At 32.6% G+C, this 63,570-nt stretch overlaps 2 protein-coding genes across 4 annotated transcripts; one reads left to right on the forward strand and one right to left on the reverse strand.

Moving 5' to 3' along the window:
- The first annotated feature begins 17,151 nt into the window (after window positions 1-17,151).
- On the forward strand, window positions 17,152-21,958 carry LOC134701608 (uncharacterized). The gene is made up of 2 exons (XM_063562748.1): window positions 17,152-17,282; window positions 20,478-21,958. The coding sequence occupies exon 2, from the start codon at window positions 20,835-20,837 to the stop codon at window positions 21,906-21,908; it is 1,074 nt and encodes a 357-aa protein (XP_063418818.1). The 5' UTR covers window positions 17,152-17,282; window positions 20,478-20,834; the 3' UTR covers window positions 21,909-21,958.
- Window positions 21,959-33,971: 12,013 nt separating this feature from the next.
- Window positions 33,972-48,879, reverse strand: LOC134701577 (uncharacterized). 3 transcript variants are annotated; one of them, XM_063562709.1, is made up of 2 exons: window positions 48,855-48,879; window positions 33,972-35,027 (listed from the first exon to the last, which is right to left on the reverse strand). In XM_063562709.1, exons 1-2 carry the CDS (start codon window positions 48,860-48,862, stop codon window positions 34,259-34,261), a joined length of 777 nt encoding a protein of 258 aa, XP_063418779.1. In that variant the 5' UTR covers window positions 48,863-48,879; the 3' UTR covers window positions 33,972-34,258. The 3 variants fall into 3 exon arrangements, with proteins under 3 accessions (XP_063418779.1, XP_063418780.1, XP_063418781.1); XM_063562710.1 differs by lacking the exon at window positions 48,855-48,879 and adding an exon at window positions 40,610-40,631; XM_063562711.1 differs by lacking the exon at window positions 48,855-48,879 and adding an exon at window positions 40,224-40,246 and having other exon boundaries at window positions 33,975-35,027.
- Window positions 48,880-63,570: the final 14,691 nt, after the last annotated feature.

The raw sequence follows: 63,570 nt of genomic DNA on the forward strand, positions 1-63,570 counted from the left end.
TCAATTGTTTTGTTGTCTCTGGTGGTAGATTTTGGATCTTAGAGGTGATATAACTCTATAAGCGCATATGTACCCGTACCAGCGCTCGGATAATACCCTGTTAAATATTCGTTACTTGTTCGCTTTTAATACGTTTGTTGTACGTTGCATCTTTTAGAAAAGGATTTTCAATTGTGTTCATACCTCTGGTGGTAAAAATATGTTCTTATAGATGAAATACCCCTATTAGCGCGTATGTACTCGTTCCAGCGCTCAGATAATACCCTGTTACTTATTCGTTCCTTAATCGCTTTATTGCGCGGGGTATACGTTGCACCTTAAAATAAATCGTTTTTAATTGTGTTCATGTCTCTTGTGGTAATAATGTGTTCTTAGAAATGAAATGACCCTATTAGAGCGCATGTACCCGTTCCAGCGCTCTGTTAATATCCTGTTACCTACTCGTTACCTATTCGTTACTTATTCGCATTTAATACGTTTGTGAAAGTTGCACCTTTTACAAAAGTATTTTCAAATAATGAAATGATCCTATTTGCGCGCATGTTCCCGTTCCAGCGCTCGGTAAATAAGCTGTTACCTATTCGTTACCTATTCGTTACCTTTTCACTTATAAAACGTTTGTTGTACATTGCACCTTTTAGAAAAGGATTTTCAATTGTGTTCATGTCTCTGGTGGTAACAATGTGTTCTTAGAGATGAAATGACCCTATTAGTGCGCATGTACCCGTTCCAGCGCTCGGTTAATACCCTGTTACCTATTCGTTACATGTTCTTTACCTATTCACTTGTAATACGTTTGTTGTACGTTTCATCTTTTAGAAAAGGATTTTCAATTGTTTTCATGTCTCTGGTGGTAACAATGTGTTCTTAGAGATGAAATGACCCTATAAGCGAGCATGCACCCGTTCCAGCGCTCGGTAAATACCCTGTTACCTATTCGTTACCTATTCACTTATAATACGTTTGTTGTACGTTGCACCTTTTAGAAAAGGATTTTCAATTGTGTCCGTTACTCTGGTGGTAATAATGTGTTCTTATATATGAAATGACCCTTTTAGCGGCATGTACCCGTTCCAGCGCTCGGTAAATAACCTGTTGCCTATTCGTTACCTATCCGTTACTTTTTCACTTATAAAACGTTTGTTGTACATTGCACCTTTTAGAAAAGGATTTTCAATTGTGTTCATGTCTCTGGTGGTAACAATGTGTTCTGAGAGATGAAATGACCCTATAAGTACGCATGTACCCGTTCCAGCGCTCGGTTAATACCCTGTTACCTATTCGTTACCTATTCACTTGTAATACGTTTGTTGTACGTTGCATCTTTTAGAAAAGGATTTTCAATTGTGTTCATGTCTCTGGTGGTAAAAATGTGTTCTTAGAGATGATATGACCCTATAAGCGAGCATGCACCCGTTCCAGCGCTCGGTAAATAACCTGTTTCCTATTTGTTACTTATTCGTTTTTAATGCGCGGGGTATACGTTGCACCTTGAAATAAATCGTTTTTTAATTGTGTTCATGTCTCTGGTGGTAACAATGTGTTCTAAGAGATGAAATGACCCTATTAGCGCACATGTACCCGTTCCAGCGCTCGATTGATACCCTGTTACTTATTTGTTACCTATTCGTTACCTTTTCACTTATGATACGTTTGTTGTACATTTCACCTTTTAGAATAGGATTTTCAATTGTGTCCGTGTCTCTGGTGGTAACAATATGTTCTTAGAGATGACATTATTCTATTAGTGCGCATGTTCCCGTTCAAGCGCTCGGTTAATACCATGTTACCTATTCGCTACCTATTCACTTATAATACGTTTGTTGTACGTTGCACCTTTTAGAAAAGGATTTTCAATTGTGTCCGTGTCTCTGGTGGTAATAATGTGTTCTTATATATGAAATGACCCTTTTAGCGGCATGTACCCGTTCCAGCGCTCGGTAAATAACCTGTTGCCTATTCGTTACCTATCCGTTACTTTTTCACTTATAAAACGTTTGTTGTACATTGCACCTTTTAGAAAAGGATTTTCAATTGTGTTCATGTCTCTGGTGGTAACAATGTGTTCTGAGAGATGAAATGACCCTATAAGTACGCATGTACCCGTTCCAGCGCTCGGTTAATACCCTGTTACCTATTCGTTACCTATTCACTTGTAATACGTTTGTTGTACGTTGCATCTTTTAGAAAAGGATTTTCAATTGTGTTCATGTCTCTGGTGGTAAAAATGTGTTCTTAGAGATGATATGACCCTATAAGCGAGCATGCACCCGTTCCAGCGCTCGGTAAATAACCTGTTTCCTATTTGTTACTTATTCGTTTTTAATGCGCGGGGTATACGTTGCACCTTGAAATAAATCGTTTTTTAATTGTGTTCATGTCTCTGGTGGTAACAATGTGTTCTAAGAGATGAAATGACCCTATTAGCGCACATGTACCCGTTCCAGCGCTCGATTGATACCCTGTTACTTATTTGTTACCTATTCGTTACCTTTTCACTTATGATACGTTTGTTGTACATTTCACCTTTTAGAATAGGATTTTCAATTGTGTCCGTGTCTCTGGTGGTAACAATATGTTCTTAGAGATGACATTATTCTATTAGCGCGCATGTTCCCGTTCAAGCGCTCGGTTAATACCATGTTACCTATTCGCTACCTATTCACTTATAATACGCTTGTTGTACGTTGCACCTTTTAGAAAAGGATTTTCAATTGTGCCCTCGTCTCTTGTGGCAACACTGTGTTCTTAGAGATGAAATGACCCTATTAGCGCGCATGTACCCGTTCCAGCGCTCGGTTAATACCCTGTTACCTATTCGTTACCTATTCACTTATAATACGTTTGTTGTACATTGCACCTTTAAGAAAAGGATTTTCAATTGTGCCCGTGTCTCTGGTGGTAATACTGTGTTCTTATAAATGAAATGACCCTTTTAGCGCGCATGTACCCGTTCTAGCGCTCGGTAAATAACCTGTTACCTATTCGTTACCTATTCGTTACCTTTTCACTTATAAAACGTTTGTTGTACATTGCACCTTTTAGAAAAAGGATTTTCAATTGTGTCCATGTCTCTGGTGGTAACAATCTGTTCTTAGAGATGAAATTACCTTATTAGTGCGCATGTACCCGTTCCAGCGCTCGGTTAATACCCTGTTACATATTCGTTACCTATTGGTTACCTATTCACTTGTAAAACGTTTGTTGTACGTTGCACCTTTTAGAAAAGGATTTTCAATTGTGTTCATGTCTCTGGTGGTAACAATGTATTCTTAGAGATGAAATGACCCTATAAGCGAGCATGCACCCGTTCCAGCGCTCGGTAAATAACCTGTTACCTATTTGTTACTTATTCGCTTTTAATGCGCGAGGTATACAACAAACGTACAACAAACGTTTGATAATCGAATAAGTAACGAATAGGTAACAGGGTATTAGCCGAGCGCTGGAACGGGTACATACGCGCTAATAGAGTTATTTCATCTCTAAGAACACATTGTTACCACCAGAGACATGAACACAAATGAAAATCCTTTTTTTAAAGGTGCAACGTACAACAAACGTATGATAAGCGAATAAGTAACGAATAGGTAACAGGGTATTAGCCCAGCGCTTGAACGGGTACATGCGCGCTAATAGGGTAATTTCATCTATAAGAACATATTGTTACCACCAGAGACATGGACACAATTAAAAATCCTTTTCTAAAAGGTGCAACGTGCAACAAACGTATTTTAAGTAAATAGATAATGAATAGGTAACAGGGTATGAAACGAGCAATGGAACGGGTACATGCGCTCTAATAGGGTCATTTCATCTCTAAGAACACATTGTTACCACCAGAGACATGAACACAATTAAAAACGATTTATTTCAAGTTGCAACGTATACCCCGCACATTAAAAGCGAATAGGTAACGAATATGTAACAGGGTATTAACCGAGCGCTGGAACGGGTACATGCGCGCTTATAGGGTCATTTTATATATAAGAACACATGATTACCACCAGAGACATGGGCATAATTGAAAATCCGTTTCTAAAAGGTGAAACGTACAACAAACGTATTATAAGTGAATAGGTAACGAATAGGTAATAGAGTATTAACCGAGCGTTCGAACGGGTAAATGCGCGCTAATAGGGTCATTTCATCTCTAAGAACACATTGTTACCACAAGAGACATGATCTCAATTAAGAAACGATTTATTTCAAGGTGCAACGTATACCCCGCGCATTAAAAGCGAATAAGTAACGAATAGGTAACAGGTTATTTACCGAGCGCTGGAAAAGGTGCATGCTCGCTTATAGGTTCATTTCATCTCTCAGAACACATTGTTACCACCAGAGACATGAACACAATTGAAAATCCTTTTCTAAAAGGTGGAACGTACAGCAAACGTATTACAAGTGAATAGGTAACGAATAGGTAACGAATAGGTAACAGGGTATTAACCGAGCGCTGGAACGGGTACATGCACACTATTAGGGTAATTTCATCCCTAAGAACACATTGTTACCACCAGAGACACGGACACAATTGAAAATGCTTTTCTAAAAGGTACAACGTACAACAAACGTATTATAAGTGAAAAGGTAACGAATAGGTAACGAATATGTAACAGGGTATTAACCAAGCGCTGGAACGGGTACATGCGCGCTGATAGGGTCATTTAATCTCTAAGAGCACATTGTTACCACCAGAGACACGGACACAATTGAAAATCCTTTTCTAAAAGGTGCAATGTACAACAAACGTATCATAAGTGAATAGGTAACAAATAGGTAACGAATAGGTAACAGGTTATTTACCGAGCGCTGGAACGGGAACATGTGCGCTAAAAGGGTCATTTCATCTATAAGAACACATTATTACCATCAGAGATATGAACTTAATTGAAAATCCTTTTGGAAAAGGTGCAACTTACAACAAACGTATTAAAAGCGAATAAGTAACGAATAGGTAACGAATAGGTAACAGGGTATTAACCGAGCGCTGGAACGGGTACATGCGCTATAATAGGGTCATTTCATCTCTAAGAACACATTATTACCCCAAGAGACATGAGTACAATTAAAAAACGATTTATTTCAAGGTGCAACGTATACCCCGCGCATTAAAAGCGATTAAGGAACGAATAAGTAACAGGGTATAATCTGAGCGCTGCAACGAGTACATACGCGCTAATAGGAATATTTCATCTATAAGAACACATTATTACAACCAGAGACATGAGTACAATTAAAAAACGATTTATTTCAAGGTGCAACGTATATCCCGCGCATTAAAAGCGATTAAGTAACGAATAAGTAACAGGGTATTATCTGAGCGCTGCAACGAGTACATACGCGCTAATAGGAATATTTCATCTATAAGAACACATTATTACAACCAGAGATATGAACTTAATGAAAATCATGTTTTAAAAGGTGCAACGTATGATACACGTATTATAAGCGAATTATAAGCGGGTGATTGAACGAATAAAACAAGGTAATAGCATGCTCCGAAACGATGTACACCCTGCTAACGTGTTTAACCCCACCACATTATGTTAGTATGTGCCTTTCCCTAGACAAGAGCCTGAAATTAAGTAGTTATCGTTTGTATTTGTGTTACATATTTGTTTTCCGTTTATTTTTTTGTATATGAAATACGGCCGTCAGTTTTGTTGTTTGAATTGTGTGAGGTTGTCATGTCTGGGCCTTTTATAGGTGACTACACGGTTTGGGCTATGCTCATTGTTGAAGGCCGTACAGTGACCTATAGTTAATAATTTCTGTGTCATTTTGGTCTATTGTGGAGTGTTGTCTCATTGGCAATCATACCACATCTTCTTTTTTATGCAAGCGCTAACACGGTGATTTCATCCCGTCGAACAAAGATCCATCTTCAAACATACGGACATAAAGCAGTTAAAAGGTAGAACGTACATAAAAACAAATAAAGAACAAATACGTATCGAACATGAAGTAAAAGGATCGGTTGAGCACAAACACATATAAATAGGTCATAAAAAAATCATTTTACCTCAACAAAGTTTCATGAAGTTTTGAGCATTTTGAGAATTTTGAAAATTTTGGTGTAGTTTCCATGGCAACATAGTAGTTCCAATGATCGCTAAAATCATCCAACACCTGTATATAGTGGGCACCTACACTGTTTTAAAATATGATGATTCTGAGTTGAAGCATATCTAAACAGTTCACCAAAAACCAAAACCTGATTTTTTTCACATTTGTGCCGTTTCCATGGTAACGGCAGCCATATTTAACCATTCCATGCCATAATTAAAAAGGGTGAAGTATATTAAAAATCAAATGAGTAACGAATAGGTAACGAATAGGGAATAGGGAATAGGTAAAGAATAGGGAATAGGGAACAGGTAACGAATAGGTAACGAATAGGAAATAGGGAATAGGTAACGAATAGGGAATAGGGAACAAGTAACGAATAGGTAACGAATAGGGAAAAGTTCAATTCAAAGCTTTATTTATAGTCGGCATGTCATATAACAAATAAACATAAGCTCTCTGAGCTTTTATAACCGACAAACGCATACATTTACATAACAATAATACACAATACAAATATTAAAACATAAAAGACATAGAACATACATTTCATGCACATTTAGGCTGCACTATTAAATACTATATTATACACATGCATAAGCACTAAAAGCAAACATAAAAACTAAAGCACAGCATTCACAAATTATAAAAAGCTTAGCAAACATTCACAAGAAGCAGCACTATTATATTTCAAGCTATAACATAAAATATAAAACTATGCACATGCATTGCAATGGCATGAGTTGCCATTCCATGAGTTTATTAGACTCTTGAATTGGGTAAAAGATGTTTCAGTTCTAAAGTGGTTTGGCAACTCATTCCATAGTTTGGCAGCAGAATATCTGAAAGATTTCAAGCCATACCTTGTTGTTCTTACGTCTGGTATTTCAGCTAAATTTTGGTATCTGAAAGAATATTTTGTTTTTTTAATATTTATAAGGTCATGGAGGTATACTGGATTTTCATGATTGAGTGTTCTAAAGACCTCTATTGCCATGGTTCTTAGGCGTCTTACTTTAAGTGATGGCATTTTTGATTTTAAAAGTAAGTCTTCATATGTGCTGTTGTGATCCTGGTAAATGAAGCGAAGTGCTCTTTCTTGTACTTTTTCAATTTTTTTTGTGTTGGCCTCGCTGCAGAAATGCCAGGACAATGAACAGAAATTAAAGTTTGACATGATAAAGGAGTGATATATTGTTAATTTTCCAAGTTTGTTTAAGTATTTGCCAAGTCTTTTTAATACATTTAGTTGTCTGGATGCTTTTTTGCAGATGTTTGATATATGCGTGTTAAAATTTAGTTCAAAGTCAATGGTGATGCCTAATAGTTTGACCTCTTTTTCACATTTTATTTTGTTACCTGCTAGATCAAATGTAATGTTTTTGCCCATTGTTTTTTTGCCAATTGCCAAAGCTTGAAATTTTTCAGGGTTTGCCTTCATTTGATTGGAAGAAAACCATTCTATTAGAGCCAAACTGTCTTTTTCAAGTGTGGAGATAACGGTGTCTATATCTCTATTTGCATAAGATAATGTGTTGTCATCAGCATAATTGTAGAGTGAACTGTTTGTGGTGAAGTGAAATATGTCATTAATGAAGATGTTAAACAGTATAGGACCTAGAATAGAACCTTGTGGTACTCCTTTGTATATGTTTTGCCAATTGCTCAGACTAGAGCCAACTCGAACACATTGTTTCCTGTTAGATAAGTAATTTTTAATGAGTTTTAATGAGGAAGTTGAAAGACCATATGCTTCAAGCTTAAGCAGTAGAAGATCGTGAGGGAGACAATCGAAAGCCTTAGATAGATCCATTAGAATTGAGCCAATAAACTTATTTTGATCAAGTGCCATTTTCCAGTCCTCTATAATCCTGAGTAGAGTAGTTTGACATCCATATTTTGGTCGAAATGCAGATAAGTATGGATGAAAGTGTGTATTGAAGTATTCAACTAGCTGGTTGTAAATTGCTCGTTCAAAAAATTTTGAAATTGCTGGAAGTATACTTACTGGTCTATAGTTGCCCACATCAAGTACATTGTTCTTTTTATGCAATGGTACAACTTGTGCCTCTTTTAATTTGTCTGGAAAAGTGGCTGATTTAATAGTCTTGTTTATCAATTCAGTTATTGGTTTTGTGATAACTGGTTGTGCTAGTTTTAGAACCTTAACTGATATGCCATCTATTCCTGTTGCCTTTTTTATGTTTAATTTTTTAAGTTGTTTATCTACAAATTCATTTGAGATGGCACTAAATTCTAGTTGTTGTGTGGCAGTTTTGTTTTCGTGTATTTTTTTAACACTTGGATGGTTATTATTAGCAGGTGTGTTGTTGCCAATATCTTTAGCCACATTTATAAAGAAGTCATTGAAGTGTTCTGCTACTTTCTTTTGATCACTTATTATGTTTTCTTCATCACATAGAATGATATTTTTTGTGAAGTTGCTACCTTTGTTTGTAATAAAAGGTTTAATAGTAGGCCAGAAATCAGATGTTTTTGGTCCGCCTATGCAGCGTTCGTAAAAATATGTTTTAATGGATTTTTTCTTTATTTTATTGACTAGATTTCTCTGTTGTCTATAGAGTTCCCAGGTATTACCTGATTTTTGTTTGTTATACCTGTTGTACAGTTGTCTTTTTTTGTATACTGCTTTTCGTAGCTCCTGGTTCATAAATGGTGCTGGTTGTTTACATTGTTTTCTTTTTTTCAATGGAGCATGTTGGTCTAAAACATTTACCACAGCCTTTTCAAAATCTGAATATGCTTGATTAATATCATCTTGATCTATTATTTTAGAAAATTCAATTTTTTCTAAGTCTGAAATAAAATTATCTTGATCTAAATTTGTAAAGCTTCTATAAGTTTTATATTCTGTGGTCTTATTTGAAATTTGACCCTTTATCTGTACACTGATCATATTGTGAACATCACTAATACCAGTATTAAAATTTCTTATATTCATACATAAACTAGATTTATTTGTCAGTACAACATCTATCAGACTTGGATTATTCCCCTTTGTATGACATGTAGGTTCATGGACCAGATTTGTTAAATCACAAACATCACAAGCATCTTTTAAAGTATTACTTTTCTCAAGGGAATAGGTAACGAATAGGTAACGAATAGGGAATAGGGAATATGTAACGAATAGGAAATAGGGAATTAGTAACCAACTTGACGCCCATCAAGAAGCACTCAAATGCCTGATTGCAAATACCGGTTCATAATTTTTAATTAAAGGATAACATATATGTACTCTTAAACTGTGCAAAAAAACATATATGATATGTTATGTTCTCTTATTCATTCAAGTGATCATTAAAAATAAATCTTGTAAACAAACTACTTATATCCAATGACGGTTCATGATTATAATTCAAATGAAGAGATAATTTCACTCTTTTTCAACACCAACACAAGCTTAAATATATGTAATATGAATATAAGAAGATATGGTATGAAACAACTCTCTACTAGTGACCAACTGACGTAGAAGTTCGCAAAACAAATAAAATTATTAGGAACAACCTAAATATGAATGAAAGTAACTTCTTACCGTATTAATTGTTAAAAATAATGTTCCTAATCCATCACTTTTATCCTGAGTTGACAAACAATTTTTTTCACGCCATTTTATTTTAAATATATGTGCCGATTCTTTATTTTAAGGATTTCGTGAACGAAACGAATTTGACGATAATTTTTAGAACCAGTATAGAACAACGTACGAAAACACGACCAATTGTAATGGTGTCATGCAATTATTCAGATTTATATATAACCATAAAAAGTGCTGAGAGATTACGAATGGGGTTAACAGAATAGAGAACAATCGGCAAAAAACATACATAAAGAATAAAAAAAATATGGCACGGTTCTATTTTTAACGGAGGCGTGCGAGCCAAATTCACAAAATAAATGTTCTCTAGTCAATAGAACGGGCGATGCGATGAATTTCTTTCGAAATACGAGTTCAAATGTTCATGAAATCTGCTAGCTGCTAACGGTATGAAGTTGCAATGTTCCATGAACGTGCACCAGTGTGAGAGCGAGCGTGGCAATACATGATTTTCCAAGTACAGCTTCATAAAACAGATGTGAGCTATTCACATTCACCAAATGTTCTTTAGTAAGTTGTTAAGCATCACAAGATATTAATTTCAAGTTGTGAGAGCGGGCCATACATGTCCTTCAAAATATGAGTTTATACAACGGAGTGAGCAAGCCAGTTATCTTGTCCAAGCTGTTAAGAATGAACATAAATCAATTGCGAGTCGTGAGAGCGGGCGAGGCGATGATCCTTTAAAATACGAGTTCATACAACAGTGAGCGAGCCAATTCTCATTCACCAAAAGTTCTCTTGTCCAAGTTGTTGAGCATCAGTAGAAGTTAATTTCTAGTTGTGAGGGCGGATGAAATATAGTCCCTAGTGTTGACAGTGGGTTACTTGCCATTAATTTTAATACCCCTTCCAAATTTATTTCTCCATGTTCAATGCCTCAAATTGCAAGTAGGGGGGTGAAATTACACTGTAAAAAAATTTGGGTCCAGCTGAAAAAGGTTGAAAATGAGCACTTCGGAAGCTGTCTAAAGATTTCAAGACGCCCTAAACACAAAATTGTCCATATTTTGAGTTAGAAGCGATGAAGTTTTCTATAAATTTGATATAATTTGTCCCAAAAGTAGTACAACACAGTGTAAAAGTTTCTTTGAGAAAGCGCAGGTGGGATTTTTTTTATTTTCATTTATGTTCTAAAAGAAATGCACTACGAATTAATTGTGTTCTCGGACCAGTAGATAAATATCTTTCAAAATACGAGTTCCAACAACGGTGGTGAGCGAGCCAATTCTCATTCACCAAACGTTTTCTTGTATATATCACTAGAAATAAATAATAGATGGCGAGGCAATATTTGTATTGCAAAAATCGAGTTGTTACAAAGAATAATAGCAAGTTGTTAGAGAAGAAAGTTCTAGAAAGAATGCAATTTAAATCTCTGGGTGTTTTTAGAAACTCGTCCACTATATTTGTTCCTTTCTCGACAAGTACAGATTTTTAAACACTCTGCACAACATTTACAAGAAGGACACCGACAGTGCTGAAAATCGCATCCTTCGTCTTTCTTTGTATCTGATTTATCTTCTATGAAGTTGTCTACGATCAATGCATTTACAATTTAACATCTGATACAATTGCTGGTGCAGTTTATGATATCGCTTATATATTTGCCGGTGGCTTTAAGCGACAAAGTAAAGCTATCATGATAAAATAGAACTGAATCCATCCCTAGCGCATCTGTCAGCTTATTGCCAATATAATAGGACAACACTGATTTTGGACATTTGATATTTAAACTTTTCATCCATGTATGTTGATCTCGCAATTTTACCTTTGTTTTTTTGTGTGATGTCTCATTGAAGGGCTTAAAGTATTATTATTGTTTGAATATGACAAGAAGAAAATAAGTTTTTTGGAAATAGTACATGAAGTCGTTTAAAATTATAAATAAGAAAAAGAAAGGGAAAAGTGGCCGCCAGATTAACAGCACAAGAAACATGAAAGATATTGTAATGCATAAATTCAAATTTATAAAATTATTGGTTTGCGTAATTTGTGTAATATTCATATCATTTGAATCACTTTTTAACATGTTACACAATACTTATAGAATCACATTTTACAGTTTATTTATTTACATTTGACCCCAGACTGCTTATTACCGGTGAGCTGTCTTGTATTATTTTAATTTTAGTTTCTTGTGTACAATTTGGAAATTAGTATGCATGGCGTTCATTATCACTGAACTAGTATATATTTGTTTAGGGGCCAGCTGAAGGACGCCTCCGGGTGCGGGAATTTCTCGCTACATTGAAGACCTGTTGGTGACCTTCTGCTGTTGATTTTTTTTATTTGGTCGGGTTGTTGTCTCTTTAAATTTGACACATTCCCCATTTCCATTATTAAATGTATAACTAGATATACATATATATTGAATTAATATGTGAATCTTTTTACAAAGCTTAGGTAGCAAGTCGACCAAAGCTTTACTCTACAAGCATTATGCAATTTGCCCTAATCAAAATTGCAAGGAGATATGGTATTGAAGCCGATAAGACAAAATAATGTTACATTAACAAGAGTTTAAAATGAAGTTGATGTAAGCAGTTTATACCACATGGCCTTCCGCGAGAGGAAAAAAAACTCTGTAATGCAAATCTCCAACATGAAAAAAAATCTGTAAAGCAAGTAAATTGAGAAAGCCAACTGCCTTATTCGTGTATGTAATAATAGTCCCCATTTCCAGCTTTGACCATTATTTTCATTACACAGTTTTTTTTCCCTTCAATAACTCTTTGTAGAAATTATCACCGTGTCTGTTATCATCGGGACAAAGCATTCATTTATACAACCATCCTTTACCTTTTTATGATTACTAAATGGACGCCTCTTAAGGGTTTGGAAAGATTTGATGGTAAGCTTCCTTTTCTATTGATGACGAAATAAAAATTCAACATTCATAATCATCTTAAAGTCAAAACAAAATTCGTTTTCCAATGAATATTCTGGAATATGTACAACTGATTAACATTCGGAAAGACCTGCGGAACTTCTCGTACTTGATCCGCTTGACAATTTGAAATAAGGGGGGACAGTTTGAAAAGTGGTTAAAAAAAAGGATATAAATCCAACATATGATAAGGTAAGACATTTTATTTATTATTTGAGATGTTCACCTGAAAGGATAGTGACATAAGTAAACTTAAAACTTCCGTAAACATTGTTAAATTGTCGTTCAAAGTTCCCACAAAAATTCGTTGGGAATCCACTACGAGAAAATGGATACTTGTTATAAGACTCTGGGGTTCAACATTGATAGTAAAAAAAAAAATATCCGATAAAAAACGTTGAATGTAAATGATAAGAACCTCCAGAGTCTTATATTATAGGACTACATGAACTACTGACTTAAAAAGTCACTTTTGTGACGGTTCAATATTTAATAATTTAAGTTTGGATGTAACGGGTCTTCTGGCGTTGTTTTGTTATCAACACCCATAGACATCAGTTAGTCATGTGAACATAACATCATCAACGTTTTTTTATGGTTTGCCAAGGTTTAAACATTTTGTTAAAATGAAATTTAGAATTAAATTACAAGAAATGACAGTGTAATATTTTTTCTGTCTATTCGAAATAACGTAAAAAATGTGTTGCAACGCGCATTTATCAGTGTGCACCAATTTTTTATGTTATTTCTTCATAGACAGAAAAAATATTACAGTCATTCCTTAACTAGTAATATTACCGATACAGAGAGGAAATAAATTAATGGCGCTCTAAAATGATGTGGATAAAATTTGGTGTCCTCCTTATCATACAATATCTGTCCTGACTTAGAAATATTATTGGTTTACAATGAAGCCATATACATGATATATATTTACATGATAAAGAATATATAGATATAGGAAGCTCATGAAGATGTGGTGTGAGTGCCAATGAGACAACTCTCCATCCAAATAACAATTTAAAAATAAGTAAACCATTATAGGTCAATGTACGCCCTTCAACACTGAGCCTTGGCTCACATCGAACAACAAGCTATAAAAGGTCCCAAATGTTCAGTTTTGGTTGATGCGGTCAAATAATTTTGTTATTAAAACGACTCAGTCTGATATATCGAAACTTCTGAAATTTGTTAACAATTAAATATTTTGAATAAAAGAGGACACGCTCGGCTGTCATTTGAATTATACAATCCATCGTGATCGGTTGTTGTCTGCTCTATGGTTGGGTTGTTGTTGCCCAGACACATATTTTTGTTCCATGAGTCAGTCTGAGGTATGAAAACTAGCCGATGTTTGTTTCTGATGCGATATTTTGAATAAAGTAGGAAATGATGGCACTCTCAATCAATGCGAATTTGTTTTTGTGGTTGTTGATTTCCAATATTGCAGTTATTTATAAACTACAGTCCCTCTTGACCTAAAATTATAACTGATGTACTGTCCAACTATATAGACTTGCATAAAAAAAAGAAAATATGGTCATTTTTGGTTGATGCGGTCAAACGATTTTATTACACGACTCAGTCTGAAGTATGAAAACTACTGATATTTGTTTACGATTCAATACTTTGAATAAAAAGAGGATATGCTGGCACTATAAATTCATGCGAACAAAATTTTGAAGTCATTGTTTTCCAATATTGCTGTAACTTGTATATTATAGTCCCTCTTGACCTAAATTCATAACTGAATTACTGTGCAGCTATATAGATTTGCAGGAAGAAAGAGCAAATAAGGTCAGTTTAGATTGATGCGGTCAAAAGATTTTTGTATAACTGGTCCGTCCAAGGTATGAAAACTACTTGCAAACAGATATCACATTTGTTTACAATTCAATATTTTAAATAAAAAGAGGACATGCTAGTACTATAAATTGAGTGCAAATAAAATTTTGAAATCATTAATGTTTTCCAATATAATTGGTATCCTTGCCCAAAGATAAACTGGATTCCTGCTGTTTGTAGCTAAATGTATATAGATTTATATGATGAAATCAAATATGATCAGTTTAAGTTAATAGTGGCTCAATGGCAGATCCAGAGCGGTGGGGACCCCTTTTTTGACGATCAATGCATTTGAATGAGGACATTTAGTTGGACCCCCCCCCCCCCCCCTTTTAAAACTGCTGGATCCGTCCCTGGTGGTTTGGGCCAGAATAACATATTACACAAAGATTAAGGTCAGATAATTTTTTTATGTAAAATGAGCCATCCTGACTCCCCAAATGACAAATGTAAAACAATTGAAATAAAAATGCCCCCCCCCCCTTTTTCCCAATATTAACGGCTTAATCTATGTTCAAAAATGAAAGAAAAACAAATAATTTATGTAACACATCAACAAAAGAAAATCACTGAATAACAGGCTCCAGACTTGGAACAGTCACATACATGCAGAATATGACGGGGTTAAACATGTTCTCTTGCCGACGAAAAATTTGAAATAAAACCGGCAAAATAGCAAAACTCTTTATAATATTAATCGCTATTTTGCCGAAGCCTTTATATTTAGACATAGAGTTCTTAAAACTTATAAATCAATTCTAGTCGTAGAATTTATAAATCAATTCTAGCCGTAGAATTTGTAATTAGAACTGTTCTAGAAGTAGAACTGACTAAAACTGTTCTAGAGTAGAACTGTCAGGATCAGTTCTAGGTAGAACTGTCCAAATCAGTTCTAGCTAGAACAGTTCTAACCTAGAACTGACTAAAAGGTGTCAGGCTGACAGTTCTACGTACTGTCCTAGAACAGTTCTCCTTACAGATTCTGACAGATTTAATGAGAGGTTAGAAGTGATCTCCACTGTACATGTCACCGTAAGGCATTCACCATTTAAAAAAAAATGCAAACAACAAAACAAGGGGGAACAGAACGGTCCCTAATTTCAAAAGATAAGATTATCTTGATCATTTATTTGAATACGTTATAAATCAAGGTATGAAATTGCAGGGTAGTGGTTCCAATGCAATAACTTGTATTCAGTAACTATAGTATATGTTTTAACTTCTCCGGCGTCTCTGTATCATAACGTTGTTCATATAGTGACCAATCAGAGTCCAATCAGCAGTCAACAGCTTTTTAGAAGACAGAAACGTGTATACTATTGTTATCGGTATCGGATTTGACCCGGAACATGTGAACTATTGGTAATATTATTTTTTGTAGAAAACAAAAGGGCCTGGAATGATGTTATTTCTAAAGAACACCATTGTCATACATTGCACGAATCTGATCATGGGTCACATTATGTTACAGATTATCTGAAAAATAAAAGTTATTTAATCACCAATATTATGGGCTATGTATGTATTTAGCCCAATATCCAAAGTAATTGTTTCCAGATTTTTAGAGCTGTGGAAAATCTGTATCTTACTTTTATTTAATGTGAAAAATATTTTTTTATGTTCATAACCAGTGTCCTTATCTGCTTCAAAATACCGATACCAGGTCTAATTGAATAGAATAATTGGTTGTGTCTATTTGTAAATGTTTTAATTTTTAACAAGTAAAGTGAACACAATTTTTAAAGCATTAGTGTAAAATAAATCCATTTTATATCGATCAATATTTAAAAATATCACATTTCCAATACTAAAGCAACAACCACATGCACACATACATTGTATTACCTTAAATTATGCTAGAGCGAAGCAGTCAACAGCTTTTTAGAAAGCAGAAACTTATATACTATTGTGATCGGTATCGGATTTGACCCGGAACATATGAACTATTGGTAATATTAATTTTGTGGAAAACAAAAGGGCCTGGAATGGTTTAATTGTTAAAGAACACCATTGTCCAATTATAATTATATAAATAAAGATGAATTCTTTGATTCGTCGTTTTAACGTCATACCGGCTAACAAATTGGACATCGTTATTTCAGTAGTGTAGATATTAATTATGATACTTTTTTAAATGGGAGTTATTAAACAAATAAGTCACATTTGAACACGTTTATGACAAAAAGCCGCAAATTGGCAGTATACTCCTTTAAATAGGATGTTTGCTTTTGTTTAGCTTGATGAAAATACCGTGGCTTCAACGAGACAGCAATCGGTAAACAAAATGTATATATTATGTATAAAGTTTTCTAGAGGACCAACTGATTGTCATAAGTTATATAGATTCTTCTTGGCATTTGCATCTACTAGTATATATCTCCTTGTAGAAAAGAATAATAAATATTGATATATTAGGCTACACCCTATGCCATTTACTCTGGATTTTCATCGATTTGCAAAAACAATCCATTATAACACTTTTAATAAGCCCTCCGTACAAACCGACAGTGGATTTTCATTGAAATCCTGCTGATCAAATCTGTGCCTATACCTAGCATAAATGTAAACCAAATTATATAGAGACTAAGACATTGGAAGACCATAACGGGTTTATTAATAGCGGTTGTAGGTAGTCTTTAGCAATATATATGTTGATTATCAAGCTGGCGCGTTGAGCCCTCCGTACACATCAAGAACGAAAACTATACAGGGAAGGAAGATATAAATTTACACAATATCCCGTTTCAGTACTCTAGGCAGATAATATACATATAAGTGTACACCTGGTTCATTTTTTAAATGGAATAGCTGTTACAAAAATCTGGTGATCTTGTTATTAGGTAAAAACAAAATGTAAGTAATGCTATTTATATGTATATGTATCTAATATACGTTTTTTTTTGTTTTGTTTTGTTTTTCGTCAATTATATTTACACGTTTACAGCCCATTTGTCAACACATGAATGCTAAAAATACATAGGTCATTGGGTACATACACATATAATGAGAGGAACAAATACATCCCATTTGATTTTCAGATTTCTGTAACCATTCTGAGCATTTGAGATCACTGTTGGGGTGCATGTTTCTACATGTGTTAATTAGACCATCATTCAAATCATACTAATATAATATGTCCAATAGACATATATAATGGCAAGCTACCACAGTAGTAGATATTAGTAGTAACATACATGTAGTGAGCTAGTGACCCATATATGGTATGCAATAATATGGGGTAAGTAAATTGATCATTGGGTAAGAGCTAATACAATAATGTACGATATAAATGGGGTCAATATTTTCCATATGGTGAATTTACTGGCCCCATGTATATACACTTATTGTATTAGGTTACTAGCACCATGGGTACTACATCTATGCTAGCACTCTATGTATTTAATATTATTTCACATCCTATACATTTCTAGGAATAAGATAACGAATTTATCTTACCGACTACCTTAACATGTGGAAGACTAGACTGAGGGGGAGGACAGGGGGGTACCCTTCTCCCTTCTCCCACCCCTCTTCTCATTTCTCCTACCCCTCTTCTCCTTATTTTATTTTTTTTAATTTACCGGAAAAAAAGAGATATTTTATTTTTTCATATTTTATTTTTTTCTTCAATTTTTTCTCCTTTATCCCAGCCTTCCCCTCCTTTCTCCTACCCCCTTTCTCCCTGTCTCTCTTACCCCTGTCCTCCCCCTCTAGACTAGACCAGAGGCCAATCAAAGTAATCAAGTCGTGAATATTAAGAACTTACGCCCATTTGTCTAATACAAAAAAAAAAATGCCAATAACAACTTGTTAGCTTCAATGTGTTTTAATTATTATTTTTTTCCAATCGTTCATGATCATCAATTTTTCGTTTGTTGAAACAGATGGTCCCTGGAAGTATTATATTGATAAAATATAATACTTCCATGGTATTACTAAGGCCACTTCTAACCATGTATTGAAATAATCCACGCCTTCTAACACGTTTTGGAATGTATATATGGTCTCTACGCGGTTGCTTTCAACCAATAATATTCCTAGAAATGTATAGAAGGTAAGAAAAAAATGAATACACAAAAAAAGTCATGATAATCAACAATTATTGAAGATGCACGTCGACACCAATTTTGAAACAGAGAAACATATAGCCTACTTAGTCACAGTCGCATCTATTGAACTCGTCAAACCACTTCCTCCAAAAGGCCTACATGTACCTACCTATTTTAATCAAAGAGCTGAATAGCTCTGAGGGGAAAGACGGCCCTTGTTTCTATTTAATTATGTTTTTGGAAAGGGGGGTATCTTTTGATAGTTTTCATATGAAGAATGAAAAAGAGAACAGCTAGAACATGTAGAAAGGTTCACAATATTGAAATCAATTGTTGTTTATATAATTTCATTTCCTTAGTTTATGATTCAATTTGGACCAATGGAAGAGATCTGCATCTTCTAAATCTAAACATTTGATTAAAGTTGATAGCTTATCATCTAAAACTCAACTGAATTCTGTCATTTCACAACAACTACAATATTTTTTGAAATCTTGATTGTAGCACTAAACTGCAGGCTAGGGCCATTTTCCATTTTTTGTGACAGTACTCTTTGATTTTTAAGTTTTTTCTTTAGAAAATGTGGACTGAAAAATCTATTCAGTTTTAAATTTCCATTGTTAAAGTTCCGAGTTACAACTCTCATCACAGGGAAACAGGTACTAATAAAAAAACAATATGAGTGATGTAAACTGTGTGAAGTTTGTTTCCAAATCTTAATTTTGAAATATTTGTAAATAATAAATATGTTTAAACTACAAAATGCAAATTCTTATTATTTTTTTTTTTTACCATTAATATAATGATTATGTAGGTACTCAAAAATTTAGTTTTAATAAAAGACTACTAATCCTATGAAATGTCACATTTGAAGTGTTTAAATACATTAACTTTTATTTTAGTAGATAATTACTCATCAATTGAGGTGCTCCTGAATTGGAGGAAGATTCTCAGAATTTTTACAGAAAAAAAATGGTCTCACTAATTAGCGACAAGAAGAATTTTAGCGACAAGAAGCGACAAGAAGAATAATGTTTTCATGTCGCTAAATAGTCTTCTTGGCGCTTTTTGTCGCTTCTTGACGCTTTAGTGAGACCCGAAAAAAGTAATAACATCGTTTCTTTCCCCTGACTCATGTAACCCCACGATCTTTGTTTATTTTAAAAGTAGTTGATCTACAAATTAAAGTATTGCATGTTGATGTTTAAATCATCTACAGTAAACAATATTATGTTTCAGATTTAACAAATACAAATTTGTAATTAGTGCACGATCTCTAAGAATGATTTAAATAACCAGTGAACTGGTGAAGGATATCCCTGCTTCTTCCAAGAATGACGTCACTATAAAATACAATGTAGGTTAGATATATTTAGAATATCTCGTCATACTAATTTTTCCGGATTGTAAAATAAACGTAAATAGTGTAAAGGAGAGTTCAAGATACGATAATTTCGTGAGAAACAGAAGGGAAATGTGTAAAAAAAAGTTTAAAGTCAAACTATTCATTTCTGGGTCTCCTTCTCTTCAATCTAAGTAAGATTTGTTGGGGGGTTTTCCACACTATAACATGTATAAAAACAAAATGAATGATGTGAGGGAGTGTCACTCTGGTCAACCCCATAGGGGATTGACGACTTGAAGCCGTCTTTCCCCAAAAACTGATGAAATAGGAAACGCACATTTTTTTTTATTTTGGCCAAAAGAGGATACCCGGTCTTCTGGATATACATGTAAGCAGTCATTTAGCAAGTGACGAACCTCAAAAGAGCTGCCACAAGGGCTGCTTAAAGTGTGAATAGGTGTAACTCACCATGCACAAGATTTCGAATTCAACGCCCCCAATCTGAAATTACGCTGCTGCGTATTTGCAACCTGCGTGGGATGAATACAAATTGAGAAAAAATATGTTAAACTTATAATAGAGGCCTTATATTTAATTGAATCAAATATTTAATAAGTTCAAAACCTTATATTAGTAATACCATTCTTTATGTAGATAATGGCAGAGTTTGTAAACTACGTAACAGAAAATTTTTATGTGGATCATGCAACAGATGAAATAAAGGCACTACGTTTAGAAATGAGACAGTTTTTAGACAATATAACAGAATTTATCAACAACAAAACATTGAAGTACAAAATCTCAAAACTCGTTCCATGTGGAAGTATGACGGAAGAAACCCGTGTTTGGGAAATGAGACTTTGATCAGAAGATAAAGATGATGCAGTACATGAAGAAAAACATACAGATGGAGAATATATACCTGTTTTGGAATTTGACTTTCTAGCAATACTCAACCACATATCTGAGACGCCACTTTTTAGTGATTCTCATCTCGGATATAAGACAATAATGCTGAATGATGTCTTCATCGAGGCTGTGAAGGCTGAGAAAGAAATGATTCGAAACGTTGCAGGAATGAAAAGCTCGTGCCAATGTTTTCAAATTACAGAAACCGAAGATTTTGTAAGAAAACCGGAATGTAGGCAAGGTTGCATCATGTGCATGGATTACGGAAACTTGAAATTCAGTTGTATCATCGACAGAAAATATTGGTTTTCCTGGCGTACAAATAACAAAAAGAACTTTAAGTTTATAACGGAAAAGGGTATAATACAGCAAAAGTGCTCTACTATAAATGTTCAATTAGATTTGTTACCAGCGTATGAAGTAATAAGTACAGATAAGCAGCAAGATGCACGTGAGAAACATCATAACTGCTTTTTAGTGCCTAAAACTTGCATTGAGAAAGAGCATACGAAATGCTGGCGTATATCTCGCTGTCTAACCGAAATACGTACTCTACAGAATACAAGTCTTTGTCACTGGAATGTATATAGAACGTTGAAATATCTGCTGTTGGTTTTGCTTGATATTTGCGACATAAAATCATTCCATATTAAAAATATAATATTGCATCATATAGGGGAATGTAAATCTAACAGTAACGTTGAAAAGTGTCTTTGTGAAACTATTGACGAGTTAGTTAGTTGCATAGAAAAAGGTGAAATGCCATTTTGGTCAATTTCTGGCATTCACATGGAGCCATTTCATTCTGACCATATGTATTTTAAACGTAAAGCAGACTTCGATCGTAGTTTCTACAGTGAAATACTACGACTTACAAAGCAGGTTATTGGAAAGAAGCAATTATATTCAAGTGAAACAGACTACAAGCTCCAAACTCCTGATGGTACTGATATTGCACTTTCTAAAATTATTGGAAATAGCATATTTCAAACTGCAAACCACGTTATTAGAAACGAATTAAATGTCGAACAATATCTGTTAGAAATGGCTACACTTGGGGAATCAAATGAGGATTTTTATTCATATCATATTGAACAGGAAGAGGACTATGAAAAGGTTCGCATTGATCCAGGAACTGTGGATTTTTCAAGAACAATTTTCACTGAATCACCATGAAAGAAAACAATGTACTAGAAAGCATACAAATTAACTATAGACAGTAAAAAATAACCTTAAATATGTATTTTGAATATATAGCTGATTTTGACTGTCATAAAAAGTAAAATAACAAAATACAGAACTCAATTCAAAACGGAAAGTTCCTTATCAAATGGGAAAATCAAATGCTCAAACACATGAAACCGAACGGAAAACAACTGTCATATTCCTGACTTAGTACAAACATTTCCTTATTTGGAAAATGGTGGATTAAATCTGTTTTTATAGCTTACTAAACTTCTCACTTGTATAACAGTTGCCTAGAATTCAACTATATTGACAACAATGTGTGAGCAAAACGTAGTAAGGTAAAAATGTAAAAAAAAAAAAAGTACAGCAGTCAACATTGTGTTATAATCTCAGTCACTAAAAAAAACCAACACACCGGGGCTTGATTGCTAAGGCGGTTTTATGTCACGGCTCCCACAAAAAGTATGATTTAATGTGTATCAGATGTGGTTTGATAACTAATTTTTGATCAGACGAAGTTGTAATAGAAGTTGGAAACTTTTACAGTCGTAAGATGTCAAATTCAGCAAATAATACAAATACTACAGTTGAAAATTCAGAGGTAAACCAAACCAATGACAAAAACAATATGGCGGACACCATCGAGACTTACTCTTCTATATTGCAAAAACAAAACACAAAAAACAATTATGATGTTGAGGACGTAAAACCAGTTTTCATATTAGAAACTGACTTGTTTGGCAACACTAAACCAAGCAGAGACCAGTTTCTAACACACATAGAACTGTACAAAACCATTGACGCTACAATATGCCCAGCCAGTCATCTCAAAGGGTTGCAGCGTGTTCGAGGTTTGTGGAGAATCTATTTTGATTCTGATATCGATAGAGAATCCCTCATTACATCTGGCATAACAATTCGGAATAAATATATCCAGGTTTACAGTAGAAACCCAAGGATAATTGTTAATGAAAGACCAACTTACCTGAAAGTACGTGTAAAAAATGTGCCCTGTTCCGCTGAGGACGGACAGATTGAACGAAGCTTAGAATACCACGGATGCGAGGTTATTAAAATGTACAGAGAACGATTGCGAGTAGATGGCCTGTTATCAAATTGCCAAACTGGAGACAGAATCGCAATGGTAGCTCCTTTAAGTAAAGCTCTACCGAGATCTGTCCTTATTGGTAAATACAGAGCAACAGTTATTCACCAAGGACAAGAAAATCACAATCAAGCTGAAATCTCATGCAATAAATGCCTAAAGAAAGGTCACAAATTTTCGCAGTGTCCAAATGACTGGGTTTGTCTTCATTGTAAGAAACAAGGACACAGACAAGCAGAGTGTAATTCGCATCTAAGTGAAAGTGATGACACAGAAGACGACAATTCAGATGAGGATAAGTCAGAAACAGAAGACTCTGTGCAGACATCACAATCAATACTGCAACCAATCCCCAATGACAGTCAAACAGTATCGCTATAGCTCCACTCAGTATTGATCAAACAGACACTTCTACCAACAAAAGTGCAGACAACGACAATACATACATGAGCAATCATGACTCAGGATTGGAAGCTATAAACACCAACACTCCAATAGATGGTTCGCACAAAAAAAAGAAGAAAAAAAAACTGACTAATAATCAAAAGAAAACACTAGGAGATATAAGCCAATATTTCCAAGGAACGAACCAAACTCCAAGAAATAAAACCGATAAGAAAAACGCAACAACCCCAACAGAAGAGTATCAAGAACGTACAGGTCCTGCACAAAAGACATTTAAACCGTAGGGCCAGTACAATATGTAAATCCATTACAATGCAATTGTTAAATAATTAAAACACTACAATGCTCAAATATAAATATATGTACATAGAATTTATTATTTTTATTTTATTAATTAAAAAAAAACAAAAAAATGATTGTGATGCAATGCAAGATTGCATACTTTCAAAAGATTATGACTATTTGAATGTCAAATATATGTTTATCATAAAAAACGTTTATGTTTCAAACAATCACCTGTTAGTATGGTACGCTATAAATAGAATATTAGAATTTGAATGTATCTTTGGTAAAAACCACATCATTGATATTGAAATTGCAAGAAATACACATATCTATATCCAACTTTTTTTTCTCCATGTGAAAAAAAATCCATCAGTCATTTATGCCACGTTTATAATCCAGAGTGGTAATATTCTTCACACTTGTTTTCAATGTATAGAAAAGGAAAATCCAAATCTATTTTTAGAACATGACACTAAATGTATAGCCATCCACGTTTTTTTAACATTCACAGGTAAATCCAATAATGATACATTTCTATTCTGGCTAATATTTGGAATATGGTATATATCACAAAACCATCACTGAAATTGTTTAACTTTTCTTTTAATAACATCTGGTGTTCAGACATACCACTTCAATTTGCTAATCAGAATCTGGGTCAGTGTCTGAGTAATGTCAAGGCCATATGCGGTCTGAAAATAGACAATGAAATAAAAAGTAAACAATGTAGTTATCATACTAGAAATGTTAAAATGATTATTTGCAATATTATTGTAAGCACTATTGGCAATGTTATGTACAATGTGTATATTAATATTAATGCTAGCTGTATATACCATGTTGTAAACAAATTATGGTTATATTATATATAAGAAACTATACTTTTTTTAACTAGAAATCTATGGTAAACAATGAGTGAAACAATACATATATGTTCATTAAACTGCCAAGGTCTTGGTTCAAAAGATAAAAGAAAAAGGCTTCATATGTGGATGAAGTATCAGAATTGTAATATTTTATTTGTACAAGAGAGTCATTTTACCTCTACTTTAGAGGGAAAATTTAAAAATGAATTCAAAGGTGATACATACCACAGTTATGGAAATTCTCAATCAAGAGGGGTATCTATTTTTATAAGTGATCACACTGATTATCAATTAATTGATAAATTTCAAGATGAGGAGGGGCGCATAATTTTGATTAACATAGAAATTTCAGAAAGTATATATACTCTAGTTAATATTTATGCACCAAATCTACCTAAAAATAGGAATGTTTTCTTCAAAAAAGTAAATGACATGATACAGAAAAACAGTTTAGGTATGGTCATAGTAGGGGGAGATATGAATGATACATTATCTAATATTGACAACAAAAAAAACAACAGAAATAATAAAAGAAAACAAAAACCAGTCAACAGTTTAAAGGGGTTAATCAAAACACACAAACTGATAGATATTTGGAGAGACATACATAGAAATAATATACAATTTACATGGAGACGGAAAAATAAGATAAACGAAGCTTCACGCATAGACTACTTTCTTGTTTGTCCAGAAATAAGGTCACATATTTATTCAACAGATATAAGACCTGCACTTATTTCACATACAGATCACCAAGCTATATCTTTAAAGGTAAAAGGGAGATCACAATCAAAAGGGAAAGGTTATTTTAAAATTAATAACAGTATCTTAGATAATACAGAGTATAAAAATATAATAAAAGGTCTTATCATGAAATATAAAAATAAAACAAAACTTACTGATAAAATAGGCCATCAATGGGATCTGTTCAAAATTGAAGTTCGAGAACATACTGTTGCATACTGTAAAAGAAATGCAAATAAAAATAAAAGTGAAATACATATATTGGAAAATAAGATAAAAAAATTAAATGAAAATATAAACAGAAACTGTAAAGATGATGTTATTAAACATTATCAAGAAGAATTAACCTATAATGAATGTAAACTAAGAAAAATTTATGAAATAAAAAGTAAAGGAGCTCAAATAAGGTCAAGGATTAAATGGGTAGAAGAAGGAGAGAAAAATACTAAAATTTTTTTGGGACTAGAAAAAGCTAGACAGACCAGAAAGACTATAACTGCTTTAAAAGATGAAAAAGGAGATATACATACAGAGTCTTCTAAAATTTTACAAATAGAAAAAGAATTCTATCAAAATATTTATAATAGCACATGTCCAAATGTAAAATCCATAGATAAATATATTAATGATATAAATATTGATCATAAATTAAATAAACAAGAGAGTGAGATAATGGAAGGTACGTTAACCATTGAAGAATGTACTAGTTCGTTATTCAAGATGAAACTTAATAAATCACCTGGAATTGATGGACTTAGTGTTGAGTTCTATAGGACTTTTTGGAATGATTTAAAAGAATTTGCTGTATCTACATTTAATTATTCATATAAAAAAGGGGAGTTAACAAGTTCTCAAAAACTAGGAGTTATTTCTCTAATACATAAAAAGAATGATCCACTTTGCTTAAATAATTATAGACCCATAACTTTATTAAATATTGATACAAAATTAATTGCATATTCATTGGCTCAACGCATTAAAAATATACTTCCAAATATTATACATAAGGATCAAAATGGTTATGTTAAAAATAGATATATAGGTTATAATATTAGACAAATCCAAGATATAATTGATTATGCAGAAAGATTTAACATAGAGGGGGCACTACTTTTTTTAGATTTCTCTAAAGCATTTGACTCTTTAGAATGGGATTTTATGTTTTCAGCTTTAAAAAAATTTGGATTCCAAAACTCTATGCTTAAATGGATTAAAACTTTATATACAGATATAAAAAGCTCAGTAATAAATAATGGATGGATATCTGAACCCATAAACATTCAACGCGGTATACGACAAGGGTGTCCGTGCAGTGCATTAATTTTTGTTATTGCAGTAGAGATATTAGCCTGTAACATAAGGCAAGACCATAACATTAAAGGCTTTGAAATTAAGATAGATGGGAAAACACATTCATTAAAAGTCAGCCAACTTGCAGACGATACAACACTTTTTCTAAAATCACAAAAAGACATTTCAAAAGTTTTAAATATGATTGAAATCTTTGGCACATTATCAGGACTTAAATTAAACAGATCAAAAACAGAAGGCATATGGTTAGGAAAACACAAACATTGTAAAGAAAAATATGAAAACATTAACTTTACAAACAAAGCAGTAAAATGTTTAGGAGTTTTTTTTGGTTGTAATAAAAATGATTGTCAAAAGCTCAATGCTGAAAAACAATTAGAAAAATCTGAGAAGATAATTAAAAACTGGGAGAAAAGAAATCTAACCTTATTGGGAAAAATAACAGTTATTAAATCACTGATTCTACCCAATATTACTTTTTTAGCATCTGTTTCTCACATAGAAAAAGAATATATTGATAAATTTAAAAAAATTGTATTTCAATTCTTATGGAAAAGCAAAACAGAAAAAGTTAAACGTAATGTATTAAGCTATGAATTGCTAGATGGTGGTTTAAAAATGATTGACATAGATAAATACATAGAATCTCTAAAAATTGGGTGGATTAAAAGATTAATATATGGAGATTTTGCCAACTGGAAAGTAATACCATTATTTTATTTTAATAAATTTGGCAAGAATTTCCTTATTTTTCATATGAACATTGATGGTATTAACTCAATTCCTGGTTTAAATAAGCTGCCAGAATTTTATTTGAATATATTAAAAGCATGGATAAAAAACAAAAAAATAGAGCAACCAGAAAACTTTAGAACTATTCGACAACAAGTAATCTGGGGAAATCAATTTATCAAGATTAAAAAAAAAGCCTTATATTTCAAAACTGGATAAATAGCAATATCATATATGTAAATGACATTATAGATGAAAATGGTAACATATCAGAGAAATATATTTTACAAAAACTCAATATAAAATGTAATTGGTTGTCAGAATTTTCTCAATTGAAGAAAGCTTTACCAAAAGAATGGATAAACATTTTAAGACAAGAAAATTCAAGGAAAACTCAAGTAAAAACAGATTATGTTTTATTTATCAAGAGAAATTGTAATTATATAGAAACATTAGACAAGTTAGAAACAAAAAAAAATTATAACACATTCATTCAGAATGAGATTCAAATTCCTGTTGGTTTTAACCGATGGAAAACAGTGTTAAATATTGAGTATATTAAGAGTTCAGTCTGTAATATATTGAAATTTGTTCACCATTATTTGAAAGAAAATAAGTATAAAGTGTTTCGTTGGAAATTGTTACACTTTATTCTACCTTGTAAAACTTTATTAAAACAGTGGAATATCTGCAATACTTCAAATTGTAATTTTTGCAATACCACTGAAGATTATGATCACATGTTTCTGAAATGTCATTTTCTTGATGACTTCTTTAGTAAAATTAAAAATCTTTTTGGAAAACTGAATATTGATAATAATATTCTAACATTGAAAAATCTAGTATTTGGTTATAAAATTAATGATGAACAATATTATGAAATAAATTATTTGATTACATTAATAATGTTTTGTATATATAAAGCTTACTACATGTCTGAACAGAAAACAGAAGCTATAAATAATTATGCTGTATTTAAAGCAGAATTTATGTATAGTTACAAATTACAGGCAAAATGTAAGACTACACATTGTAATTGTTTCCTAGAAAAAGCTTTCAAATTGTTGAAATAATTTTTTGTTTGTTTGAGATATATATGATCTAGCAAAAATAAATGAAAGAACTTAATTAAAGATATAAATTTTTAAAATTACACATCAGGAACTGATGAAGTAATATAAATTTTACTGTTCACCGCCACATGTTAAGATTAATATCGAGGCTATTTATATCAATTTACCGTTACAAAAAGAAGATTTGAAAAAAGAAACCAGTCTTACTCTTGATCTTCTTTACACTATTGATAAATTTTGATTTAGACATACCTGTTATAATGCTATATCACATCTGTTTGTTCTATTTTAAAGTCGCATAAACCGGTGTGACAATTTTGTTTCAAACCAGGAAGTTATTCGATGGAAAAACAATGCACACGTTAACGGAGAAAATATGGAAAGTTTCCGGAAACTATACTCAAAAATCATTTATATTGCTAGATGATATCCAAATAGTATTTTTTCCTATTTATATGTATAGGTAAACAAATAAATCTCGCTGATATTTACTTGTTTATTATTTCATTGCTGATTATTTTATAATTTAGCTGTTAGATTATAATACTAATGTTGATTTAATATATTGATGCTTACCAGAAAACAACCCTGGATTTCTGGTATTAACAAACAGGGACTCTTCACTGGTATGCTGGACTGGTGAGGTACATTGTTAACAGCAGAAAGTGCAATTTGTTGTTGAATAAAAAAAAAAAAAAAAAAAAAAAAAAAAAACCAACAATGCTAACAAGGAAAAACATAATGGCATATAGACACTCTATAGACAAAGCACATAATAAAAAAAGACAGATAAAAATACAAAATATTACCATAACACTATAACACTATAAAACTATAACACAAAGGCGGGATGTATAAATACCGAGCCATGCCAAAATTTAAAAACAAATGTACTTAACAGTTAAGAAGTAAAAGTTAAAAATATACAAAGCAAAATGAAATTAATACTGTTAAACGTAATTAAAATGCCAAGCACCGACAGTACCTGTAATGTATACTTCAAGACAATCATGTCTTATTTGTAAAGTTAATTCAACACTAGGTCTTGGTATCTTCCAATGACCTTTTTTTTTTTAAAAAGGATGAGACATTCTTTGACATAACCCTGCTTCATCAACTTTCTGCTCAGACACTGTTGACGTTGTATAATGTCTGAGTGGCAGTTAAAAGCTCTTGAATATCGAATAAGTTGGTCCCATATGCAGGCTAAGATGTCATATCGCTGCTAAGGAGGAGGAATTTATGACTTCAAAACCAAAGTGCACTGTCTAATTTACAAAGATTTTATCAAATACCAATCTGCAATGCTATATGCGTTGATCGTATGTGCAAGCGTATAACAACTCGTTTCAAGACATTTAGTGAAAAGTGGAACATGCAGATTTATATAAGAATATGTGAATGTTGTATGAATATATGAACCTTGGTCTGCACTATACCGATACACTGCTTCAGATATGTATAACCCTTTAAGTTCAAAGAGGAACATGTCAGTATAGAGGAAGTCTTGTCATCCTACAAAGGCATACTACATTTACTTCTTGTCTATAATTCTTGTCTGTACTCCATATATATAATGTCCCGTGATTAACCGCAAAACAGGAACATATACTTATATTAAGGTGTTTCTTTTGACCCGGTCATGAATCGAACCTACATGTATGATCTCGCACAATAAAGGCGAACATCTTACAACGAGACCACCTTATAAATATGGTTTCATTTATACATCGAATATTACCTCTATATTTATTTATTTATAATTATGGACTGTACATATTCGTTAAAATATTTGTTTAATGCATCTTGAACAAGCCCGTCACAAATTTGCAATATCAATCTGTACGTCTGAGGTACATGTTAAAACTTCTATTGAGTTCTAGATCTGAAGCATTTAAAACATATCCAGAAAAGTACAATTTACATTTATATATTATTTTGTCGGTCAACATAAACAAAATGCATGCCCTATGTGCAAGTCATCTTTATACACTAATGAGACCAATATCTGCAGGTTGTACGAAAAAAGTATTAAAACATTTAAGTTTTCCGTAAAAAGACAAAATGACAGAATTTGATAACAAATAGTGACAGAAATTAATAACCTATGATATGAAGAGACGAGTTTAAAAGTAATTAGGATATGTTATGTGATGACCGATAAGAAAGTAGGGTATAAAACACGCAACCCTTTTATACTGAATTAATAGAACAGGAAAAATAATATGATTTTATGAGTTTGAAATTCAAGCAGTAGAGTTGTTACTAAGGAAAAACACATAAATTACAAAACGATAGACAGAGAAAAATACAAACATGTTACATCGCAAAAATAAATAAATAATATTTATTACAGAAGTAAAAGCTATCTCAATCATTAGAACCAGGAGAGCAATACTAACTAATTCCGTAACAAAGAACACCCGCAGCTACAGAAAGTAACCCCAAAGTTATAGACCTGCAGATATGAATTAATTTTTACCGTTACTCCAATGTTAGCGGCTGTACCTTTACGTTCAGCAAATATAGTTTGTCAGTGTACAAAGGAAGATAACTCTGACTGGTAGAAAAAACGCTGATATTTCTTAGAAGTATCAGAGTTGTCCTTCTTGATTCGTGATTTATTCTGTAAGCAATGCCAGTATGTAAACCAATTTAAAACATTGTATTAAATACCATTTATACATCTTAAAAAATGATATCGATATCATATAATTACTATGTTAACTTATTCGCTTGATATTGTAGCGATTTTGGTTGGGCGTGTAACGCAATTATTACCTGAATGGCTAAGCTAATGCAGACACAACTTTGCTGTCTTTTTACGAAGGCAAAGTGTACACTTTGAAGCTTGGAATAGAAGTTATTCTGCCTGGTTCCGGTCTGGTGCCTTGTATCCGTTTTACCATCATATAGAGAGCGAGGTTATGCTTGTCTAGTTCCCGGTTTCAGATATCATATTCCTCCTATATTGGAGAACCGCCAATGCGGTGTATCAATCATCCAACGGCACCACAATATCACAAACGAGTTTAATAATTTCCTGTTTACCTTTATTGTGAATGTCATATTCTTCTTGATAATGGCTTTATTTTGAACTAATATTATTTGATATGACGAGTTGAATATATTTCCATTTACATATCTACACTTTGACACACGACTTCAATTTCTAATTGTTCCGAATAAAAACTTTCAGCACACTTGTGCCAAAGCGGTTCTTCCAAAGTTTGTGTGCACCGTTCAGCAGTATGACACATTTTCCCCATTCATGATAAGCGGTGTCTCTCATGCATTTTTTTCCATGCAGCAAGTTTATGATGTATCGATAAAAGATCGAATGGTGCAAATAGGTTCATTTTTTAGCATACACATATTCTATCGTAATAGATGTCACATGGACATACTTCTTTCTAACTTGTTTCCCTTTCATCACTATACAAATACGATTCTAGTGGAAATAAAATTAATGGGCACTATATTCAGTCATGTTGTACATGTCGATTTTTTCTCCGCACATGTGATTTGCCTCAAATATATAGGCAATCATCTAAACCGGTGTAAGAATATTAGTCAAAGCGAACGAATATAAATTGTTTTAATATTGAATAACTTCGATAGGAGAACGTTTGGAGATCCTAATTAAGCTGAATGTCTACAAATAACCAATTTCCTTCTTTTATTTATAGAATTCGAAGCTGCAGTAATATCATATATCTTGAGTTTTCTTTTAAACAAGTAAATTTTTCTTATATCTAATTTTTTAATTTATGCTTTCGCTCATGTCATTTATTCCTATTTTATTTAGACTCATAAGAAACATCAGGCAATTGAAAGCATTTTATTTTAGTTTAAATCATATAGCCCAACAACACTCCTAGCAGTATTTTGGGGAATTAAAAAAAGTAAAAACCAACCATTTCCTCAATAAGAAACTTGGTATATTTCGAAAACGAGCAGTAGCCGACATATTTTATGGAGCCCGCAGGCAGTCTATTTAAACACAAAACTCTGGTCTCTATCGAACACACGATGTACCATTTTTTTTTCAGTGGCAGTCATATTATCCGTTCTTCATTTCGTTCGACACAATTTACAAAACCTACGACGTTTTTATTCATATGTTTTCGTCCTAAATATACTGGAGATCTTTTCAACTTTATAGGCATTTTATAAGCAGGCAACATTGTATCAGCTAAATTTGGTACTTCCGTTGGAAATCGCAATCGTCAACACTAAAAGAAAGTCCTAAGATATCAAAGGGATATTTTCAACTCATTAAGTCGAAAACGAACTGACAATAAGATTAACAACAGTGTACAAATAATACAAATAAAAATTCAAGACTGAGGACGGGAACCCCACAAAAAAACAAACAATAGAAATGAAAATTTAAGTAAATTCTGTACCACATAGAGCGTTATATTTGTCAGATAATATATCAATTAAATCAGACCAGAATTAATCGTTCCTTTACAAACTTACCCTCGATAAGTACAGCCTACTAAGTTTACAGGTCTTTCGAGTAGGAAATACTAATAATAACAAATAATCAGACAGATGCATTGTGTATATAAGCCAAGGTGGTCGTGTGGTCTAGCGGGACGGCTACAGTGCAGGCGATTTTGTGTCACGATATCTCAGAAGCATGGGTTCGAATCCAGGCGAGGGAAGAACAAACAATTTGCGAAAGCAAATTTACAGATCTAACATGGTTGGGTTGATGTTTAGACGAGTTGTACATGTATATACAACAAATGTATATATATATACTTACTCAGAGGTGGGTTTCTGTTTAACTCCGCCATATTCTTTATATATTATGTGCTGTCCCGAGTCAGGAACCTGTAACGCAGTCGTTGTAGTTAGTTGCTGTCTACTTTATTATTTTTTTCTTTGTGTTCTTTTTTTTTTTTTTGGCATAAATCAGGCTGCTGATTTTCTCTTATTAGTTGTTTTAAATTTTGTCTCGTCGTTGTCTTATATAACATACTTTACGGTATGGGTTTTTTATTCTTCTAATTCAAATATCGTTCATTTTCCTAAAATTGTTTACGTCTTCGTCCTTTGTTCTGTTGTGGATATTGGTTGTTTTTTTGGCAATCATACGACATCACTTATTCTTTAATATCATGAAACCACCTATTCGTAAAATGTGCATCCATTTTGGGTTTATTTCTATATATTCACAAGAAATTAAATTGCTAGAATATACGATAAGTTTAACAGAAATGAATCAAATGATGTGTAATTGATACAGAATTAAGGAATTGAACTTCGATAAACCGTTCACTTTTCAATTGTTTTTAAGTGTTTGAGACACCTTAGGGAAAGGGATGCCATTGTTTATACATGTACATACAATGAAAGACCCTATATTTTTGTTAAATAAAGGGGTATTGAATGTGAAAAATTTGTTTCAAAACCCTTACATGTTCAATGTTACACCCTTACCCTTAAACAAAACAACATTTGTCACTGAATTTACACGTATAAAAAAATGTTTTTCCTAAAACTCCACAATAAATGGTACAGTTACAATGTACTCAGTCGTGTCCCTTTAACGCAAATCGCCGCGTGTGTTTACATTCTTTATCTGGCACATCTCGAATATCTTCCAAAAAATCGACGCCCGTTTATTTTTATTCTTTTTATTAAACTATGCTTATCATGTTATAATAAACATATGACGGACTATTCACAAATTTATAGGTTCAACTTCTGCTAATATAGTTAGTTTTTTTACTGAATACATTTTAAAATCATTCTCTAGTTTGTGTGTCTATCTAAAGTTAATAATTTGATATTTTTTCAAGGTTAACTAATAGGCTCCTCTTCAAGTCGAACAGATTGTTCAATTCCGAATCTAAATTTACAGTTCCCTTCAACATCCCAAGTTATTGTTCTGTTTTCGACAACAAATCCTTTTGTCCCCCTTTTAGCTTCATCTTTCATCATTTCCGAAAAATCTCCTTCCACAGACTGAATGAAAGAATTGTTATCCTTTAGATTTGTAATAGAGACAAAAACAATCCCGCGGACTTTCACAATCATTTTGTAACTCGCGGTAAATTCTTTTTCCTTTACCTCCATGACAGCCGTTGTTTTGGTCTTTTTCGGCACCTTCACTGTACTATTAACAGCCCAAGTTAACGATTTCTCATTGGTATCTTCAAATCCAGTTTCCATAGTCGTCTCCCTTCCGAACCCGGCGGTAATACCTGCTACTTCATCCGGAAGTCCAAGTTTCAGCTCTACGTTAAAGCCTTTCGTGAATCCTTTGGTTATATTGGTCGTACTAACGCATGTCGTTGTTCTCTCTGTTTGGAATGAATGTTCCTGCTCAGAATCCGTATTATTTTGAAATGTGGACTGAAAAACAACTTGAATTGTTGGCACATCGTCCATCTTTTTATCTAAGTATTCTTCTCCCTCAGAAACGAAGCGGACCCTGGACCAATTAACGTCAAGTCTCACATCGTCATATTTTAATTTACTGAGTTCTTTTGACCGTGTTTTCATGAATGCAGTCCATGCCCAGGTCTTTGCGATTTCTTCTAGGTCCAACAAGTTAGACATATCGATACTGAAAAAAAGAAGCAAATGATAGATAGAACGATGCAATGTGTTTGATACAAAAAGCAAAAGGCAATTAGTCGATTTTTTATGTGTTACCTTGTTTCAACTGGTCGAGTGAAGACCATGTCGAAATCGATATGTTGTAATGTGTATCTTTATATGTTGTAATGTGTATCTTTATATGTTGTAATGTGTATCTTTATATGTTGTAATGTGTATCTTTATATGTTGTAATATGTATCTTTATATGTTGTAATGTGTATCTTTATATGTTGTAATGTGTATCTTTATATGTTGTAATGGTACACTACTGTCTCATGTTGCCAGTTGGGGTGAAGGTTTCAAATGATGTGAAACAATTTTACCAAGATACCATGATAATGAAAACTCTGTCCAACATGCACGGTATTGCCTCCATACGGTACCCCCAACCACTGTTTACCAAAACCCAACTAAAATAATACAAACAAAACACACAAACATCCAAAAAAAACAAATACAAAAATTTAAATAAATAAATAATTAGTGCATGGTCTCCTCAATCTCAATTTCATTTGAAACCTTTTGTCAAGAAGAAGTTACTAGATTGAGCTTTCTTGTTTTTGTTGAGTTGTTGGGTTTACATACTAACAATCGATCAATCGTATGCCATATAACTTTTGTACAACCACAGAAAATTAATAAAACTGATGTGATGAAGTTTACATGACAATTGTCGTAAAATATTAATTTGAGAATTTACATGACAATTGTCGTAAAATATTAATTTGAGTATTGTTTTGACAACAAGAATTTGACAAGCGTGAGAAATCCCGTCAGTTTTTTGTTTTATATTTTTCTATATTTGCGTGTAGGCGAAAAATGTACAACCGTCAAAAGGACAGATATATGACAATTATATCAAATTAAATTAAATAAATAAATCTACTGTTTGTCTGTCATCACTATTAAACTTTTTGAAAAATGTTAAACAATACTTTTTGTAATAATAAATTTGTGTCCTATCAGGTGACACAACAAATGATATGCACGGAATGATTTTACGGCCTCGTTTTGAGTTAAATTGTATAAACCATTGTAAACGTTGTTTTAATACATAACAATGACCCAAAATTGTGCTTCTGGACAATACAAATTTAAGGATTACAAATTAAAAACATTTTAAACTAAATACGTAATTTATACAGAAGCCTAAAATAAATCAGTCAATAGAACTTTATTTCTTTATTAAACTTTCAAATGTTGTTTACACGAGAGATTACGGGATTCTTTTACTTGAATGATTGAAAAATAAACATGATGGACAAAATAAAGATTATATTCAACATCGTAAAATAATTGAAAATATTTGAAGTGTGAACCGGTAAACAGATTAGCAACTTTTATTTTCATAAACGTTTTATGGCGTGGTTGTTAAATGTTGATAATAGTTCGAATATTTTAAATTTTCGTATTCGTATGCGAAAAAAATTAAATATAATAATTTCAGAAAATATAGCGAAATGTTGAATAATACTACTAGACCCACACCCCATCTCTCTCTCTGAAGGAAAGAAAAAAAAAGTGTATAAATAACTTGTATAATTGTAATGTACAAGTTACGATCTAACCATAAAATTATGTAAATTCTACAGTGGCGGTTACTGAATTTTTTATAAGGGGGATCCACTGACTACAATAAAAGGAAGCATGATCCATTCATGCTTCAGTGATTTCTTATATAATCAACAAAAATTTTCCTACGAAAGGGGACCCGGGCAACCGGTCCCACTCCTTGAACTACAATCTGTTTTACCCAATGTATACTAACGAAAAAAGAACTGAATGACAAGGAACTTGAAACCTTAAATTGTGTATGTCTAAGTTCCGGATGCATACAGGCAGTTGGTTGGTGTGGATGAAAGCCGTAGGAACGATTAAAAGTACACATTCGTAGCCGGGGAGTTTCGAGGGGTTCGTACTCCCCCCCCCCCTTTTGTTGGAAAACAATAAGCACTTTTAAATCGACGTTTTGTTTTAATTCTCATTGTTAAAGTTGAAAGTGATTGTTTTACGACTCCATGTACCCCCCCCCCCCCTTTTGTTGGAAAACAATCAGCACTTTTAAATCGACGTTTTGTTTTAATTCTCATTGTTAAAGTTGAGAGTGATTGTGTTACGACTCCATGTACCCCCCCCCCCCCCCCCCAAAAAAAAAAAAAAAAGTATCACATGTATACCAATATGATTGTAAAACGTAATTATGAATTGATGATATATATTGATTGATAACATTCCTCCAATGATTACTGATAGTTACAGTGTTGTAATTGACATACCGGGTGTTAATTACCTTACTCATAGCTATAATTGATTAACTTGGAGTGATGTATCGACATATTCAACAACATGTTGTATGTTTTCACAGATATTTGTATAGCTGGGGAATTATAATGCTTTTTAGTAAATTCATATTTATAGGGCATACTAATTATTAGGCAATGTAATTAATGCACTTGATGATGATGTTGTATTTTTGTTTAACGTCCAGTTGCAAATATCTCATGTATATCAGTACGAGAACATGAACTCTGTTTTGAAAATGTACGAGAACAACACTCCAATACGAGAATGCATTTCTGTTAACAGTAAATTCAAACCAAAAGTAAATAAACATGATACATGTACATTCTAATATGTGCATTTTGAGCATGTCATGAGTAGGATACTGCAGTATCATCTAAGTTTGCTGTGATTCCTATTATGAGAGTGTTTAAACTTTGTTCTTTTGTACTTAGTTAGAAGAAAGAGGACGCTTTCCGCACCTATTAGGGACGACATCAAAAGTTCAATGAAGGATAAAAAACTTAATTCAAATAGTTTTTTTTAATGACCCCCCCCCCCTACCCCCCTCTTAACTTAACTTGGGAAAAATTGATTGACCCATATAGATATATGTAAAATCGATGTAGGATAAACAAAACTTGTAGCAAGTTTAACCCCCAACCCCAAACTATTTGAATGAAGTTTTTTTTATCCTTCATTGATCTTTTGATGTCGTCCCTAACTGTGGCTAAATGTGGACAACAATTCGCAATCTATTTTTCCATTTTTTGTATCTCATTCTTATTTCTTAATTAATATTATTGCATCTACAAGTTTACTAAGTATTTTCCCTTTAAATCCGACATTCTTTACAAAATGATAAAAGCCATATTCATAAGATGTGACTAATATGGACAACAATGAACGAATTTAGAAAATTGCATCGTTAATATCCATCGCAAATTACTATTGGCAAAAGAATTATTTACACTAAAGTAATTTAATAACCTCTCTCCTTTATCGAGAAATTGGATTGTTTGTGATAAAGAGAACGGAATGTATTTGTTCATTCCGGAGACTAATAACTGGAGAAAAGAAGATTTGTTTTACATAGTAAACCTTCAAAAGATCGTCTTGATCAATAAAAATTAATGATCGCATGATAGGAAAAGATTTCTGTGATGTGGGATTTCATTTTCATTTTAATGTAATTTTGAATATCTGTCAAGGGGTTAAATGGTAAATGAACAACAATCAATGTGCATTTATACTTAAAAGGAAAATGAATGTACAGTCAGATGATTTTGAGATGGAAATCGACTTTTCTTAAGTTATTTTTCATAAACCAAGACTATCACGTTTTCATATACAATAAAGATATTGACAAGCGAAGTCTTAAAGAAGTAAAGAAGTAAACAAACCCTTTTATATATACCGATACTATTTCTTTTTCACATTTATACAATACATATCGACAGGCTGAAGATGCAACCCCCCTTTTTTTTCGCCACAGACAATCTGCCTAAAATGACCTCAAACTTGTTGCAAGAAAAAGATTAAGAGCAGTATTACTTCCATGCCACATTAATTAATGAGAAGAATTTGTAAGAAAGGATAAAACTAAATGTTTGACATGTTTTGAGCAGGAAGATATGCTGATCGTGTGTGTATGTAATTAGTTTCCCTTTCCTCGTTAATGAACCGCATCAACGTTTTATAGTGGAAGTCTGTACTTCATTATTTCCTGTGTGTTTATAATAGAATTATTAAGTTTAGACAGAAGTTGATCTCCTCGGTATTATTATAAACATGCTCAAAACATTTACTTGTGAAATGTATATAAGAACTATAGAGAACACATTTATGTTTTGTTAAAAAAAGGGGGGGGGTGAAGGGGTTCTAGGTAGCCTTTGGTAGACGAGTGAAAAATGGAGAAAAAGGGGGGTACACATTGTAGGTACTTGCATTCTATACAGTTTTGATCGTGTAGGATACAAAAAAAAGAAAAATAGGAAGGAGAGAGTCTGGTGTCGGATATACTAGTGAATGGGGAAATAGCATTGTCTAAATAAAAGTGAAAAATGACAATTTTTTTTCTTCAAATTACATAATCATTAATATTTCGAACATTAAATATGATGAGAAGTAGAACAAAAAGAAACTTAATTAATCATAACAATATGGAAATGTAAAACAATCTAAAAAATTATCATTACACATCATATTGAAATTTGGTCCTTGGGTATATATCATTTAACCACTTTGCCAAAAGCAACATTTTTAATAGCGTACAACATAATCGTCTTCACTCAAGCGTTTTAATCACTTTTGTTTCAAGCTAAGTACATACTATCACCCGAAACTGTGACTGTATACATGTATAGTGTATATAAAAGTGTCAGTACATATATGTTGCATACAAAATAATTAATAAACCACACTATAGATGTAATACCCATATGGGTTAAACATGTAACAAAAAGGGGGCGTCTTCTGTGAATCTCTTAAACGTTGGATTGTAAAGCTGAAAATCGCCTATTTTAGATTTTCAATTTATAGATTAATTTTGTTTCCAAATTCTTTCAGGTTTCGAATACATCAAACAATCAGATAACACGAACATATGAAATTAATGTTCTTTAAACAATGAATGTTTTCCTCTAAAAATTGATTACATAATGAAAAAAAACATATTAACCTTCAAATATATATGCACATCCTTGAAAAAAAATGTTTCATTAAATTTAAAATGTCGCTAAAGCGTTCAGAATGCCGAACTTGTCAAACTGGGGGTAGACGAATGAAACAATTTAAAAGAATTGAAATATTGTGGTTATTGTTTAAAATATCTTTTATTGTTCATATAATGCGCTTTATTCTAATATTTAAATATTTATACTTATGAAAAGGTTTTTATAAAACCATGTATCATAAATAGACTAAACAAGTCAGCCGCCATTGTGAATATATTTGGATTATTCAATAATCACACGGAAATATCTGCTTGAAAATTTGTAGTGTCTTAAGTCCCATGTACTATAAATGAACTGTTAAAAAAAGCTTATTTAAAAGGAAATAATTTGTAGATATGGGCAACAGATTTGATAATGTAAGCGATTTAAAAAATAAAAAGAAACTATATTATAATTAAAAACAAACGGGGAAATGGAAAAAAATGGAAGCCCAACAATTCCCCAGTATTTTGAATAACTTGTATCCGTGCTACATTGTACATGTAAAGCAAAATATCTCCATAATAATATTTTCTGAAAAATCAATTCGTACTTCATTTAAATCAATGATTTCATCTTGCGGCTTAAAATTCCTAAAATAAAAGTCTCCACCCTTTTTCCAAAAACGGAAAACATATCTGAAACACTAGAATTTATTTACTCCTTTTCACGAAGATGCTTTCTGTTCATAGATCGCAAGATGAAGATGAAAAATTCTTACCTTTATAATAATTATAGACTAAGTTTACTGATCCAGGAAAAAATCCGATGTAACAGCTGAATATGGATGATGATGACTGATAAAAAGAATTGCGATTGGTTGAGAGCAATCACATGACTTCGAGTATTGATTTGTCTGGCAGGTAATTTTTGCCAGGTGATTTATTTGTTTAATAATCACAGATGGTTTAATTAATTATTTATCAATACAATGTAGAAATCGTCACGATTTTCATTTTAATTATTTGAAAATTAATTAATTCGAACTACTTATTAAAATTACACCCTGTAAAGCTATATAGAATTTACATACCTACATATTTTGCTTTCAAAATATTTTTTCATCGATTATTAAAGTAACTGAACGACCAGCGGTCACGGCAGTATTTGATGCGCAGCCTGGAACGACAAACGGCGATTTTTTGTAATACTCGAAGATTAGAGAAATCCGACCCGTAGATATGATGCGAAGTATTTGCTGGGAGTTGCTTTCGGATCATAACAGTCTCTGTGATCTCAAATAGTCTAACCAAGATCAAATGCATGTGCGACTTAAACATGTTTGATAGTATTTTGATTTAAAAAGGTGTGTATAAAAGGGTGTGTGCAAGACTACATCAAGTTTGTAACTTAGAGTGCAAAGTTTAGAGATCTAGAGAAACACTAATGTAACTTGTACATGCATGATCTACAATGTATACTAGTTATGATGCATGTATATACGTCAGTGTAGCACATATAATAGTATTTTGTTCATCGCATCTATTTCCTGTTAATCTAGACAGGGACTTTCTTTACTAAAGTTAAGGTAGTATAGTGCTGTAAGCCCCTGATCTAGAACACAATAACGAAGACAAATGGTAAATTCTTTATTTGAAATAAAATGATTTTATTTTTAGAAGAATAAAATATAAGGGATTATGGAAACATTCCAACAGCAATTGACACAATGGTTTTAATCATGTAATTTTTCTCCAAGATTTCGTATACACAATGTTGCTTCTACATTCTGATAAGAAAACTGATGAACCAAAAGCTGAACTGATGGGGATATTACCGAAATTTCTTTAAAAGTTTTACTGTTACTATGCAGACGTTAACCTTGCACTATATACTAGTCAAACTTATGTTATATATTCATTCCTATAGCATCAAACTTCATTTTAGCCAGAAAGTAAAGAAAGACAACACATTTATAAAAGTGCCGGGTTAAGCTATTTGAAAATACGAAAATGTAGCATGATTGTTAATATATAAGACAACTATCCATTACAAACTCAAGATAAGATTTGTGACTAAATCTACATTGCTGCTAATTTGGTCAAGGAGCATACATTACGCAGTCATGTATTTTTTTTTAAAAACACACTTTATCAACTTCTTGCAAGTATTTCGAATACATAAAAATGACTTGTTGTGAATTTTTGGTGATTTTGTTTACTTTATCCTGCAATTGGGTGTCCTACTATACAGATATAGCCCTACATATATCGCTATGTTGTATCTGTATACTATACAGGTATCGCTTTAAATCTCCGTCCACTGCCGGACTGAGTATTTTTTGAACCTGTGTGACCACAGAATGTGTATTTCAGTTGCATTCCAATGACGATGATTATTGTCGATTTCAAAATTTGAATAAGTATGATTGTGTTACAAAATCAGCCATGTCAATTTCAGCATATATGTTTAGCGAATGTCAAGTCTGAAGCGTAGGACAACTCGCACACTTCTGTTTCAAATTTGACAATGTTTTGTTATTTGTTTTTAATGTTGAAATTAGTTGTTATGTTAAAATAGATATTATTCACCTTAAGCGATGTATCATTGTTGATCATTCGAGATTCTTTTTTTGCGAACCCGTCTTCAGCGTAATGTGTAATTTTGATATTCCTACGCGGGCCTTAAGGGATTACAAATCGAAAATAAATGCTAAATATGTTACTTTTTGTGTCTTTCAAAGCACAAACAATATACAGAATTAATTGCAGGATACAGACAATAACTGTTTAGTGTCTTTAAATATCAGCTGTATTTGTACTCGGCTCGAAACAGGTGTAGTAGCTCGCTAAAAACTCGCATATACCTTGTTTCCTAGCCTCGTACAAATACAGCTGATATTTGAAGACACTAAACAGTTATTGTCTATTTACCCTACCTTAACTTCCAATATAGCCAACACTATTGCCTACACTTCATCATTCATTAACTCTTTTATATATACAATGCTTTTCTAACTATTGCATTATTTGAACCTGTACTTGGATTAAAAGAAGTAACAATCATTCAGTTGTGTTTATCTTCGTAAACTATTTCGTTACTGCATTTTGTTTGCAATAGTTTGACCAAGATATAAGCGGAAGACCGATAAACGATTTATATGGGGGCTGACATCTTTCGGTCGACTAGTATCAAAACAATTGCGTGATCAGGAGAACGATTTACGGCTTAGTGATGTAACAAAATGGCATGTTGTATGATTGTGAATGAGACAACTATCCACTAAGTTCAAAATGAAGGGGTATAATTCCCATTATAAGCAACCATACGGCCTTCAACAACGAGAGAAAAAAAACCCATACCGTATGATCTGCTATAAAAAGCCCGGACATGAAAAAATAGAAAACAATACAATTGACAAACGGCGTGATATATTTAAAAAAACAGTTTACGAAAAACAAATATATGACAAACACGAACCAACGACAATCACTGAACTACAGGCTCCTGATTTGCGACAGGCACATAAAGAATGTGGCGGTGTTAATCATGTAAATGAGCACTCAGCATCGTTGTTTAAAATCCAGTGACAGATATTTCATTCGAATTTAAAAGGTCGAAGATACATGTGTGTTAAAATATAAAACAACAGAATCTTAAAAGATACATGCGTTGGATATTTTTGTTGACCCCTTGATTCAGGTAAGAGAGTGCCCCTCAATCACGTGTTACTTTGAGGTCCTGCAAGTTGTATCAAAAGGGTCCATAGATGTTCAGAAAATTTGGCACCAGACACAGCTACAAGCATACCATGATTTCGACTGGTACGGTGGTACGTACCTGGTCGTTTTTAACCAGTTTGCCAATACCGGTGGGGTATTGAATATTCTACGGAGGGGCCAACCTAATCAAGATTTACAATAACAAACGGATGTAATTACTTTTTGCATTTCTCAGAAACCGACATCCTATGTTAGCGCAGGTCCTTTCTGTGGGACGGAAAACGTCCAGGTACAACACTATACATGTACGTGTACTATAAATCTCAAATACCCATCAATTGGATTTCAACGAAAATATGTTGACATATTTTATTTACATACAAGGTGTATACCATTCCATCTATATATATAGATTAAGGGATCATGTTTTATCAAAAATTAAGGCAATTAAAGATTTAATCTTCAAATAGAATTGTCATAACGAGATTTAATTCTACTCTACATGGCCTATTAAAGATTGACACAGATTACAGAGGAATTTGCGATAAATTACGTATTTACATGTAACAATGTTCATGCAATGATTCATATCGATATGATTTGAAATCTTGTGAACTATCTAACCTAAGGTCATTTGTGATACTTAAGATTATTTAGTCATCTCTCACAAACAAGACTCTATATATATACATGTATGTGACCGTATAAAACAATTCGGATTGACAACATTTATATTCCTTTTCATCTGTCGCTATATATGCTGTTTTTTCCGCGGAATCATTGAGCAAACATTTGTCTTTGTCTTTTATGAACAACTGTCTCCTGCATTTTGTGTTGCAGAATATTGATTTTGATGTAGTTTTCATTTTTGTGAATGTTTTGATTAGGTTATTGAAACAAAAAAAATCATAGCACAAATACAGTTTTTTTTTCAGTATGTATCTTAGTTATGTCGCTTTGTCCGACACATATTACTTTGAGCAACTAAACATGAAAACCTTTTGAATGTTCGTCGCTTCAACCCACATTCACATATATCTACAAATCTATTAGAAAGTGCAACTTTATAGCCTTATTGAAAATTGGTTTATTAATCCAAATGAGTTACTCTCTTTCAATACAGATATTATTATTATCATTCTTATTATTTGTACCCAGAACGGTGCTTCTCAATGCGAGCAGTATAGGACACTATACAAAATTGAAATCTGTCCGAGTCTGTAAAAAGGTTAGATCCATTTATTTCCCTGTTGGAATGCTTATAAAAAGTCTGATGAATGGGAGACAACTCAACTTTCTAAAATATTTATGAAATAACCTGCACCACCGTGCCAACTACAAAGTTAGGACGGCTATTCTAGAGGGGTTAGGACGGCTATTCTAGAGGGCACACGAGTATTTTTGGGGGTCCGGTCATACATGTACTAAAGACCCCAAAATTGGCACTTGCTAAGCACGAGCCATTAAGGAACACACATATAAAGACTGAGGTGACATGTGTAGTCGCTGACTTATATTTTGAGAAATAGCCATCATTCCAAGTATTTGCATTTAGGATTTACATTCTTGGAAAAGATGGAACAAAATTGGGAATGGAATCTTCTTGCACACAACCCGGCTGAAAGTGACATGCACCGTAAAAGATAAGCGGATAATATCAAAGGAACATTTAAACTCGTAAGTCGAATACAACTGACGACGCCATGGTTAAAATAAGAAAAATTATCAAAAGACAAAACAATAGTCTGCAAAACAGAACTAGCGTATGGGCAATACGGGGATCACCAAAGAAACTATATATGATCTCAGGAACTCCCGAACGGTAAGGCTAAGCATATTCGAAAGAAAAGAATGAACATATACTGAAAGAGTCATTTGCTATGATTTATGATGGTGGACCTCTCCGTCTTTTTTATTGGTCGTCGGCTTTTCCGTTGCTTTGTGGTATTCTATTTCACCATGGCATATTCTTTTTTCATATTTAATTCATAAGTATATTTTTCCGTTGAGGTCCACATTAGTGTCTCTGCATATTAATTGAAATTCGGATCCCCTACCACGAATCTGGACACTTTCTGGCATGAACAATTCTATAAATGAGCATAGTGCTTTAAAATTCTCATCACTAAAATCATTGTATGCATAAAAATAACAAAGTTCAATTACTGACTTGAAACGACCATTGTCTGTTTCAATCTTGCTCATCTCTTCTGCTTTTTTCAACACAAGGTGAAAAACGTTCTTATCTTTAAATTCAACTGGTTGAAAGAATATTGCCTCATTCAGAACTTCTAATTGTTCAAGAACATTTTTGTATTCTTCTTTAAGGTCAGAACTTTTAACAAATTTTGGAAAGAACTTGGATAACACATTATGCGGAATGAAATAACTTGAAAGATTCTTTTCAGTAAGGCATTTGATTAACATTAAGAAACACTCTGCGAACCTGGTCGTTAATTTATCCTCTGTCCAAAATGTATCTTCCCAGGAATTAGTCATCATGAAATAAACAATAGTTTTGATCCAGTAGGATGGAACAAGTGGTTCAGTTCGGAAAAGAGCCTCGTTATATTTTCGTGGTATACATGTTGAAACAGCATACTTTAAACAGCGGTAGACTACCTTTCTCCCGTTGCTGGCAGAATATCTATACCATATTTCCTTTTCTCGAACTGCTCGTGTCCATCTTGCCTCGCCATCAGACCGAAGTATTAAATAATCATACTTTTCGTTCACTCTTTCCCTATCCGTTGTAATACCAGGCCGAGTCTTGTCTAAAATATCTTGATTTACGTTCATTGGATTGTTGAAGTCATGTGGTTTAAAGCATAAGCACAAGTCAACATGAACGACCATCTGATTCCATTTCTCACCAGAAAAGAGTAATGTATGCGTCTGTGCAAGTCCGGTCATAAAGATAGGGACCGTATCAAGCCACTTCCAACCGGGTAATGCATTTGTCTCTAAAATATTGGCAGTTTCCAACTGGATAGCATTCCATACCCGTTTGAGGAAATCCTGATCTTTCTCCTTACTCTGGTCAATGTCCTCAAAATCGTCAAACAATTCTCTTTTTTTAATTCCGAGATGTTTTTTCTCGTCAGATTGAAAAGAATCATATATTGGCGTTGCCAACACTTCTAATGTCTCGTTCAAGCAAGGTAGTTCTACCATAAAGTCAAATTCGTCAGGGTTTCCAATCTTAGTCCCTTCAGCCATGCTTCCCATTCCAATAAGGTTATAATGATGACAAACTTTGTGTTTTTCTGCTAATATACCATAGACAGTTTTCATCATGCCCTTCATATCATTTACGACTTTTATATAGTCTTGATTGTGCTCTTCTTGGGAAGATTTCATGTTTTCTTTACAAGCGCTATCTTTAAACTGATAATTTATTTTACTTTGATCAATTTTAAGAACTGATTGTAGTAAATTTACTCTCGGTAATATTTTGCTTTCAGCATGTGGGTCCACATACGGGTCAAAGAGACTTAAATAGACATCTGGATTTAAGTCCTCACCATGACTGCAACTTATCCAAGGTTGAAATGGCCACTGAGGACGCGTGTGGGTCATGGTTCTCTTTATGTATGACAGACATGGACGATTAGCTTTGTTTATTTGTTTTGCTACAATACGGATGTGATCACGTCGCTTTTCAATATACATATTGGAATGCACTGCTAATATAGGCCCAAATTCACCGACAGTCGGGACCCTGTCATTATATGGTCCTGTCATGTTTGTTAGTATGTTTTTATTTACTTCGTTCACATTAATGTTGGTTAAAAGATCCGACTTCAAAGCAATCATTTGGATGTGTGAAGCAATTGTCTCTTGGCGTCGGTTATCCTGTGCTTTGCAATGATCGAAGTCAGGTGTCTGCTCTGCCTCATTTGTACATGGTAAGTTCTTTTCTTCATGTTTCACACTAAGCGGCTTTAATTTATTCCCCTTTTTCTGGTAGTCCTTTCTCAAAACTCTTTGATATAATATCGTAATTTCATCCATAAGATTTAACGGTAGTGAAAGTCTAAAAAAATAATAATAATTAACGTTTTGTTTTTTTTTGTATGAAAATAATGGTAATAAAAGCATTGCCAAATAATTCTGCTTAAGCCGGTGCTAGGGACCGTTTTAAACTTGTAGTGCGATGCGAGTTTGCTTGCTATTGACTTTAGATGAAGAAAAGCAATACAAGTGCTGTTCCTTTGTTTTTTTGTTGTTTTTCGCTATACTTGTTTAGTTTTCTGTCATGGATGGATACCCGATATCCTTTGTTTTTCTATCAAATTATGTGTGTTGCTGGAAAGACGTCGCTTTGGTTGCATTAATGATGTGTACCCTATTTTCTTTATAAATCCATCTTTGGGATGTTTTATGAGAACTTCATATTCATAACTTGCAAACACACGTATAATACAATGGGAGAGAATAAATAAAAATAAATATTCATTGCTGATTATAGAACCTAGAATCGAAGTGAGCTGAGCAATTGCTTCAAGAGAAAGTTAAATATAATAATATATAGATCATGGTATGGTGGACAGGGAGGCAACTCTTCACAGAGACAAAATGTACCTTAATAAATAACTAAATAACTTTATGTTATAGGTCAGCGTACGACCGTCGACAATGAGCAAAATATTTAATCCATTTCAAGATGTAAATGGTCCCGAAATTACACATGTACAAATGTAAACAATGTTTTATGATACTGATAACAGTCTTATATATAGTAAGGCAAGATAGTTATTTAAACGTTTAGTAAACTTTATAATATGATCATTAGGGCTTATAAGCCAGACATACCCAGCATATACACTGTAGGAATTCGAGTTATAACTATTTCATATCGGTTACCGATATGAATAGATTACCTTAGCCGTATTTGGCACAACTTTTTGGAATTTTATTGATAATGACCGTTTTTTTTTTTATTAATAACTATTTTGTAAATATTAAGATAGCCCTGAGTCACCCTTTTTTAGTCCACTCTTCGCTACCTTTATTTTAAACTTCCGTTTTAATTACCAAATCACACATTCTTATATATATATAATTATAAGGGCATGAAAGCATGCAATATTAAAAATATTTGAACATGAAGAGTTCAAAAATGTTTTAGATTACCAATCCATCTAAATGAGAATCTAAGATACGTGAGATACACCATTTCAACATCCTTGTCGTTGTTTACATTTTAGTGTTTAATAAATTAAAAGTAAAATCTAGACTGAAATGACAATCCGGAATTTTAAATTATCTCTAGTTGAGAAGCTTGCAAGAAGTATTTCGACTTTTTTACATAGTTCGTCTTTTACTTAAGTCAAAATACATGAACCTTAAAGCTTGTCTTCTCTCAAGTAATAGAATTATTTCAAATTAAACTTTTAAACAGATTAAAATCATCTGTAAATTATAAAGGTTGTAATAATGTCTGCACATACATGTGTATATAGTAACGAAAACGTGCCATTGGACTTTTACCCAACACAGGGACAAACATGGCATGTACTCTTTTAGATCTACACTTTGTGTATTTGTTCGTTTGGAGGGATGTGTATTGATTTCCTGTAGCGTCTGTTAGTTATTCTTCTGCTTTGTATCAATTATATAATGGACTAGTTTAAACCAGGGACGTATAAGTCCTTGTTTAAACTAAACAAGTTATGTATGCATGTGCATGTCCAAAGTCTGGAGCCTGTAATTCAGTGTTTTTTTTTGTTTCTATATATTGATTTTGTTTTTAGTAATTGTTTATTTTCTTCCAATAAACCAGGCAGCTATTTTTTTTAACATTTAGCACTTGATGATCTTTTATAGCTTACTATGCGGTATGGGTTTTGGACATTGTTGAAGGTCGTACGGTGACTTGTGGTTGTTAAAAATACTACACCATGCTGCGTCTGATGAATAAACAGTATAACTTGCCTAGTCCGACATCTTTTTCTGGTCCCCCAATGTGTCGGATTTTTTTCAATCCGGGAATTTTATAGTCTACAATACGGTGTATGTTCTGCTCGTTGTTGAAGTTTATATGATGATATATGATTAGCTACATCCACATCCTTTGATGGGTAGGTGTATTGATGGGTAATTGTACAACATATTCTTATTTTTTTAGTGACGAAAATTCTGACTTTAAAAAAATTGTCAACCCTAGTCTGTATTACAATATTATGAAGGCCAATTACTTAAGACTCAAATAGTAAAGGTTTACTACCTGATTTAAAGAAAAAATAAAAATACTCTGTACACAATTCCGAATGGTGCACATCAGTTCATGAAAATAGTCGAAATCAATAATTTTATGCATTAGTTTAATATAATTTCTTTTTGGACTTTGTATTGTAATTTATGAAGTCCACCTCACCGACCAAGTATACTGGGGTATAGAAATATGTTCTCTTTTGGTCTTCTTTCAACCGACAGTAAATTTTTTCCAAAGAGGGGCTTTGTTGTGCGTGATGTATAAATTAGCAGCCACGTCTGACCGGAATAATTTTATTTTCTTATATATATAATGTCGCGTACTGACCTCTAAATCTCGACGTTTCTGTTGGTAAGAAGCTTATTTGTTGTTCTTTCCTTTAGAACATTCGACAATTAAATAAAACCATGATTGTTAAACTTCTTCCATTGCTTAATTTTCTGATACATTTACCACACTAGCCATAAAAAGGTGTTGACGAAAATGGGGACGATAACATCTTCCTTGCGAAATTTCAAAGAAAAAACACCTGATGGTTGCAAGCAGTCGATAGCGAAATGGCCAGGGTAAAATTGAATAGAATAAGTAAAATGCATTTACAGAAAATAAACAATTTTATTTCGTTTTAAATACATGTATTAAATAAAACGTTTCTTAAAGAACACAACAACAATACGTAGACTAAATAAAGTCTTATTGTATCTGTACAGTTAAATATAACACACACACTTAGTTTCTGAATAGAACACCAGATTTTATTAAGTTACATACATTCGTATATCGGACCTATTTACTCCGAAATAGACCTCGTCAGTATTGCACGAAGAACACAACAGTTCGTGTTGAACTATTAAAACAATTATTATGCATAATGTACACTCAAATTAGATTGAGTAATTCAGTACAATTCAATGCAACAAACTTGGTGTAGTATAGTACCTCATCATAATATCAAGTCACATGCATTTGTTTATCCGACTAGTTTTTACAAAACAGTCTTCGTTAGAATTGAACGTAAATATTTATGCATGGAATAACATCCAGTTTACGCTCCTTTTTCTGGATGAACAGGGTTTCATACAATGGAGCATGCGTGTAGTTGCCTTGTCTACACATGCGTCATTTGAGCCTCCATTGATTTTACAGCTGTTTACATTATCCTGATACCTGTGTGCGCAGTTTGTACGACATGTTGCAAATGCTGAACCAACAAGAAACAGTACTGCAATAAGAACTATCTCTTTCCTCTGCATGTTCTAAAAAAGAGGAGCAAAAAATTAAAATAAAATATAACATGTGATTATTAAATGAAATAACAAATTATGCGAATATTAAATGAAAAAACAGAACATGTGAATGTCAAATATAATAGCGGGAACATGTGAAATATAAATGAATTTAAAGAACATGTGAATGTTAATTAAATGAAACAATTGAACAGAACATGGGAATAATATAGCATAACATGGATATGTTAAATGAAATAACATTTTAACATAACATGTATAACAGAGTATGGTCTTGAGGAAACGATGATAGTCCGTCAGAAGGGGACGATTAATGGCTGACCCGTGTTAAGAGAGAGCAATAGCTCTTGCACATAGAAGACACCCTTGTAGATTTCGAAAAAGACAAGGCAGCACTCGCACCAACAAAGTGGAAAGGGGTTAATATAAGTTGCAAAACTTGTTTCCTAATCCACTATAACTAAATGTGTTTAAACTAACATAACTTGGGAATGTTACTGATGAAATAAATAAACAGAAATTGGAATAACATAACCTAACATTAGCATGTTGAATGTAATAACATAAATGAACATTTAAATGTGTAATGAAGTAAATGAACAAAAAATGAGAATGTGAAATGAAATAACAGAACAGAACATTGGTATGTTAAATGTAATAAATGAACAGAAAATGAGAATGTGAAATGAAATAACAGAACAGAACATTGGTATGTTAAATGTAATAAATGAACAGAAAATGAGAATGTGAAATGAAATAACAGAACAGAACATTGGTATGTTAAATGTAATAAATGAACAGAAAATGAGAATGTGAAATGAAATAACAGAACAGAACATTGGTATGTTAAATGTAATAAATGAACAGAAAATTGGTATGTTAAATGTAATAAATGAACAGAAAATGAGAATGTTAAATGAAATAACAGAACATATCATAGGATATTTAATTGAAATCACAGTACATAACATTGGTATGTTTAAAAATAAATATAACATGACAGGACACGGGAATGCTTAATGCAACTTGAATAATAGAAAAGAGCAAAGGAATTTTAAATATAACAGCACAGAACATGGAAAAATTATATCAAAAAATAAAACAGAAATTGTAAATACCAATGTTAAATGAAATAACATAACACGGGAATGTTAAATAAAAATGGATACAAATAAAAAAAACCATATTTTCTTGAAATAAGTCTTTACAATAAAGTCAAATTCAATTTATGTAACGTCCAATATACTGAGTAGATACACTTGTTGTTTTTGTGGACATTTCAGCTTTAATACTATGCGGTATTGGTTTTGCTCAGTGTTGAAGTACGTAATTTGACCCATAGTTGTAAACTTTAAGCCATTTGGTATTTGTTGGACAGATTCATTATTATTAATAATTTTCCTTTTTCTATATTTCGATAGTATTTTGCAGGAAAAGAATTTAAAAAAAGTAATAATAGCAAATACACAGACATGAATATATAGAATTCGAAAAAAAAGAATATTTATATAATTGTACTTACAATTTCGTCTGTTTTATTTTAGTGTATAAACAAAATGATAGCTTTGTCCAGTTTTGACTTTTATCTGGGCCCTGACCAGTTTATATAGTTATTTTATTAGCTGCTTATCTCAAGTGACCAGATAACACTCAGATGAAGATTGGAACATTAAGGCGTAGTACGTACACTCAATATGTATGTTTGAAAAACCGCACCAATTGTATTTAACAAATGTAATAGTTGTAATCATTGTCAATAAAAAATAAATAAATGAAGCAATCGACCGTTGTGGATAGTTTACACTTGAAGCTTCCAAGTGTTTTCCGAACAAACACATTAAAAAAAAGTACACATATTGCTTGAATTTTGTTTCAAGTTTGGGAAGTCGTTAGTCTGTGGTTAAATGCTTGTTTATGTAATTATTTACTGCGTCCATGATTAACACGATGGGTGCCACATGTGGAGCAGGATCTGCTTACCATCATAGGTACCTGAGATCTTATCCGGTTTTGGCTGGGATCGTGTTTCTCAGTGTTGTCTTAAATTTATTCTATTTAGTGCTATGTGCACATGTTAGTCTTTCCGAGATTTAAAAGTAAAAAGATATGTAAGGCAGTTATGTAAATTCCCGTGCAGATAACACTTGTACCTGTTTAAAAGTTCATTTGTAAAAGCAATTGCTAGAATTAAGTTTCGAGATTTGGTTGATCAGTTATTGTTTCTAATACCTGATATGAAACTCTGTATGTATGAGGTTTCAAGAGAAAATAGTCGAGTATTAGATCCTAGCACGCAATATATTCAATAAAGTAAAATAAAAACGCTAGTAATCTTTTGCAGAAACAAGGAGATAGAATGTGCTGTTATTTCTTACATGTATATCGGATATTTGGAGATGCGATGAATTTTTTTATTGTGGATTTATGCAATAATTAAACATGCAACAACTGGCAACTGATTTAAATGCAGTGAACATGTATTTTCCTAAATTGGTAACACATTAACTGTATGATGTTCTTTATATACTTTTGCGGTTAAATAAATTTCAACAAACTTTGCATAGACCAGTAAAATGTCTTGATTCATTTTAAACTAACTTCCTTAATTTTCGGATATAATTGAGTATTTTAGTACGTTAACCTGCAATAAAAAAGGGGCGACAAATTCTAGAGGGACAGTCATTTTTTTCTCTTTGTTCAATGCATGAAAGAAAAAAACGTTTTTTGACAGCAGGAATTTTGCACTCACTTTTGCTTAACGGCGCATTGTTTTAACCTTTTTTTGTACGTACAGTTGGTTGGTGCTTTTTTCTTACGTCAGAGTATATGTTGTGTGAAACGTTTTCCAATCGGTTAAGCGGTCAAGAGCTACAATGTACGACGTCATTCGTGGTTTTGACAACTTCACAGATTAATAGTGTCATTGTTTCAAATTTATCTAGACCATTATGTTACATTAACAATCGTAATTTCCTTTGAAATATTCTCTAAAATTAGTTAGATGAATCAAAATAAATAAAACACAAGATTAGACACCCTCGTTGTTTACGTATGATGGATAGTAATTTTCGGTAATATTTTGAAAATTTGTTACTTGTATAATAAGAATAAAAAAATGCAATTATGACAACACAGGTGATTCCTGTGCATTTGTGCACTGTCTATATTTTATGCCTTCTAGTGTTGTTATAATGATTAAGATTATACCACAATGTTGACTGATGCACCCCTATTGTTGAGATTTTGTCATTTGGTTGTGGACTTTCCGTATTAACTTTCTGTATTTTAGTTATTCACTTTTGTAGATTCATAACGTATTGTGTACACAGTGCAAAGTCAAATATTTAATGTCGACTGTCATACGCGAGTATTCTATTGCAGAGCAAAGAAGATAGAATGTGAAATTATTTTTGTTAGCGGACATTTGGAGGTGCGATGAATTTCTATTCTGAATTTATGCCATAATTAAACATGCAACAACTGACAACTGATTTACAATGCAGTGTAAATGTATTTTCATAAATTAGTTAACTGTTTGATGTTCTTTATTTACTTTTGAGGTTAAATATATATTTTTTTTGCCTTGACCAGTACAATTTCTGAATTAATTCATTTTCTTAATTTTTAGACAGAATTGAGTATACGTTAATTAGCCTGCAATAAAAAGTAAAATCACAAAAATACTGAACTCAGAGGAAAATCAATTTGGAAAGTCCATAGTCACATGGCAAAATAAAAAAACAAAACGCATCAAAAACGAATGGACAAGAACTGTCATATTCCTGATTGGTACAGGCATTTTCAAATGTAGAAAATGGTGGATTAAACTTGGTTCTATAGCGCTAACCCTCTCACTTTAATAACAGTCTCATCAAATTCCGCTACATTTACATGATGCGTTAAATAAACAGTCACAATTAATAAAATAGTCAAAATATGGGTACATCAGTCATCATCGTATAACAATTTTAAAAGGAACAATTTAACAGGACACAAAAACCTCTACTATCTACGAACACATGGATTGATTTGAGTGTCTGACGTCAGAAAAATTATATACGTCACATAAATTTGTCGTTCAATGTGCATACAAACAATTTTAAAATTTAAATAGTTAATGTACGCATACAGGGTTAAAAAATCAAAAGTATGTAGGAATAAATTACAGAAATAGACCCAGATTCAAACTAGTCCAAAAGTTATACATAGAATTTATGAGAATCCAAAAATTGTTAATTCCACTACGCCATTGATTGATTTTCACGTTTGTGGTTCAACGTATATAGTAATTAATAATAGAAATATATCATAATGACATATTATAGACAAATATCATACTGACGGGATCTTTTAAAGTACGGATCACGTTATAATCACAAAAGAAATACAAAGAGTCACATATACAAAACAAATCACCAAAAAATGAAAGCCAATACAAACACATTGACGAGATGTATAAGTGCCGAGCCACGTCAAACGGATATCACATAAAACCATTCAACAGTAAAAGTAATCTTAATAATAGAACAAAAACATATAAAAGAACAATAAAACATGTTGTTAAGATGATACTGATAAAAGAGGTGCGAAAGATACCAAAATGGACAGTGCAACTCATTGACCGAAAATAAACTGACAACTCCATTGCTAAACAAAAAAAAAGACAAACAGATACATAATAGTACGCAAGACACAACATAGACTAAGCAACACGAACCTCACAATAAACGGGTAATATCTATTTGCCCCCCAAAAAAACCTCCTTTTCGCCACAAATTAATTGCGCCAATACTCCTTTTGCGCTAACAAATTTTCAAAACTGTCAGTATCATTTGCGCCTATAGAATAATCATCTATTGCGCCAATTTTATTTATTACAATTTTCTTCTCTCTCTTTACATTGACTGACATACATATTTTAAATCTTTCGTTTCCAAATTTTCTTTCGATTTTAAAGAGCTCTGAATTTATTATTTTTCAAGGTCGCTCTGACATCATATCGGTTGCCTTTCTTTTGCACGCAGTTCTCAAAGTTTTACGTTCTAATTTCTGGACATTTGTGTCATGAATATGATCTAATTCTCCATTTAAAATAACTGTACACGATTCATCTGAGCACAACACGGCTTACCTGTACATCTTCACCTTATTTCTCCAGTTTTCTTTACAAATGTCTGATGGAATGTGTGTTCTTTAACGATAATGATCGGTTTCCTCTATCAGACACTATTTTCTTGAATGGTATATATCAGACATCGAAATTCGTGAAAACAATTTTTTTTTCTAAACAATTTATATTTTGGGGAGTTTTCTTAAATTTGATGAGTGTTCATTTAAATCTTAAGTGGAAATGTTATTTATAGTACATGTATGATAAAGGTAAAAAATATTTACAGGTAAATCTGGCGCAATTTCATTTCATTTATTGGCGCAGTTAATACCATCAAAATAAAAGAGAGTGGCGCAATTAATACCTTTTCAAAACTGCAATTGGCGCAAATTGATTCTGTACAAATAAACTGGGGGTGATCGCAGGTCTCCGGAAAGGTCAAACTGAAGACTTCAAAATTGGTATTTGCTAAGCACGAGCCATTTAGAAACAAACAGAAAAACTGGTTACATCAGAGTCAGGGCAAGCTAGGTAACATGTGTAGCTGCGGACTTATATTTTGAGAAATAGTCAACATTCCACGTATGTGCATTTAGGTTGCACGCTAGTATTTCCTGGCACATAAGGGATAATAATAGCCGTTTTTAGAATTATCACCACTTTATAACAAAGCCAGACATTCTACATTCACAGTTAACTGAAGTACTTTCATTTTACTATTCAGAAATTAATTTGAATATGTATCCTGACCGTTTGCTTGTTTTGCTATTTTTTAAAACCTAAGGCCACTAGACTAAGTGCTTTTAAGTCTTTTATCGTGCAGTGAATCCAAATGTAAAAAAAAATCTCAAAAACTTCTTTTCATCTGTATGTTAAACTATTTCTTATTTTTCGACACCTGATTCATCCCATAGTTTGGGAAAGTATGTTTAATTGATACTGTATTTTTTTGTCCAACCACACTGTTCAGATACATTGACTTAGGTAGGGTTCACAAAAGAGCAACCTCAATTCAAATGCAAATACTACCGTGCTACCTTTAGAAATCAAATCCAGTTGGAAATGGAACCCATGTCTTCTTGCAGACAAATGAAGCGCTACCTAAAATGATATGTACCGTAAAAGATAAGCACTGACACCGCCATGGTAAGAAAACGTAAAAACAACAGTCTAAAAACAGAATTAAAGAATGAGCAATACGAGGACCCCGAATGAACCTATCTACGATCCCAGGAACTCTCAAACGGTAAGAATAGTCGAAGGTAAAGAATGAACACTTTAAAGGTCATTTTCTATCATTTATGATGGTGGATCTTTTTGTCTTTTCTATTGGTCGTCGACTTTTCTGTAGCTTGGTGGTATTGTATTTAACCATGGTATATTCTTTTTCATATTTAACTCATAAGTTCATGTTACACGGGATTTAGAGAACAGTTGGTTAATTTTCAAGTCTCGTTTTCCGAATTATCTTGAGTCATCATCGCAGTATTTGAATATTTAGCCGTTAATGTTCACATAATTGTTTTCGTATGTTAATTGTAATTCAGATCCTTTACCATGAACCTCTACACCTCTGGCGTGTACCGATTTGAAATTATAGTCACTTACTGTAAATCATTGTTCGCATGGAAATAAAATAAGTTCAATTTTTGACTTGAAACAACCATTTTCTTTTTCAAAATTGCAGATCTCTGAACTGCATATTTATTCAAAAGCTGATCAACGTTCTTAGCTTTGAATTCAAGAGTTTGGAAGATGATTGTGTCCTTATCCTTAATGACATCTTTTTGTTGAAGAATATTTCTTTATTCTTTTTCAAGGTCAGACCACTTTACCAATATTGGGAGGATTTAGATAATATATGCGGAATATAAAAAATATATTTATGTGGACACTACACGTTTATCAACTACTTTCATGTCTCAGTACCTTCGCTGCTTCTGTTATGCGTTCTCTTGAATTATAGAATTATTTTAAATAAATTAATAAGCCAGGCTTAATTATACCATGTTTAAACTATTTTTTAATGTTGGCATATATAGAACAAGGCTTACATTCGAATAATTAAAAAAAAAATAAAGTAATCAACAACTGATTTCTTTTCTGCCGAGGAAACCCTGATAACGAGTGCATAGTAACGTCTATATTGCTCTTGAAGTTGGATAGATAATGTCCTTCATTGTTTAGAAATTTCGATTACAAGGTTTCGATTACATGCATATTAGAAAACAAACAAGCAACAATACACAGCAACGCCCAGTACCCTAAATCAGATGACTTGTGGAGAGTGTTGGGCGCGCTCTGCATGACAAGAAACAGCACTTATGAGGGTCCGTAGGAAGCCCGCTGTAGGGTAATGGCAATGGCGACCCTAATTTCGTGACCTTCTTCTAAGACTTACCAATTGCACTTATTGTTAATTTGTGCCATTAGTGAAAATGCAGTTCATATTTAATTGCCACCGGACCTTAAGTAAACCAGAATGAACCACTTTTAAAACGTAAACAATGGCCCCGGTTATCTGTTCAAAACTGTTGAAACTTGATAAAATTATAGAAAAAAAACAAATACTAGAAAACGGCTAGAGGATCTAACTTTGGGATGTGTGTTAAAGTCAGATGTTGTCTATAATGTTTTTAGACTGAGCTAATTAAAGCTTGGAGTGTAGATTAAACTTATCTATTCTTAAAAAAGTTTACTATTGATATCCAAGTGTTTTCATATAGGTCATATCGCTTGATGAACCTATAATTTACGAATATACGTCATTTGTACGTTCTCATTTAATTCGAATGAATCATGACCAATCGGTTTCAAAATACTTACCAGTGAGTTGGTATATCTGCCAGCAACTAAGTGAAAAGACATGAAAACAGCCCAATTGTAGTAAATATAGGTAAACTTTGATACGTTGAGGTATTTTGTTAGATCCTTGGGTGAAAAAAAAGAGGATCAGGGGAAAGGGAGACAAAACAGATTACCAATGATACATAGCTTTTGTCTTTGTGGTACATGTAGTACACATGTTTCTTTGAATCGCATTTTTTACTTGCGTCCTCTCCAATTGTTTTGTCTATTTTTGGAAATCAGATCTTTTTTTTTTAAATTAATTCTATCAATGGTTGGTGATATAATATGATATTTTGGTTATTCTCATGATTTTGCTTATTATTGAAGATCGCATTTTGACGCGACATTTTTGTGACCTTTTTTGTTAGAAGCTGATTTGTTGTTGGATATTTAATTAAAAAAAACATTAATTGTTTAAATAGAACCGTTGTTAAACTTCTTTTTTTCCTCGGTTATATTCTGATACCAATCTTTCAATAAAAATGCAATGCAAAACTAATTTGCATTTCAATAAACAAATGAAAAGACTGATGTATGTAAACAGTCCACAGCGAAATGGCCAGGATAAAATAAAAATAAAATAAGCAAGATTCATTTATAGCATAAAAATGATTTATATTGTATTACAAACATGTGTCAAAAAAGACATTGCACAAGAACACAACATTTCATGTTGAACCAATAAATAAAAAATATATTTACATACACTTAATTAAGTCTTATTGTCTATGTACAATTAAATGCAGCACTAGACGTAGTGTCATAAAATACAGAACATGTTTGTGAATATCAAGTTAAATACACTCATTTATCGGACATATTTACTCCTACACAGTCCTTGCCAATATTGCACGAAGAACACACCATGTCATGCATGTCGAACCATTAAATAATAATCACGATGCATATGTGAACACTAAAATGAGTGGAAACGTTTCGGTACTATTCAATGCAACAAACTTGGTGTTGTGTAATACTACACGTTAGTTTAACTATCAAGTCACATAAATTCGTTTATCGGACCAAATTTCTCTAAAACAGTCCTCGTCAAAAGTGAAAGTAAATAATTACGCACGGAATAACATCCAGTTGACGCTCCTTTTCCTGGATGAACATGGTTTCATGCAATGGAGCATGCGTGTCGTTGCCTTGTCTACACATACGTCATTTGAGCCTCCATGAATTTTACAGCTATTTACATTATCCTGATATCTGTGCGCGCAGTTTGTACGACACGTTGCAAATGCTGTAGCAACAAGAAACAGAACTGCAATAAGAACTATCACTTTCCTCTCCATTTTCTACAAAAATGAAACAAAAAATAAAGTAACATCTAACATTTTAGTTTTAAATAAAATAACAGAACATGGAACTGGCAATTGAATGAAATAAATTAACATAAAATGGGAATACCATAACATAGGCATGTTAAATGAAATAACATTCAAAAGAATATTGAAATGTTTAATGAAATAAATGAACAGAAAATGAATGCTAAATCAAACAATAGAACAGTCTCAACACCGGTATGTTTAATGTAATAAATGAACAGAACATGGGAATGTTCGATAAAATAATAGAACATAATATTGAAATGTTAAATGAAATAAAAGAACAGAACATGGGGTTGTTAATTAAAAATAAATACAAATGAAAAAAAGTTTTACAATAAAGTCAAATTCAATGTATTTTTTGTAACGAGTGGATACATTTGTTGTTTTTTAAGACATTACAGTTTACTATGTGGACTGAGTTTTGCATAGTGCTGAAGTCAGTACTTTGACATATAATTGTTAACTTCTATGTCATTTGGTATTTGGTTGAGAGGAGACTCACAGGCAGTCATGATCTTATATTCATTTTTTGATAACTTTGGTGAGGAAAGACAAACTAGTTTATTCAAATAAAAGAATAACATATTCAGAGACTTTCATGTAAGAATTTAAGTATGAAATGAATTGTACTTACAGTTTCGTCTTTTTTGTGTATAAACAAAATGATAGATTTGTCAAGTTTTTACTTTTATCTTGACAGTGACCAGTTTATATAGTTATTGTATTTTCCGCTAATCTCAAATGACCAGATAACACTCAGATGAAGATTGGAACATTAAGGCGTAGTACGTATACTCAATATGTATTTTTTTGAAAACCGCACCAAGTGTATTTTACAAATGTAATAGTTGTTATCACTGTCAATAACAAATAAATAAACAAAACAGCCGACGATCTATTGAAAGTTTACACTTGAAGTTGTAAAGTTTTGTCGAAAGACACATTTAAAAAAAAATTCGAGTAAAGGGAACCGTTATTGAAAATATGTTATAGGAGTCGAGTTAGTCTGCGGTTAAATGCTTGTTTAATGTAATAAATCACTGTATCCGTGATCAAAACGGTGGGTGCCACATGTTGAGCAGGATCTACTTACCATCTTAAGTACCTGAGATCTTATCCGGTTTTGGCTGGGATCGTGTTTCTCAGTCTTGTCTTTAATTTCTACTATTTAGTGTTATGTGCACTTGTTAGTCTTTCCGAGATTTAAAAGAAAAAGATAAGTAAGGTAGTTATGGAAACTTCTCGTGAAGATAACATTTTTACCTGTATACAAGTTTATTTGTAAAAAGCTTTTCTAATATAGGTTGATCATTTATTGTTTCTAATACCTGATAGGGAACTGGAGTCTAGAACGCAACATATTAAAGTATAAAAGAAAGAAAAAAGATTTTAGTTGGAATATATTTGTTTCCTTACAATTTGGTTATGCCAACTTTGCATGAAAGACATAAAATTCCTTTTGCCTTAGACATATTGCTCTTACTATTGCTCCACTACGTGTCGTTTTAACTTTTTTTAATTACGTACAGGTGGTTGATGCTTTTTTCCAACGTTTGAGTATATGTTGTGTGAAACGTTTTTCCAATCAGTTAAGCGGTCAAGAGCTACAATGTACGACGTCATTCGTGGTTTTGACAACTTCACAGATTAATAGTGTCATTGTTTCGGATTAATCTAGGCCATTATTTTACGTCAATAATCGCAATTTCTGTTGAAATATTCTCTAAAATTAGCTAGATAAAATCAAAATAAACAGTACACAAGATTAGATACACCATTGTTTACATTTGATGGTTAGTCATTTTCGCAGATTTTGACAATTAGTTACTTGTATAATCAGAATAATTAATGCAATTATACAAATAAGTGATACCCGTGCATTTCTGCTTTGTTTTTATATCATATGCTTATTTTGTGCTTTTTTGTTACACCTTACGTCGCTCTGTACTTTTATATCCTGTCATCCTTGTATTGTGCTACAATGGTATCATTATGTATGCATGTCTTTTTGTGTTTCTTTGTTACATATTATTTGTTTTATTATGAGGATTAAGATTATAACACATTGTTGGCTGATGTTCCCCTATTGTTGACATTTTTACTAATTTATGTCTATTTGTTTTGTTCACACATCGTTATCAATGTTGCGGAATTTTATGAAACTTGCATACAAGTGAGAGGTATTGCTAGCAAAAAAACCAGGATGAATCGTACCCAATATTTTATATACTAGAACATACCTGTTCCAATTCATGAATATGACATTTGTTATCCATTTGATTGATGTGCTTCGGGTTTTGATTTTGCCATTTGACCATGTTGATTATGAACGTTCCGTTTTGAATTTTCCTTGGAGTTCGGTATTTTTGTCGTTTAACTAGTACTTTTTTGATGCTTCATAATGTACTGTATAGTACCAGTTTATACAAAGTGCAAGGTCAGATATTTTATTTTCACTGTCATGCGTGACTATAAAATTGCAGATACAGGAAATAGAATGTGCGGTTATTTTTTATAATAGATATTTTGAGATGCGATGAATTTTCATTGTGAATGTATTCCATAATTAAATATGCAACAACTGATCATCGATTTTAAATGCATTAAAAATGTATTTTCCAAATTGGTTGATAAATTAAAAAAAAAATCATCTTTATGTTGTGAATCTGCTGTAAATTTGAATAAACTTTAACTATTGAATCTGCTGTTCTTTTATGTGGTTCACCAGTTTTTTTCATAGATAAGACCGTTGGTTTTCCCGTTTGAATAATTACGGTTTTACACTAGATATTTTTGTGACCCTTATGTCTTGCTGTTTGGTGTGAAGACTCCGTGTTTAAGACCGTACATTGATCTATAATGGTTTACTTTTATAAATTTGTACTTGGATGGAGAGTTATCATTGGCAGTCATCTTCCTATACCAATTTGCCCAGACAAGTAACATTTCTGAATGATCGAATTTTAAACTAATTTATTTAATGTTCGGACACAATTGATTACACGTAAGCCTGCGATAAGTCTGTCATTTTAGTTTTTAAAAACAAACAATCGATTATATCGTTGTCCTCAAAGTTCTGTCTTCTCTCAGATTA

The sequence above is a fragment of the Mytilus trossulus genome, unplaced genomic scaffold (assembly GCF_036588685.1).
Source record: "Mytilus trossulus isolate FHL-02 unplaced genomic scaffold, PNRI_Mtr1.1.1.hap1 h1tg000247l__unscaffolded, whole genome shotgun sequence".
NCBI classification, from domain to species: domain Eukaryota; kingdom Metazoa; phylum Mollusca; class Bivalvia; order Mytilida; family Mytilidae; genus Mytilus; species Mytilus trossulus.

Coding starts and splice junctions, on each gene's coding strand:
- LOC134701608 (XM_063562748.1), top strand. CDS start 20,835: ATGCTGAATGATGTCTTCATCGAGGCTGTGAAGGCTGAGAAAGAAATG.